Source organism: Anoplopoma fimbria, chromosome 1 (genome assembly GCF_027596085.1).
Source record: "Anoplopoma fimbria isolate UVic2021 breed Golden Eagle Sablefish chromosome 1, Afim_UVic_2022, whole genome shotgun sequence".
Classification (NCBI taxonomy): Eukaryota; Metazoa; Chordata; class Actinopteri; order Perciformes; family Anoplopomatidae; genus Anoplopoma; species Anoplopoma fimbria.
The window spans coordinates 27,025,724-27,086,272 of record NC_072449.1 but is presented as its reverse complement, the minus strand read 5'-3'; the positions used below and the strand labels follow the sequence as shown (position 1 = coordinate 27,086,272).

Genomic DNA, 60,549 nt, shown 5'->3' with positions numbered 1-60,549 from the left:
GCTAATGTGTATGTGTAGCCTATAACTCCACCCGTCTATTGGCTCAAATCTGAACCTCTACAACTGGAGATCAGCTTTCGTGCTGACATATTCATAAAATTCAGCTCATGCTGTTGCTGTGATGAAACACTAATAAAATCATTTTTTTGCAACAAGGGAACAAAAGAAATTGATCTTTAAACATTCAAGCTTCATAGTCACTTTGAGTGAGTGAAAGCAGGATTAACCTTCACGCCATGTTTTTAAGAAATCTTGCCAGCATCAAGGACAACAGCAGATTGTGTTTCATTGATTTCATTTAAAACTGATGAATAATGTAGAAACAAAACTATTTTCATATTCTCTTCACGCAGTAGTGGAGTTTTAGAATGGTGAATTTTTAAAGGATCATTTCACCCACAAAATGACCATTTGTTTATCAATGACGGTCTTCATAAAACCTGAGATATTTGTTTAAACTTTAATATTTAAAACACTTGCGCATCAACAAAACAATAATAAGGCTATATCATCAAATACGGAGGTGCCTATAATTCTGCCGCTCTCTGCCTTATTAATTTACTGCACCTTCTTAACATTATATACTTAAAAAGGAGCCGTCTGTTTTATTACAGTATTTTATCAGTGTTTGAAATGTCAATGGCTATATTTTTTTATATTTTTTCCAACTGCAGTAGGAAGCTAAATTTGTACATTATAACTACCTCCCTAATAAATATTGTCTCTCTGAATGTCACTGTTACTTAAACTCAAAACCAGTATTCGATTAAATATGGCTTAAAGTAAAAGTCTGAACAGAGTTATGTTCTCATTACAAAATGTTCTATAAAAAGAAAGGATGTTTAATGAACAACATGCTTGTCATTCATCTGTATTTATGACTCTGCTGGACAGTTTTGTTGTAATCTCAGACACCTCAATGTAACATGTGACAGATGTTTCCATGTAAGACAAAGGTTAAAACCCACCATCAATTCCTCTCGTCTCTCTGTTCCCTTCAGCTGCTTTACAAGCTCCTAAAATGGATACTTGCTCTTTCTGAAGTGGTTTCTTCCATTTATATGAAGGAGGTCACGAGAGCTTTTTGGGTGGGAAAGGTGACTGTAAAGTGGTCAATAATTTTGTTCCTCCTCTCATTATATGGACCCTTTGAATATTATGTGAAGAGAGAGACTTGTGTTGTCACAGTTGGAAGATAAACTATTGGTATTTAAAGCTTTCATTTTGGAAGACTGAACTTTGAATGGAGAATGGAGAATATCATTGTATCCAGTGTGGATTACACACTGGGAAGAGTTTTATTAAGAATGGTGGAGTTAAGGTTTATTTTTTTGCAGTACAGTAAGAATAGATGTGCATGCTGGAGGACAGGGTGTGTGCAGAGCAATTTTCAGACCAAGCAACATCTTACTTGTAATGTGCCTTAAAGATGAAATATAAAAGAATACATGTGGATATTGTGTAAATTATTTCATCGGTGTGCTAATTTTCACACACGATAACATAAAGCTGTACTCAGGGGCTGTTTCACAAGTTCACACCTTTTCAAAAACCACTGAAACTTTCACCGGCATGCTTCCATTCACACATACAGTAGCCACATAAACAAACACCAACAAAGATAAACAAACTTTCTACATGGCCAATGAGTTGCACGCATCCTGTGACTGGCTGTATTACACTCAAGTAGGTTTCTCCTCTTGCTGCATGTTTTTTGTAAGGTAAAGACATTAAAGCATTACACTTTTTTTTTCAAAAACAAACTTGAACCCCGGAGTGCGTTCCTCATCTGGAAGCTGTAGAAAGCTTGTCTAAAAGATAAAAACGATATGAATCGCTGCTGGCAACTCAAATGTCCAGTCTGGGATCAATTACCTAGACAGGATTCAGAGAGAGAGGAGGGGAGCATGGATTCTATATCAGGGCCTGGTCCAGCATACAGGCATGTAGCCCACATGCAGCCACACACACAAACACACTAAACAAACTGCTCTGTGACCTGCAGCCTGTGTGCACAGTTCCCTGTGTCTGGTTGTGGATTGGCTGAGACCGCATGCTGCCGGGTTCCCACTCCACTCGCACACTGCATTTAACAAGCGACTGATGGCAGATCCAGATGAGGCCACTCTCAGCCAGCTGCTCTGTCATGTGGGCTGGGAAAAGGGATTTCTGTGAGGATCAGTAGAATAAGATGGTTTTCTCTTTTTTTAAACGTTTTTTTAGTATAAAATACATTTATTGTAAAAAATGCAATTTTAAGGATTACTTCCCAGCTTTATATTCAACATCCAAGTTTGTTTAACATTTCTGTACCCAGATTTCATATGCCTCAGCACCACAAAAACATCTGCCCAGCAGTCTCAACGAAATGCATTGTGGGATGCCAAAGATGGAGTGGAGGAGGGTCGTAATGGAATGAATATGAATAACACAAAGTAAAAACAGACAGCGCAACCAGGAGGGAGAATGGGAGAGAGACAAAAGGGTTTAATAGGATCCAGATTGTTCTGAGCTCTCACTGTTTCAAAGGGAGACGCTGCCATATGTACGTCTACGCTCACTGTGTTTGTTGGAGACCTGAGCGGGCCGGGCCAGGCATTCAGAGCTCCACAAGAGGTCACAGCAACACCTCCAGTCCCCATAACCTCTTTAGGGTCAAGCTTTAATTCACAAATAGTGCAGGACCTCACCTCATGTTGCCCCATTAAACTTCATAGGCATGGCCTGCTCTGGGTCTCCCATTACCCTCACAAATGTAAATACACACAGTTGCATCTGGTCGGATGTTGCAAGTTATCGTGCAGCGATATTTTGATTTGTAGGCTTCTGAGTATATGATTAGCCAGATTAATATGAGTTGAGTTCAAATAAACATATTACATATTACATATTAGTGTAGTTATTATTATTATTATATAATTGTACTGTAGTATTTTTTTGCTTTACTTTCACTTCACTTAAATGTGTTCAATATTAGTTTGTGGACTAGCAATTAGTTTTATCCACAGAAGATACGTTTGTGCATTTACCCGGGACTAAACAAGTTGTGTACTAGTGGAGTGTGTTGCAGAGGATTAGGAATGCTGTGCCAACACAGCACCCAAATGTAAATTTATGCAAAAATTTGAAAAAATCTGCCAGCTTTTGAAAGCCATCTGGAGTCTGACTTGAATATTCTTCTAACTTGCTTTTTCCTCTTCTGCTTTTCAATGAGTCATGTCTGTGTTTGAGCAAAGCAAGGCCGCCACTAAAGGAGGGGAACAGTGAACGACTGTGACCATGATTCAAATTCATCAGAGTAGCTCTACTGCCATCTACTGTCCACAATTAAATGAGAGCCCATTTTCTGTTGTGTTGTGGAGCTTCGTGTTACAATTTGAGCAGGAGAAGATTACTCTGACCATCAGTACGATGAAAGAAGAGCAGCGTTTGTTTTAGCTGACAGCAATGATACAATGTGTGAACACTGTGGTTAACATGGCTTCCACTGATACCCGGATTCTGTCCCAATTCCTTTGCTAGACTGCTGTGAGTACTGCTTAGTAATCAACTAAGTCCCTTTGGAGTTGCTGCCAAGCATGCCTTTTCCAACTGGATGTTTTTCACCTGACTGCTTTATGGATCATGGGTGTTTTGCCATAATAGGGACAGTACACTCTCATCTTTACCTGAACTTAAGGTAATATGTATTTGCATTAGTTGTAGTATTTGTGTTTAACCATCCCATCCCCAATAAGGGAGATGCAATTTGAACCTTTTTGTTTTTGTGTTTTAATGAACACTCTGGTATCAGTGTGATAATCATTGCACCCCAAACTACCCAACTAAACATTACCTTAATTCACCTCCTCTCTGGACCTAATCCAACATGTTGGCCATCTACTGCAGAGAATTGGCCACGTGGGTATTTAGATGTGCCAACAACCTTGATCATAACACAAACAAGACTGTGGAGATTAGATTTCCTTCCACAACAACCCAGATGCTCATCTCCCCGTGCATCAACACTACCACCTTGTGTACACAGTGAAGTGTATGAGTCAATTCAATAATTCAAAACCTGCAGATCGAATGAGAACATTTCCAGTTTGACAGAAAGATTCTCCTCCTGTCTCAACATTGGCAGCTTAAACATGTCACTGCAAATGATCTGAATCCTTATCAATGAAATGGCCTGGCTCCTCCTGTTCGGAGCAGTTTGTCATTTCTGTGTCTGCTGGCTGCCCTCCATCAAAGACCTTCATGAGTTTAAAGTAAGGGCAAGATGGAAACATGATTGTTGCTGATTTTGCCCATCTGGGAAACCACCTGTTTGAGGTACCGCTCCTGTGCATCAGTGCCTGCACCAGCCGCCACGGCAACCGCTTCTCCCCAATTACAATAACTCTCTCACCAAACACACACACACACACACACACACACTAGGCGTCAGACTGACTGAACAAACAAATCTGCACATGCCGGCTGATTATTAAGTTATCCATGCTATTTATCAATGTCAGCTACTGATGTATCATTTGCACTTTATTTTGTGCTATATAGCATTCGCAAGTTGCTTCTTTTCTGTTTGAGATATTTGAGATTATATAAGCCTACCGCAGTGTTTCAATGTCGTATTTCCTTTCAGTGTAGATTAATTATCAGCACTATCTGCAGAGTCCTGCATTCTACATGCACTGACTGTGTCGCTTCTTTTCTTGTCTTGTATGGTAAGTGTTATGTATTTTGTGCATAAATGGGTTCGCAGCCTTTTCTGCAAATATTATGGGCGAAATTCAGAATAAATATACATTACAAAATTTTGATTTTGTAATTTGTGCACAAACATTTGTATTGCATAAAGAACAATTCAATTTATGTGAATGAATCTGAGATATATATGATGAATTTGTGCAAGCTCACACATTAGAGCACAGGCTATTGTCTGTCGAGTACATGCTGATGTACTCTGATTCCACTCTGAAAACGGTGGTAGAAATTGTAGGTGAGGGACTTGACTTCCTACATTGCTACACACAATGGTAGGGGTAGTGTTTGTCACCACGGAAACCATTAGTTTCTTGGCAACATTCCTATCACCGACTAAAATCAAATATAATGATGGGATTCTGGCAGTCGGCTGAAAGAGGAATATTTTGCGCGCAAAGTGCCAGCAAAGGCTTTTGGAGTGTGAAAAAGTGCACAGGTGAGAGGGGAAAATAATGAGGAGGTGCAGAAAACTTACCAAAATGGGTCTTAACGGACTCCTTGCAGCTGTTGGCATGTGGCTTTCTAAAGACAATAAACCGCACATTTAGGCTTAAATCTTGTCATCTTTAATATTTCTGAATGAAAAGCGTGAGAGGGCTAACATGCGTCTCCATCACCAAATGTCAACCTGAAAATGACATACCTGCAATGCAGCAGTAGCCGAGCCACAAGTTGTTTACCCAAATTAGTAATTCACTCCCAAACTGACCTCTGCACCTCCCAAACTGATACATTTTTTAATTAGTAATGTAAGAAACTGCTCCGCTGGAAGAGATCAGGGCTCATTCTCCCAACTACCAACTGTCTCTATGGACTATGTAGGTGAATCAATATAAGCCTCTACATTCAAAGATCTATAGTTTTGTCATCAGCATTAATAATATACATTTGTTTTTGTTTCAAATCCCTTTATTTGCATATAATGTTATCAAAGGTCCAATCTTAGATACACCTCCCTGATTATTTCTTCCCTGTAGCGCCATCACATTCCCTAAGGGTAAACCAATTTACATTCTTGTTTTGCTCTTCAGATCCATGCCAGTTTCCATGACAACATAGTTTCACTTTCTCATCCTCTCTGTCTCTCTCTCTCTCCCTCGTCCTCTCATTCCCCACTGCTCCTTTCTTATGTTCTCTTGACCTTCCTCCAATGTTTCATTTTCTTTCTCTCCAAATTCCTCCTCTCCTCTCATTTCCTCACCTAATTGAGCTCATTCCTCTGCCTGCCATATACCAGCAGAGAATAATGGACTCAGATAAAACATAGCTCAGTGGGGACGGTGGGATAGAATTCACAGCATCTTTTTGCATTTTCATCGTAAAATACCAAATGCAGGAGTCTGCCTGTGGGCTGTTTTATTCGCACTTAAATATCTCCGGGCTGGTCTATTTGGCAGGAGTAATGCCTAGAGCATAAAATTATTGAATCAAAACAATGTGCAGCAGAGTATTCTTAAATAAAAAATCTTGTTTGGCAATTGGTGTGCACATAATAACCTGCACAACTCAAAAGGGGTATTTTCTTATCCTTAAAGCAAACACAAGCTTATCTGAGCTTATTCTCGTTATGATCTGGCATATTATGACAGTATAATGAAGAGTGCACATCTCTACCAAATGGCATAATTAAAATCTCAAGCTATTTAATTACTTGATGATTAAAAATGTCTGATGCCAACAGGTGTGATGGCGCTTCCTCTGCTGATTAATGCCAGTCCTTTGTGCCTTGTCTGGAAGGAGAAGGTCATGAAGGCAGTGGTCGGTCTCCTGCACGACTTTGACCAGCCTGCCTGCTCTCGAGCCATGTCTGCAGGTCACGGAGCCTCAGCCAGTCACCTCTGTGGTTTGTGACTATTATCACAGCTCAATTCTGACCAGTATCAACTGCAGATTTGTGTTTTATTTCTCTCCCTCTAAGTATAAATCATTGCTGCTCCCTCCTTGATGTTTTACGACTTGTTCCGCATGTGTCCTTCCCTAATATTCAACTGGTTGTCTCATAAAATAATCAGTGTTTCTTATTCATCCTTTCAGCAAAAAAAAAAGAATAGAAAAAAAAACCTTCATTGTTGGTGGTCTAGAAAGCTACATCCTAGAGATTAGAGAAGCAACTGTTGCAGTTGCAAATCCTTGCAACATCTGGACAAGATATGCATATGTGATGTGACTTGACTGTGGCAGTAACTTTGGTGGGACTAGGTGGTAGCCAGCGCTGCAAGGTATAGTTGGCAGCTGCTGTGTAAGTGTTCTTAACTGTATAAACTACTGCAGGAAAACAAATGTGCTCTGTCAGCCTTTCCAAATTGTATCAATCATTTCTCCCATCTCAATTTAAAAACACAGACAGTGGATTTGCAATAAAAGGCATTTGATCCCCAGTTTACTTGAAGGTATATGCTGCCAAGCCTACTTCTGCCACCCATACCACCAGAGGGAGTAATCAACTGAAAAAAAAAAAGACAGAGCAGGTTTACCAGTGCAACAACTGGATCTTCACTCTTCAACTTTAGAATGAATTCCCCAAACCTGAAGCGTCTAGAGCTCAGTTTACAGTGTTTCTGGTTTAGACTGCTAAACACCAGGATGGTGTCCTTAAGAAATGTTAAAGATGGAGAGAGTGATTGATGTGGATCAGATACTCCTGATAAGAAGGAACCTATTTGATTTGTTTTTGATTGATTAAGACACAATGTAATACCATTGTGTTGACATCAAAATCTGAAAACACTAGGCTATAAATATGAATATTTTGAAGTGACATAGTGCCATTTCCATTCTTATACACCCAATAAACCTTGACTCTCAGCCAGCACAGATGTCAGGTTTGACTTATCAGTACAGTGACATACGGATGCCCGTGTGGCCACACTAATTATTGTCAGCGTGGACTCGCAGTGAAACGTCCTGCCTTTCTACATCTCCAATAGTGGGAGTCATGAACCGCTGCAAGGTGACGCGTCCCTTGATTTCAACAGAAACTTCCACCTAGACAGACACGTCTTATTATTGATCCACAATCAATGTGAACACACCTCAAACGACATCGGGACCATATTGCGCAGTGGTTCGAAGAGAAAGCGAAGCAAGTGGTGGTGGTGGAGGAGGAGGTGGCCACTCCGGGGAATGTCTGCCGGCCGTCAGTCCTGACATCGGCCTCTTGTGATCTCCCGCACCAGGTAAGTACAACATTTCAAAAACACTGCCCAGACATGCTAGCTTTGTCTGTTTGTCCTCCTTAACTTTAACTTTCTCCCCCGTTTATGACGTCTTCGGGTCGCTAGCAAGCCTGTATATATATATAAGAAAAAGTTCAAATCCCCGTTAGCTAGCATGGGTTCGCTTGCAGATGGTTGTGTAGCCTAGCGACGTGAATTAGCATGCTAAGTTAGCTAGCTGGCGCAGCAAGTCTCCACGTCATGACCTCACAGTCTCCTCACCTGTGAACATGTGGACTCAGTTATTCATCATCATCATCTTCATCATCATGCAAGACAAAGCAACGTTTGAGTGGTTGTGAGCTAAAAGCTAACCCGTGTTCAGAGAGGTGACATACCTGTCAACACACACCCAGCATGGGCTTTAGGACGACATATGCTGGTAATACCTCTGCTGGCTTGTCCATCTCTGCCTCTTCCCCTTGGACAATGTTGACTTTTAATGCAGCATTTGAAAAACAATATAAATGCCATTTTTTTTAAAATATATATATATATATATGTGTATTATACATTTTAATGCATTTCCTGCCCCACTGTGCTTCAGTTGCACTCAGACAAGGACATTACATTTACATTACATTACATTACATTACATTACAGTCATTTAGCAGACGCTTTTATCCAAAGCGACTTACAGGAAGTGTATTCAACATAGGTATTCAAGAGAACTACTAGTCACCAGAAGTCATAAGTGCATCTCCTTTCTTAGACAAGCATCTTAAAGCATAAACCAGAGCAAAAGTACAGAAACAAACTAATAGGAATACAATAAGTGCTAAGCGGAAGGCTCAGGGTGCAATACCATAACTATAATTATTCTCTCTGTATTTATAAGATTTTTCTCTTAGTTATTGTGGTTTTTTTTCTTACTTACTTGTTTAAAATACTTGTTTGTTTTTTCTACTATGTCTCTTGTTTGCACTATATCTATAAAGGATATATAAACTACAGTACATTACATTACAGTCATTTAGCGACTTACAATAAGTGTATTCAACATAGGTATTCAAGAGAACTACTAGTCACCAGAAGTCATAAGTGCATCTCCTTTCTTAAACAAGCATCTTAAAGCATAAACCAGAGCAAAAGTATAGTGCAGAGGCAGATTACTACGAAAACAATAATTGCAACAGACTAATACGAATATAATAAGTGCTACAAACTACTACGAATAGGATAAGTGCAGTAAACAAATACAAATTCAATAAGTGCAGCGAACTGATACAAATACAGTAAGTGCAACAACTAAGCAATAACAAGTACTTCTTGAAGAGGTGAGTTTTCAGCCTGCGCCTAAGGACACCGTGCAGCTGGATGTCAAGCTTAAGTTTATAGTGTTTAAACTTAAACGTTATATTGGGTTCAGTTAATTGTCCAAATGTAAATGTGATAATAACCCTTTCCCACTATAAGAATTGTAGCTAAATAAAGGAACACATATGAGAAGGAAGCAAGATGGCTCAAGATAAATAAAGGAATATAATAATAAGTAGCTATTGTAATTCTATACAGCACCTAAATGCTGTCAAACAGACTGTGAAGTGTCTCCCTTACACACCCTTTTTCTCTGTCTTTCTTATGACACCCATGACCCTGCTCAGCTCAGCCTGTTGAATGTGGTGCGATAGTGGTGCACTTGAACCTGTTCACAAAGAGATACTACAGCTTTTCTCTGTAGCAACACATCCTTTCCGTGTGTGTGTGTGTGTGTGTGTGTGTGTGTGTGTGTGTGTGTGTAGGAGCTTCATGCTGTTTGTGTATCTACAATATCCTGGTGAGCTATATATAGCCCCTAACAGAGTTTGCAACTTGATCCGAATTGTCTTTCAAGGCTACAGTACACTGTGCGTTGCTTTCCACTGGAAGCCAGATATCTCAGAGCATCTTCTTTTCTGTTTTCTTTTTTTTAAATTTTTATTTAAAGGACAGTCCACCGCCTACCTGTAGGCCTTAGTGCAAGGTTTATTTAGGTGTTTTTTTTGTTTTTGTACGAGATTTTATCCTTAGGGGTTCCTGTAAATGTGCTTGTACTGGATAATGATGGACACTTAATCTAGTATGTTAGGGCTCAATTGACCAAGTGTAGTTTTAAGTCCATCCAGTGCTCAGCATTTTACAAATTGATATTTTAGTTATCAGCTGTGTGAACTTTGGTAGATTTTTCTCGGATGAAACGCATGACAAACGGAAGCAGTCTTCCTCTAACAACAAGAAAGCCTAATGTCTATATAATTGTACTGCAGAGCGAAATGCAAGCCTGCGTGTATTGATTGACATATTCTGGGTGTGAATGAAAAGTATCTTTCCTGCCTCTTTTGTTTTGTCCAGAGTTGATTTTGAAATGAACAAGCATGTGCCAGCCACTGCATGTCCACGCAGTCTGCTCCCGTGCAAGCAGAGACCGATTTGCTTCGCTGCTGACAAAGTGTTTCTTATCTGGTTAGGTGATCTGAGAACTTTGGGGTGAGTTACAGGGAGCACCGCTAAGGTGAGCTATGAAAGAATAATGTGATATTGAGAATGTTTCCATACGACAGAGGACACTTAAGCTCTGGACTCTGTAGGCCTAGTGAAAAAAGCAGAAGCCCTGGTCTAATCCCTAAATAGAAAGCATTCAGACCGGGTGTTTTTATGACACTTGTACTATGGTTCAAATTAATGTCCTTTCTCTGTGCTTATCTTTTGCATATTTTTACATGCAGTCTTTGTAGACCAGAGTACACTGGCACCACTGCTGCTGGTCCTTAACATTTCAAACGACATTAATATATTTAGTCACACAAGTCGGTGTATTCAGGCTCTTTAACGTTTGTTCCGTCAGGTGAGACAATGCCACTTGAGCTCAGGTGTGTACTAAATAACCACACTGTGACCTTGTGAGGATGCAGGTCATGGTCCCTTTACAAGCAAACTGTGGTGCTTAACCCTCAGATACGGTACCCAGTTTCATGGGTGCAAGAGGACAGATGTTCACCTCTATTTGTCAGCACTTAATTGTGGTTAATTGAGCTTTATGTTAAAAATGTAGTCTCAGTGGATGCTGATATTAAGTTATTTCTTCATGTGTTCAAAGTTGATGTGTGCACAAGAAAGCGTACGATTTACTAATAAGCAGAGCCAAGCGTATCCTACCTGGTTACAAGGAGAGGAATCTAGATTTGTTTTGATTCTCTTCATACTGCCAAATTGCCCTCATATCCAATAAATGAGATACTTGTGGGCCTGTGTGACTTTTTGTTTACAAGTTAGAATATCGTCTGAGTTCAACTGGATGACTCAAACAGGAAAATGCATTAACATTACATTTTCCAAAAACAAAACCAACTGTAGGTGTGATCACGTGCTTGTTAACCAACAAGCCCATGTTTCTCCTTTCTCATGAAGCCTGAGCTCTGATCAGATCTAACCAATCCTCAAAGCTTTTTAACAATGTTAGGCCTAGTCTGCTCTGTCTGTGTAAGAAAAATGTGGGAACTGAGAGCATCACTTTTTTTCATGTTTGAGATAATAAACAAAAGTCTTGTTGAGGATGTAGAGAATCTCATGCTTGCTGTGACTGGACGTCACATTGCATTTTAAAGTGTCTCATACAGCAAGGTTGACGTTAGTTTTTAGTTTTTAAGTGGGTCAGAAGTCAACCTGCCCAAAGTCAATTTAGACTTTTGGGCAGGTGGAAAAGAACAGCAAAGACTTAATTTGATTGGCATGTTTTATCTACCTTGCTCTCAAATTGCTGCAAGCTGTGAAATACATAGTTAGGGTTTCGCCCACACCCTCTCTCTCTATGACACCCAACTACTGTGCATGTGCAACTCTTAACACATATGAGAAGGAAGCAAGATGGCTCAAGATGGCTCAAGACATTAAAAAACAATTTAAAAAAAACAACAAAATGTTGTACAACAATACAATATATAAAAGAATGCTAACTTCTTTAGTACTTTCATCGAAAAAGCTAAAAGTGTTTAATTCTTCATTACCACTTGCCCGATTGTGTCGCGAGATTTAGCCTCATCATTTAATCCTGTTGATGTCAAAATACTTTGCTTCCATAACTTCAGTATATGAATCATCATGACATCATTTCAGTTGGATTTTCATTATCTTAAAATCATTTGGAGGATTCTGCGACAGCATGACGCTTTTAATGCATTTATTGCATTTGCTCGGACTGATCAGCTCAAAATTGCTAAAGAGTGGTCAAGCAGTATTTGATACATGGGCGGCATGTATTCCTTTGCTAAAACTGTAGGCTACATATACAATACATCAAGAGATTGTTAGATATAATCCAATATCAACGCAAACCGATATTTTAAAGGCCCATCAGAGGTCCTATGGCGTGGTGGTGCTTCGTAAACCTAAACCAACCCCCCAGTGCTATGAACAGAACAACTGACTGCACTATTAGAACTCTTAGCTGGACTAAATAAGCTTGTGGAACTGAAACTTTCCATTGATAAAAGTGTGCAACACCTCTCTAGGGGAAGGTGGGGGGGATTTGATACCTGTTTGACTTTTAGAAACACAGGAAGGGGGCAGGTGCTGTTGGAGAATAATTACACAGCATTTTAATTCATGCACTGACTTAATAAAATCACACAAAAGTTACTTTAGTATGTGAATGCTAAACTCTTCACAAGTTGACTTGTTCTGCCTGCTGTATGAATGCACAATAGTGTTTTATCTTTGTGTGGGTTCCGTGCAGCTCTGTGTGGCTTTAACAGTGGATACCATTATTCCCTCTAAGCAGTGTGTATTGCAAATTGTATTACATACAAATGCACAAACAAACAGGCTCTAACTGGGATTCTACAGCACATCCGGAAGCTGCGTGTGTTTCTAAGACACTCTTACTATTTAACTCAACAAAATCCCTTTTTTTTAAAAATATAATTACGACTAGTTATTTTACAAAGTGTCTGTTAGAGCACATACTGTAAATCAGCCAGCAAAGGGCAAACATGTGCAAACAGTTTGTAGGTAATTTCCCCCCTTGTTTGTATCCATTGCGATAATTATCCAGGTACATTTTCCTCTTTCTGTGGTTTTCTTTCATCTCTTCTCCATCTTTTAAGTTTTTCACAACTGGCATCGTTGTTTTAGCTCAGGACTGACCTTTCTTTTACTATCTGCACAACTTTCTATACAGTAATGACTCGTTACTAGGGCCATGTCGAGGTTAGACGCAATTTTGATGTATTTCTAATTGTAGTCTTTCTGTTCCCCAATTTGTTTAAAGTCAGGGCTATTTTATTTAAGGCCCGGTTGTGTTAAGCCTAACGTTGTGGTCACTGTTGAGGGTTGTTCAGCGTTGTTGGGGAGAAGAATATGCTGTGTACAAACCCAAATGCTCCCCAGGGGAACAACGTGTAGTACTGGGTTTATTTGCCTAATCTAAATAAAGATTCAGATGTATATAAAAACATTCTCGACAAACTCACACATTGTATGATACACCATGTGCGGAGTACCTTCTCACACACGTTTTTAATGATGTGATCTTTGCCCTGAGGTAAAAAAAAAAAAAGAAAAAATCCTGTAAAAGATGCTGTATGAGATTGGGCAGACTGGGTGTCCTCTCTTGAACAGACTGGTAGGTGTGTGTTCAGCTCAACACTGAGTGGCTTCTGTCCATTTGCCTACTGCTTCTGTGCCGTAATGCCTGCCTTCTATCTGTTCTGAGGCTGCAGTTTGCTCTTTTTCCTTGCTCTAGTTGGCTTTTTTCCCAGAATGTGTTGGAAAGGATACAACCCTTGACCCTCTGTACAAAATGAGCCCAGTACTTCCCTGTCCCCCGAGCTGAGGCAAAATCATGGACTAGGTGCCTACAATCCTCTTAGCGCTTAATTTCCATCCTTTTGAGCAGGTCTTTATCAGCTTGTGTGTGGAATAGCCACTCAATTCTTTGTGAATTGCCAACCTTTCCATACCTATCCCATTTCAGTCAGTCCTGAAGACATATTTTACAAACGCATGCAACATCCACCCTGATTGTAGCACATAAATCTGTGTTGGCTTTCCCTGAATCAGTTAATATTTTAGCTGAAAATGTCTTGTCCTCTGCTTAACTCAGTACTTTTTGTACCATTCGTTATGTTTCCCCTTGGTGTAAAAAGGAAGGTACATCTTGGGTCATCTCCTTTGTCATCACTGGCCTGCTACATCAAAAGACTGCACTGCTTTGCGATCTTCACAAATGTCTCACTTTTTTTTTTTTTTTCTCTCTGTGGCCTTTCCCCTGTTGCAGGCCCTTCTCTCTGCACATCGCCTACTGGTTAGCCTATATTTACTCAGCCCCGTGACATGTTTTGTTGCCACAGCAACCTGCCACAACCCCCCTAGTGTGCTGATTTTTATTTTTTTTGGGCTGTCACCTGTGCACTGTCCCACAATGCAATGCATTTTAGCACCTAAAAGTCTTTTGACCAGACTTAGAATTGGGATTGCAGAGAAAGCAGCTACACAGATTTAACAGAGTTTGTGGATTAAAATCTCCCAAAAGTAAAAATATCTTTTTATAAAAGGTTTGACATGGCATATAATCGGACCAAACTGAATCCTTCTCATTCTTTGGTGTTTAGTGAAACGGATGCTGACCTGCAGTAACCTCTTGTTATGCGTGTACACTTATGCATTCCTACAACACCAGGCTGCAGAAAAACAAAGTGCATGTTAGGAGAAAGGAACAGGCGTGTGATTGAAGGAAAGCAGGGAGGGAAGAGAAAAAACTGGTTATGTCAAGGACTATGAAAAGCAAGAAATGGATATGGCTATGGGGCTGAATGTGGTCAATAATCCATGAACAGGGTTTCCCCCGCCTGTAACACTCTTAGCAGACTCACTTCAGTTCTCTGACCAAAAATGACAAACATGCAGTAAACAATCCTGCAAGACTTTTGAGCACTTTCCAGTTGTGTCCTCTCGCTGACAGCATACAAATATAATCTTCTCTCTATTTAATAGTTAAGAGTTTTACATTTACTGCCTCAGTGCAAGAAACATTCACACTGGATGTACCAACACCAGATTACTTCCCCAAAATGGGTAGTAGTGTGTCAGTTCATAATATGGAATCAATCTGTAATATAATCAGACATGGGTGATTGGTGCTTTCCAATTAAGTGACCTTCCAGTGGTCACATTGTAAGACACCCATGAGGGAATTTCTTTTCCACCTTTTGGTTTTATATGATTCCAACAGAAGCATGCAACATCTGACACTGCATTTGTCAAAGAGAGCCGGAAGGTTGTGATTTCTGGGGTACTGGCACCAATGATCACTCAGAATGTACTGATGGCTGTCACTTGGAAGCCGTTTCACATCATTGGTGTCAGTTGGTTTTCCATGAGTGCAAGTTGGCAGGGGCTTGATAGCTGATTCCACATCTTAAAACCTAGCTGAGCTCGCCTGTCATCACCCTTGTTGATTTTTCTAAGGTCTCATGGGGTGCAAATCAGTTTGGCTCTTTCAGCACAATGGCACAGACAGAAGCATTTCAACCTTTTTTTCCTCTCATAAATTCAGCAATTTTAATTTAGTCAGTTCACTATAGATTTTAAATCAGAGGAGTGCCAGAGGTGATATTTGAAATGTATTATCAGATCTTTTTAATATATTCAGACAATTCTCACTAAGTTTAGGATTCACAGGTCTGATCTAAATTAAACTCAACCAACACCAGGCTGGTCGTAGCTTTGTTTCCTATGTTGCTGCTGGGAAACTGAGGCCTATCCTCAGCTTTAGCCCCCCTTATTTTATTGCATTACATCACATTATCGCAGTGCGTTCCTATCAAACTATATCTCACAGTAGCTCCAACATGGTCTTGGCGTGAGATGTTTTTTCTACATTAAATACAAGGGATCAAAGCTGTCTGTGACCCATCACCGTTCATAACATTTGTAAAATTTGCTATTAAAGAAGGCCCACAGTTAGATTCATCAGCTGAAACTGAAATATAGACTGCAGAATGTCTAACTCAGTGGAGAAGTGGTAAGTGGTGATAAGGGTGACAACTATGGGCTTGTTTTGAAACCTTTGTGTGTAGACATGAAGGGAGTCATTACACCGGCCACATAGCCCACATTACATGTGTGTGTGTAACATAAAAGCAGGCGAGGAAAAACCAACATCAGAGGTGTGTTGTACGCTTCGTTTAAGAAGGTTGTGATAAACCAGAGCTGCGTGTTAACATTTTTAAGTAGCAGTACTTATAATAAGGAGGTTCAATTTCAATTTTCCTGGTCAGCAAAAATATTGTTCACTTATAAATGTGTACAGTGATAAATAAAAAAGACTTTGTTTTGGAGAAATCTTAAAACTCAAGATTGTGTATATAAATCGTAGCTTTCTTTAAGTCGTGAATAAATTATTTTTGAAAGTGGAACTCCCAACAGTGTAAACATAATTTTATGTTCAGGTTCCAACAAAAAGTTCCTCAAGTGTTTAATAGTACCATTTCCATCTGATAATTCTCACTATCAGACATTGTTGATGCTCCTAAGCTTTGGTATAGGACCTCCAACTCAACCCAGAAAATGTTCTCTGGTGAACCCGACATGAATGTTGAAATGTGTTTCCCAAACCTTTAAAAATGGCAAACCATTGGGAGCAATTCACAAAAGGCCTTATCTATAAATCATGAGAAGAGCAAATATGTGCATAAATGACTATTTCTGGACCATTTTGCTGCCATATCACAATCACGGTATGTTATCTTGAATAAATAAACCAAACATTACAAAGAGATATACGTTTCATTAATCATAAACTCGTTTTAAGCAGTTGTTATGGAAAACCATACATGTAAAGGAGACCAAATAAATATATTTAGTCATAGTTAACAGGCTATTGTTTTTTTTTTTCTTCTTGTCAGTTAAACAAACAGAATTCACGCTAGCCTTTCATATTAGATTCAATGTTATAAATCGACCAAAATCCTGCTGCCCACCTGTGGGTCCGGACCCAGTCTTTGGGAATAAATGTCTTAGATCACCATAATAACTGATAAAAACTGAATAAAGACTTGTTAGATCCTGCCAAGGACACATTTTAACTTAATAACAGTCCTTCGTAGATCATTTATTTTGTTAACAGTCATACATGTTGTGTTAGCCGTGGCCTTGTCCTGAGTTGGAAAGCAAAGTGGCAAAGCACATTTAACTTATTTTCCTTCTCCTCGGCCATCTGACTGGCACCATGCGCAAATGCAGTTTGTTAACTCGCTGATGTCAAATAAAGTCTCATCTGTGAATCTCTGTGTAGCTGTATGTGCTCCTGCATCAATACACATTATTCATTCATCAGTACTGTTAAACACTTTGGCCTCAGTGTTTACTGGTGTCAATCCACAGAGCAGCCCTGTGGCATCTGTGTTTTGGACTTGGCTTCGTATTTTGTTCTCATCGTTGGCCCCGACTTCTCAGGGCTCTCTGGCTCTATTAATACCAGCTTGCTCTAAAAATACAGGGCAATGTGTGACCCACTGGGACTAAATAGGAGCGCAGCCTCTTACCGTAGGCACACTAACATACACATACAGTCACAGCAGTCATACATTCTGACCTGTATTATAGTTGCTGTATAGTTATCCTGGGATTCACACTGAAACCTGGAAATCAAATCATCCATGAATGTTCTTAAAATACACCAACCCTGGATGGTCAGCTGAAAAAAAATGAATAGAACATCAGTATTTTCCTTATTAGTTTATTTATTCATCAAACACTCTGTCCTAACTGAAAACGATGATGTTTGTTTCCTTTGAAGTTAATGGGAATGCATAGGGCTTTGTGTTTGTGTGACGGCTTTGCCAGCTTTGTGTGTATTATGTGCTAATCATCATGGTCCAAAATGAGTTGGCTTTAGACGTAAAGACCATGCGCAATGGATTTTAAAACTCATTGAATTATTTCCCTAATTTGTTTGGAGCAGTGATTGGACGCATCTGGAGAAGGTCCCACTTTTAAATTGAATTTGTTTCCCAAACAAGTTGGGGGAAAAAGTCAAATGAGGAAAGGGGAATGGAGACATTTTATGCCCCAACACATTTGTTGATTGGATAATAGCTCACCTTTGCAGAAAAATATGCCCAGCTAAACTCTGCTTTTTTTCAGGAGCAACATGTTTAGTTGGAGGTTTATAAAGGATTATCTTATCTTAATAAGGATCTGACATGCTTTAAAGAACAGTCAGACATAAGGGCAAGAACATAATAATGCTGGCCCTCCTCTTTTTGTTTTCAGTTTCTCTGCTGGCTCCATGTGTCGTGGGCACACATAATCAACAGGTGTCAGTTAGACTGGATTCTCATAACTGGATACATTTTGGTAACCTTGTGCACATCATGAAGATTGGCTGTGTTTTGTGTGACATGCATGTCTCTTAACTGTAGACACCCTGCCTTGCTTTGTGTAAGACAATACCTTTTTTGTTGCAATCAAAGGTCCCAGCCTATTTGGTACAGTTTGATCCAAGCAAACACAGATTTTCTCTCCTGCCTCAGATGAGACATATTTTTTTTTTCTTGAAAATACATGATGCCCTCTTTTCACCCTATTCCATTTCTTATACATTTAAAGGCGCTCATTACTGGTGAATAAGATTATTTAACTATTAAATATAATACTAAAAAAGTACTACAGGGGGCTTTCATTTTGTGTTGATTTATAGCGGCTCGTTGATAAAAGCAGAAGTGTTTCCAGGAGCACCAGCACTTTGTGTTGGTGCTCATGGAAACACTGGGCCTGGGCCTCTAGCACCGTGGTCTCGGTATTGGCTCCCAGGAAGCTGGCTGTGAGCTCCAGGACCGGCAGCAGCAGACAAGTCGCTGCTGCCGGTTCTGGAGCTCTCCGCCTCCCTCCGGAGATCCTAATGCAGGTCGAGTCGGCAGCAAAGCCAGATCGTTGGCCGTTCGCGGCGGGCTGGTTGCTGCCGGAGTCCCTGCTGGATACTGAGCTGAAGGAGTTGGGATGAACCTGCACGCCTACAAGCGTCTGATGTCAAGGGGAATCTGACCCAATGACAGGCATGACGATGTCCCCTGTCATTGTATACAAATGGCCCATCTTTTTGCTGATGGTCTTGTTTGCCTACGTAGGTCATATGGAGGCATCAGTATTACATTGAGTATGTTTCATAACCAGTGAAAAGTTGTGTTTGTTGCATATTTGGTCATGGCCATTTGAAGGTTATAGAAAGGTTTTACTATTTATTTATACAATATACTTTTGAAACCAAGTATTCAGGGGGTAATCATCATGCTTGTCCTTTGTCAGCCATTTCAAAGAAAGGTGTTTATACTGAGAAGAGACTAAATATTAGAAAAACATCAGCATGATGCAACAAAATTTTACCACCTAAGTTCAACAAAGACCTGAATATTATAACCTCACGAAGGAAGGATTTAATGAGACTGCTTTAGTTTTAGGTGAAAGTGTCTTTTTCCGTGCAAGTTCATAGAGATATTTGAATTGAGACTTTTCCAGTCGGTCAGTATTGGTCCACTGAGTTTACATTTTATTTAAATATTCGCTCGGATAGACTTGTTTGTTGACATTCTCAGACGGCTGAGCAGACTCTTGAATGAAATGCAGCATTTTTTTACATTATCTGGATAATTTGGTTTTTCAGAGGTAGTTACCAAGGTTAATATTTTTCAATTCCATCACAAAATAACATTTTTACCCCTTAAATGACTGTACTCATTAATGCCCTTAAATATAGATACATATTTTTTTAATTTATATTAATTTCTAAAATTTCTAAAAAGTATACCATCAAGCTTTTCAGCAGAAGGAACTGAAGCTCCAGGTCTTTGTGTGTAATCTGGACAGGGAGGATCTTGTTACAGCCCCTGACCCTCACTGGGCTGGCTTAAGTTATCATTGTGTATCCTATACACAACACCAAGCCGGTGTTTTGAGATTTACACATTCTTGAGGCTGTATTGGAAAAGGTCCCTTTTTTCGGGAACAAAAAATGCTGTTTACTAATTTAGCAATCCTTATTTGGACATGGTGTCACATGTACTGTTTTGCTATTGCTCCGACTATAACTGAAGTTGTTACGTTAATCCATGGGACTTTTTAACAGGATCAGCATTCATGAACTTCATCATGAATCTGTGATTGCACATACAGTTTATACTGGAATATTCTACCAGCACAAACAGAGCAGCGGACTTTAGTAAAAGAACATACAGTAACAGTCTGTGAGAACAGATGGAGTTCTGCAACCTTATCAACATGAACACAAAAGCTAGACTGAGGATGAATGTTCAAACGTGCTTTGGCAGAAACTGTGTGACTGGATGAAGCGGAGAGAAAGAGAAAAATCCTCCCTCAAGGGACATAAGCATTGACTTTATAACCTTGATTTCTTTTTTTATTGCAGATTAATTGTACAGCAGCCAGGTTGATTTGATAAATGTATTACTCAAATGTCCCCATAATTAAGGTGTTGGGTGTTAAAAGTGTTGTTCAGTTTGTGCTTTGAGGTCAGGATGTAATGAACGCAGATGACACCTATCAAGTTTGGTGTTGGTTCTCTAGGTGTGTCTGTTTTAGACAACGCCTTTTTTACAAGCAAAATGAGAGCTGAACATGACGAACGCAGAGAAATCTGAACACCTGACAGAGTATTCAAAATCCCCCTGTGGCACACACACACACACACACACACACACACACACACACACACACACACACACACACACACACACACACACACACACACACACACGCACACAAGGATGAAAACAATAGCTGCGTCGCTGTCACGGCTGGTACCAAGGTATTCACACTCTGCCACGACACGCCTGTGTCATCACTGGTGCAACCAGTTGTTTTGAGAAGTTGCCTAATAACTTGAATGGAGATGAACGTTTTGGGTAATCATGATGTGACAATGATTGTTTTTTGGGATTAAAAGGCCTCAAATGATAACATGTACCCTCAGATTACTTAATTTGTTTACTCAAGTTATTAATTTGTACTCGGGTCTATTCTAAAAAGAACTCATATAAAACCTTGTGGTTTGATTGTATTATCTTGTCTGCAATGCTATTAAGAACTTTTCTCCAGATGTTGCAACACAAAGTGTCTTGAGACTCTTCCAAATAAAATATTTTCCTGGCTTGAGTAGGGAAACCTGCTTTGTTTGAGACCTGTGACTACATAATAGTTCAGTTAAATATTAATGTGCTAACCAAGAATTGCTAGTCACGCCAACACCTTGTTTAGCTACTCTTCCAGAAGGTCAAGGAACAACATTGATTACATAGTATATTATACATTAAGGGCAAGATGGTTTCAATTGTTTCTATCATTTCCATTCACTGGTGTAGTACCACTTCACAGAACCTAAAAAAAACACTCTTAACACTCTCATGCGAAAACTAGTCCTGTCTGAAAAAAGCTTTCGCTGTTCTAAAGTCACTGTGATGTTCCTGGCTGATTACTTAAATATAGACTCCATTCCCGTGGCAAGGAGTGGGAATAATGGTAGTGCAAGGCCTTACTCAAGGTTTACAAAATGTTGGAAGAGACACAAGATTTTCTAGAGCCTTCTATGACTTTTACTGCCTGCATGTATCTTCCGTCTTTTTCCCCGGTTGATGATATCGACTAGAACAGAAATGACTGGGTAACTCTCTTGATATCTACTAAGACTGGTATTCACTTCAGATAGGCCTATCTTTTCTCAACTGTCCACTCGAAGGTCAGCGACTCACCATATGATTAGTCTGTCTCCGCTTTGTGTTGCACAAAAGCAAGTGAGTCACACTTTGTCAACAGGAGCGACGTCTGACTGTCCCCGTTTGAGTTAATGAGTGATGAAGTCCTCCGCCAACGAACAAGGCACCTTTTCTGTGCTGACATGAGCCGGTGTTGGTTAATGACTAATTACAGCACTGTGTTTACCATCACCTGTCAAGGTGAGTGAGTGGTACACATGGTCCTGTAAGAGCGGGACAGCTGACCTGACCGACTACACCGTGTCGTGTGAAGCGGTACTGTGTCATCGGCCAAAAATGGAAGCCAGTGGAAATGTTTACACGAGATCTGCATTATGTCAGCCGAATATCTCAGCTGGATGTTTTTGAAGAGGTCTGTGATGACTGTTTTGACCAACTATTGTTCACCAACAACAGGTGTGGAAGGGTCTTGTTGAGACCTGCAGGTACTGAAGAAGTGTTTTAATGCTCTGTGCACAAGCAGCTTTTGTTGGATACACGGCAATAAAAAAAATGTGTACAACTAGTTTGTAGACTGAACACACTCACTGAGAAGCACTATCCAGTGGCAAAGGTTAAAGAAGCTTGAGGTTATGGACACAGGCAGGTGGTGGTGTCAAGAGGGCGACAGCTTGCAACTAAGGACTTGAACCCAGAATGAAGCCTCATGAGCTTGGAAGTGTCCTCCATTCTTAATGTTGTGCTTAAAATCCGATGCAATTTAGGCCTGTTTTTATTCCCTGACATTACCAGTAAAGCTAGAATTAGATTTCTAAGAGCTGAGGCGATGTCATCTGGGCTCTCAGGTCACTCTAAAATAGATTAAAAACAAATGCGGGTAACGCTGATAAACCCATGAGGTTTGGTGGTGTGTCTAAATAGGCCTAAACTAAAATCTGTAAGAAGCAGGTGATAAGTTTTTTCGACTGTTTGTGCTTGCACTCAGTGTGAAACCGTCTCTCTGAGCGAGGAAGGGAGAGACAGGTATTGCTACAGACAGTGTTGTGGAATGTGTGGTGGAGTTTTTGTGGTTTGCAAAGTGTTTGGTAGGGGGAGGGACCTAAAACACTGCTGAGCTGCTTCTGAGCTGCAGGTCACTCCCCTAGCTCAAACTCAATCTTTGCTCTCTCTCCCTTAAAGGAACAGTAACCTCACAGTGTCTCTTTGGCCTTGCTCTCTTATCAATCTTTTGGTTTCTTCTCTCTCTTTCTCTTCCGTCTCCGTCATGAAGTTGATGTTGAGCCACAGGCTGAGGACACACACACTGACAGATAGTGCCGACTGTAAAGGTTGCTATCTGGCTCCACTGATGATATTACCCTCTTGTTGTCCCCTAGGTCCATGTGTGGTCAGTGAAGCGTCCTGGAGAGCAGCATGGCAATGTATCAGTTGAGCGTCGTCGGGTTGAGATGAGGTGAGTGAACAGGCTGACGAGTTTGCTCTAAAGGCCTAACCCGGAACCAGATTGCGTTGCCAGTCATCCAGTCAATATAGGCACTATTTAAGGTTTGTGTAGAGTGCTGCAGGGATGACCTATTTTTTTAGGCCAACCCCAGAAGTTAGCATCGCTTTGGTTCCCTGGACAACAAGACATGGGGATTTTTCCATTGGATTTTGGATTATTGCAGAAAATAAAGGATACTTACACGTTTTGTTCGAAAGGATAATCTTCATAAATGAAGACCTCTTTTTTGATTTTTGTAGCGTGAAAAAAATGGCCTTGGTCACATGAGTGCTAGTATATGCAACAAGGCTGTAAAGGCAAAGTAGTTGGCGAGAAGACGTTTTGTAGTCTCATTTAGCCACTTGTGAACAACCGCCTTTTAAGACACATAAAAGCTTCGAAATTCACAAGTGGGGTATTACCTGACCTATTGTATATCGTAGAACAAAGGTTAAGACTTGTGATAACCACATACCTTATTCAGGCATTTAAACAAAAACCCTGACTTCCATAGAAGGGAACTGGAATTGCCAAAATGCAAACTCATGCTTTAAGACTTATTCCTGCAGCACTTTATTACTCCAAGATTAGGCTTAGTAGAGAAATAATCAGAATTCGTCTTTAGACTGTAAGGCTCAATGCAGAATTGTATTCTGAAATACTGATGCTGATGATTTTTCTTTTCTCCATCAGTGACGCCTGTAAGCAATGTGAGCTCCACTGACAACCAGCTTTTCTCCATACCAGACCTCCACCTCAATCACCAGCCAATCAAATGCACCCAGACAATAAACTGGCCAATCATGGCAAGCAGGTCACCAGTGACAGCCGATCCCAAATACCCGGTGTAAACCAGCAGGCTCAGCAGCAGCAGGGAGCTGCTGGCCACCTGGCTCCAAAGGGCGTCGGTGCTGGGAGCCATGGAGTCAAAACTAACCAGATTTCCCCCGGCAACCCTGGGCTGAAGGCTGTCAGCCAATCGGTGAGCAGCGTCGGAGGAATGCAGAAAACCAAATCCAAGCGGGAGCGGAGCGTCTCCATCGACTCTGGTGAATCAAGAAATGCCGTTCCTCCAGCCCTGGAGATGGATGCCAAAGGAGGTAAGGGACGCACAAACAGACAAAACAGTGTCAGCATCTGGGACGTATAGGCAGTGCGTCTCTGTTCGAAGTATGCAGAAGTTCACTTCCTTTACCTTCCTATCAGCCAAATCTTTACCCGAAAAACCAGGTTACGTGCATTCACCTCCTCCACAGCAGGAAGCGAATGTAAGGACTGAGAGGACAGAATAACTTGTTTTCTCTCTCGCTGAAATGCCCTGACCTTTCAGTGAAGCATCAGAATTTCCCCCTGGCTTTTGATAGTTTGTGCCATGCCGGCCCTGCACTGACGTGTCTCAGATGAAAAAGCATCTGGGCTTTCTGTAGTGCTCAGAAGGAGAGACACGTTGTTGGGTGGCAAAAACTTAGTAAGCATAGAGAGGTTGTTATTGAAGCAGAGACAGCGAGTGGGTGGGAAGAGTTAAAGTTCTTTTTGTTTTCAGTGTCTTGGTATACATTCGTGTTCATGGGGTTTGGTGCAACCTGTTTGATTTGCATTTGTTGGTTGTGTTATTAATGTGTTTGTGTGTTCACGTGACTGCGGATGACAATGTCATTTTGTGAAACTCATCTGGGCTTCCTGTACATGACTAAAACCTCTTTAAAACACATACACACGCACACTCTGAGGGAGAGGCGGGGTTCCAAAATATAAAGTAACAGAGGCCAAAAGAGGGAGAGAATGAAAGATAGGGAAATATCTTCTGGCTCCATTCGACCTCCAAACACACACTTCTTTCTGTCTCCCTATCTCTCTTTCAGTCTCATTCCATGTAATCTAATTTCTGCTTGTAGAAGTACATTCAACTGAAAGGCAAGCCTCCCTCCTCTTTACTTCAAATCACTCCGCCCGCCAAACCTGGAAACCCGTAGAGAGTCAGTAACAAAAGGTCTGAACACGGTTAGGTTCCTGTTCTTTTCATGTTTCTGGTTAAGATAAACCACTAAATGCTGGCAACAAAAACATTCACCGGAGACGAGGCCAGCTCTTTCATACTGCCTCTCTGTGTCAAGGTGGTAGCCCTCCCTCTGCTGTCCTCTTCTCTGTACTGTCACTGCACACATCCTTCCTTTTTCACTGTACGTTCATGCGCCTTTCTAGTCTGTGGTTACCCAAGCTCATCAGATGTGTTTACTGGAAAGTCATTTTCTGCCACAAAGTCAGTAAGATATTGAGCTGTGAACGTGGAAAATCTTCACAGATTTGTTTATAGAGCTTCTCTAAATATGGTGTGGTAATCAAAGATACTGCCAGTGTACTTTTCTTTCCTGTCACCATTTAGAGTTTAACCCACCATTGTATTTGATGTCAGATGTTGTTCTGCCTCCTCTATTACAAGTTGTCTTCTGGAAATGTTAAAGCTGCTACATGCATGCTTCTTGCAGCTGTTTGCACTCACTGGTGCTTTTTGATGAATCTGGTGTTGATAGGTGGTAATTTAAGTTAATTAAAAATATATATTTATGAGTCAGCTCAGGCTAGTTCGGAATTTACTAATAAATAGCTTTTTGCACAGGAAAAAAAGAGCTTCGATTTTTGTTTGACATCCTGTTCAGATTTAGACTGATTTGTTCCATTTGTCAAGGCAGCTGTAGACTGATCATATAACTTCCAGCAAGTAAGGCAAAATGTATAAGAGCAGATTATAAATGCAGACATTAACTTCTGGCGCTGGAAAATACCGTGGTGTGTTCAGACCATTAGTGGCGATTGATAAAAACAAAATAGACTTAATAATACCCCTTTTAAAGTATATATACTATTCTAGTTGTTGTCCAACAGTTGGTGTATGTGTGTATTATCCTCTAGATGGTGTTATGCGCAGTAAGCGGCGCTGTGTTCTGGAAAAGAAACAGCCATACAGTGGAGATGAATGGTGCTCTGGACCTGACACAGAGGAGGATGAAGACAAGCCACACACTGCGACCCACCGTGAGTCCGTCAATCTCCACAGAGGGGGAAACACATTGCCGGTTGCTGTTGTCTGAATGTAGCACAGTCCTCACTAACAATAGTGTCATTGTCACCGCAACTTTGATGGCTGTATGTCACCCATGTAGAAATCCCCTACCCTCTCTCAATTTAATTTCCTCAGAAAACAACAGGTTATAGCCGTTAATTATCCATAGTTGTTTTCAGATCCTGCGCACACACTGAAAGTAGGAGGATTGGAGTTTGGAGTGCCGTACTGCTCCTTGCCACTGATTTGACTTTACATGTGTTTTAGCTCCATCTAGTGTTTTGATGTTGTAGCCAAAATGATGAACTGGTATTGCAATTATAAACCAGGATACTAATGTAGCCAAATTAAAACCGTGTGCTGCTGCTTTTTCACAGGAGAGCGTGGGCTGGCAGGTCCTATTCAAGGGCTCTCTGATCGCCTGTCTGCAGGGCCCGTGTCTGAACCTGTGGGTCCTGTAATGGGATGTGGAGTGGGACCAGTGCTAAAGACAGAGCAGCCACCTCAGCCTTCACAGCAAGTGGTGTATGTTTTCACAACCGGTCTAGCTAACAGGTGAGAGCTATTTATAGGCCTGTCATCAGAAGTGGAGATGTTTGGATTGTCTTTGTCTTATCAACCAACCTATCTGTTTCTTTTTTTTTCATTATGATTCCATCTCCAGTTCAACACTGAATTATGTAACTGCTGTGAATATTTAATTTGTATCATTGCTCTATTTGTTTGACAGTGCCGCGGAGTCAGTAATGAAAGGACAGACCGATTCCATCCTTCTGTTTCACCAGCAAAATGTTTCACGCAACAAGTTGGAGCAGGTCAGACATCACAGCGTCTAATTAAACAGGATATCAAGTCTGTGTTAAATCACGTGGGAGTACAAGTGTGTTTCCACAGTAAAGACCACAGATGCAAAGTATGCGGGGGGGATTATTTGTTTAGCTATTTTGGTCTCCGATACCTCTTTGTTCCTGTTTCCATCAGCAGTTATTGTGACTTATGTAAGTGCTTGTACTGAGAAAGTGTACTGTATGCTGTTTTGTCAGATTAACAAATAGGAAATGTACCGTATGATATAATAACTGCAATTACTACTCCTAGAAATAATCAACATTTTCATAGTCTAATTGTTTATTTTTTTCCCTTTGTCTGCCCCAGGGCCACTCATCAGGGAAGCTTCCTAACCTATCTGATAAGATAAACTCCAGCAGCTCTCCACCCACAGGCACCCCTAAATCCCAATGTGGAACTCCACGGCCAGCCTCTGCAGGTGTTGGAGGGGCATTGCATCCTGCAGGGACACCGTCATCAGCAGGACACTCTGATAATGAATCCTCTCAGACCCGACCTGGCGGAGCCTCCAGCAATAACAGCATCGTCACCCATAGGCCAGAGGGAGGGAGCAATGCCCCACCTGCAGGCCCAGTCCCGCCTCCAGGAGCTGGAGGCGGGGAGGGTGCAGGGGGTATGTCTCTCCCTGTTGCTACTGTTTCTCCCTCGGGGAGTTCCTCCATCCTTTCTGCACACCTACAAGGTGATCCAGGCCAGAGGAGTGGCCCGGGGAACTTGGATGGTCTTTCCAAAGAGCAGCTGGAGCACAGGGAGCGCTCTTTGCAGACACTGAGAGACATAGAGAGGCTGCTATTGCGCAGTGGGGCAGGTGGAGGCCCTGGAGACACAGGCGCCACAAACAACAATGCTAGTAATAACTCCTCCAACCTAAATAATAACAACAATACTGATAGGAGCGGTATTCTCGAGGACCGTGACAATGGTACAAATAGCTCTGGAAATTGCAGTAGTGGCAATATGCTGTCGGCAGCCTTGGCTTCCATGGGAGGGATGAAGAAATATGAAGAACCCCTCCAGTCCATCATTTCTCAAACACAGTCCCTTGCTGGACCTGCCCTTGAAAGCCCTCAAATGGACTCTCACCATAACCTACCACAACATCCCCATCACCAGCTATCTTCACCTGGGCTCGACATGGGTCACTTACTTGGACCAGAGGGGCTGACGCCAGAACAAATGGCGTGGAGGAAGCTTCAAGAAGAGTACTACCAAGAGAAGAGACGACAACAGGAAATACAACCCCCCTCACATCCACAGCACTTAAGAATGATGACAGAGATAGGCATGCAAGGAGGTCCTATGATGATGAGAGGACCCCCTCCTCCCTACCACAGCAAGCCTGGAGACCAGCAGTGGGGTCCTGGCAATATGATGGGAGGAGGAATGGGTGGAAATTCACGAATGATGGACATGCACCAGGAGGGACCCCGCGGTCCAAGGTTCCTGGGACAAATGCAGAGAGGGCCACCTGGCGGAGGCGGTTTTCCTGGTGGTAGAGGGGGAGTTTTATCAGTGGAGGGTCTAGGACCCCAAAGGCCCACCAGGCCAGGGATGATTTGGCACGATGAAATGCCCAACAACATGGGCGGTGGCGGTCCATTTCATGGCTGCTACCCTGGTGGACCTCCTCAGCACTTTCAAGGTGACCCAGAACATCTGTTAACACATGAGGAAATGTTTCGCCTCATGGAGAAACGGCAGATGCAGGGGCTTCCCAGGTTTGAACTTGACAGATTAGCTAAACAGCAACAACAGGGCAACCTGGGCTCAAGAATAATGGATAATCCCGGCGGCCCAGACTTCCACAATTTGGGAATGGGCCGGGGTCCACCCTCTTCTCGAGGTGATCCCATGGACTTTCCTGGTTCACGGGAGATGATGGGCTCTCCTGGTGGGGGTCCTCAGATGAGAGACCTTGTGGATTCTCCTCTGGGGAGCGGCCTCACAATGAACATGAACCCACAGATGAATGTTCAGCAACAACAGCAGATGATGTTATCTCAGAAGCTCAGAGGAGGTCCTGCGGGAGGGGGAACTTTAGGTGAGATGTTTAGCCCTGGAGAGATTTCACGAATCAGGGCCTCACACAATGGAAGAGGAGTAAATAAGGGAATGATTCAAGGACCTGATGGCCACTTTCAGTTTCCAAATCATGGTCCCTTCGCTGGAGGACAGGTGGAAGGGCCTTTTCTTCAGCAACCTGGCCCTGAGATGTTTGGGCCTGACCAGCAAGGTCATAATCAAATGGGAGGTACATCGCGGCTTAGTCATATGCCAATGACTGGAGGCCTCAGGGGAGTAGACCTCAGTGCTAGACACCCCTCTGACCTATCAATCAATGTTAACCCCCTGAGCTCTCCTTCAGTGCCTCGTCCTCATCAGCTTAAATCTCCATCCCTCAACCGAGAGCCATCTCCACTTCTACCTTCCCCCTCTGCCCCAGGACTGAAGTCGCCCTCGCAGATATCCTCTGCAGGGCATCACCCCACTCTTCCCCCTGCCTCTGGTGCTGGGACTCCTTCTTCTTCTTCCATGAAATCTCCCCAGATAATGGGGTCTTCCAACCTTGGGTTGCACTCCCCGTCTGCCTCTCCTGGACGACTCAAGTCCCCCGCCATGGCTGTGGCTCTCCAGGTTGGGCGTCTCCCAAAACAGCTCTTCCAAGTCCAGGTGGTCCAACCAGTGGAAAGGTAGTGGGCAATGGAGGAAGTAGTTCCACTGAGACAGGTACACTCAACATTTAAGTTGACACTGGATCATCATTAATGCTGTAGCTTGTGTTGCTGTGACTTTAATCAATTATTTGTAATGTTCTTTGCAGGCCAATCACTTCCCCCCAGGAGTTCCAACTCTACACCCATTAGCCAGCCAGGCTCTATGAATCCTAGTATGCCATTCACTTCCTCTCCCGATAACCATCCAACTCCGAATCCTTTATCCCTCATCATGTCTCAGATGTCCAAGTATGCCATGCCCAGTTCTACTCCCCTCTACCACGATGCAATCAAAACAATTGCAACTTCAGATGATGAGATGCTGCCAGATCGACCTCTTCTATCCGGTGTCAGCATTGGAGGTATGAAAAAAGGACACATTGTGACATATACAGAGAACACCTTATACAGTTTGACAGTGTGTAGAAAGTAAGCCGTAGATTAATAAAGTGTGTTCATTTCTATGTTCTTTATACTATAAAAACCTTCTCTCAGCCTAAACCCTCATTTTGCAATAGTGCTGCTTGATAATATGAATAGACCTCCAATTAATATTTCATAAGTATAATGGGCAATCTTTTTTCAAATGCTAATAGTCTGATTTTTCACATGCTGGCTTTGCTTTATCACCAGGAAACATGGGGAACCCCCAGAACTCCCAGATACTTGTCTCCCAGGGCTCCATTGGTCCCCACAGTGATCCACAAAGCCCAATGGGCATTGTAAGCCAAGGTCAGCAACACCTGCCACATGACTCATCAGGACCCGTGCTTTCTTCCCCAAACCAAATGGGCATGCCTGCCATGAATTCTTCCATGATGGGAGGAGGTGCACCTGACGGAATTGGGCCCTGCAATGTTTCACCTATATCTCAGAACCAGATGGCAGGCTTTTCTCGCATCCAGCCTCCACCTCATGGGCCCATGCACTCACCTATTGGAGGAATGTCACATAATTTCTCCCAGTCTAACGAGGAGATTCTACCCCCTCAGCAATTGCACCTTAGTCTGCTTAGAAAAGGTCATCCTCACCATCGCCCCTCTCATCTTTTAGACTCATTTGCCTCTTTGCCCATGGGGGATGGCCCGGATCTAAGTGAAGTTATACGACCCACTCACTCAGGGATTCCTGAGTTTGATCTCTCCCGCATCATTCCTTCTGATAAGCCCAGTAGCACTCTTCAGTATTTCCCCAAGAGTGAGCCACATCAGAATCAACATCAGGGGCCACTATCCCAGCAACCTACTCCACAGCAGCTCCTCAAACAGCTGTCTTCTTCTGGTCCTCCACTCAGCAGCGGCCCCTCATCCAACCCCCACTTAGCAAACCTACAGAATATGATGGCTGAACAGCAGCTGGCGCCTCACCCCTCACACGGCGGAATACGCCAAAACATGGGCATTCCTCAGGGGGGCTCTAGGGGCATGGTTTCTGGTGGGGGCATGGGCCCCATGTGCCCCCCTGGACATATGATGGGAAGGACAGGCATGGCGCCCCAGCAGCAACTACAGCAACAGCAAGCCATGATGGCAAACAGCCTTCTCCACCATCCTTCCAATCTGTACCCTGGCATGATGTCCTCCCAGCAGCACTCACACAATCTGATGGCACAGCAAAACATTATGATGATGCAGGCTAAGCAGCGCAGCATGTCAATTCCAGGGGATCCCTTTGGTCCCCAGGGTCCTCTAATGTCCCCTCAGGGTCCCATGATGGCCCCTTCCCACCCACAGGCTGGTATGATGGGCCCCCAGTCTCTCAGACAACGGGGAATGTCTCTGGACACTCCCATTGGCTATGGCCCTGGAGGTATGGCCAATATGCCATTCTGATCAAGCTTGTAAACAAAAAAAAAAAAAAAAAAAAAAAAAAAAGTGTCCTCTAGGTTACCTTTCCATTGTGTCCAAAATTTTCCATTAATGTTATTCTCGCAGTTATTTGAAAAGAGGAACTGTAAAAACAAGAAATCAGTGATGCTTCAAGTTTTGAATTACAACTGATTAAAAATTGAATATTTAAAAGCACTGTACCACAGTTCAATAACAAATTTGAAGCCATTTTCTAAAATACTGTAAATTATGTATATTACAAAGATGTGTGTAATTGTTGTGGGAACAGAGTGGCAGTCAGGAGAGGAGTGCCTCAAATTTCTATTTGTTTTAATATCATAGATTTTTTTTCTCCAACTACCAAACTGTTGTGCAAAGGAATTATATATATTGACATATATATAATATATATTGCTGTATATAAGATGCAATTTGTGATTGTTTGCAGTTGTTCTGTATAACAGTGTTTTAATAGAAGTCTAAAAATAGAATAATACTGATCTCTACTGTGGTTTTAGCTTTTGTTATTGTGTCAATTATTGTTGTTTGCGAACACTGACAAAGGGACACGGTTGCTGTATAATATATGAAATCTTTATTGAATTCAATAAGCAGTAGCTAAAGTACAAGCAAAAACAGTTTTTGGCCAACAATAACATTTTTTTTTTTTTCTTGACCAGGTAAATAAAACATCTTTTAAATGCAATCAAAGTAGCAGTGGGTACTATATTGTCAAAACATTTGATAAAATTATAACATTTTCCATCATCACTGTACGAATGAATTACTATAGAACAGAAGCATTTTACAGCTGACATTGTATGAGAGTGTATTAGATGTGTGTGGTGCTGGTGGTTGTTACTCCATCAGAAGTGGATGGTTGACCGTGACCCTGAGCTCGGATAAAAGGTAGGCAAACATGGCTGCAGCCTAATTTACAAAGTAACTGTACTAGCTCATTGCGAAAGCGCACCCCAACAAAGGCATACAAGAAAGGGTTCAGGCCACAGTGTGAGAGACCAAGGCTTTTTGTCACTTCAAGGGCTGGTTGTAGTAGGATGTAAAGGTCACAGGTTTCATATGTGATAACGCCCAGGTCTCTGCCATAGTTTTCATCAGTAAGGTGATATTATATGGCAGCCAACAGAAAAAAAAGACAAGAGTGACAAGTAAAGCCAGTCTAATTGCAACTTTCTTCGCTTGGCCCTTCTTCGCTTGGCCTTTCTGACTGTTGTACAATGTAACTACCACTGCTGTGTAACAATAACTCATGACAGCCAGAGGTAGGAAAAAGCACACATGATCTAAGACTCTATTAGACAAAACCCAGTTGTTTGCATGGATACCATGATCATGATAGAAACAAGAGAGCCTAGATATGTTTCTGACTTCTCCCACAGAAAGAAACACAGCATTGGGTATTGATAACCCGAAACAGAGCAGCCATAATGAAATGCATGTAAAGTGCACGGTCTTTGGGCGTCTACTTTGCATACTAGGAATAGCATGAACAATGGCCAAATACCGATCAAACCCAATGCAAGCTAGAAGGAAACTTCCACAGTGGAGGTTAAGATTTTGCACCAGGCCTGTCAGCTTGCAGAGAAACTCCCCAAACAGCCAACCAACGGCACTGTCAGCAATATCAAAAGGAAATGTGAAAAGGAGCATGAGGTCCGCCAAGGCAAGGTGCAGCAGGTAGATCTCAGTGATGCGCAGGCGGCGCCAACGTCTCAGGAGGACTGTTACCATCAGGCCATTCCCTGCCACGCCCAGCAGAAAGATCAAGCTGTACAGCACAGGTTGGAAAACAGCATGGAAGGTCCCCTCATCGTCACAGATTGAAGTGCCTGTGTCGTTTCCGTAATCGTATCCATTTGTCCCATTATCCACATCTAAAATCTAAAATATAAAGAGGAAAATGCTCATTTTGATTAGCTCATCACAGTTTGAGAATCCCTTTGTGTGCTGTGGAATGATGCACATTTGTACCCTTTGAATAATTTGGACTAAATTTTAGTAGCTGTTTTTACATTACATTACAGTCATTTAGCAGACGCTTTTATCCAAGCGACTTACAGGAAGTGTATTCAACATAGGTATTCAAGAGAACTACTAGTCACCAGAAGTCATAAGTGCATCTCCTTTCTTAAACAAGCATCTAAGAGCAGAAACCAGAGCAAAAGTACAGTGCAGAAACAAACTAATATGAATACAATAAGTGCTAAGTGGAAGGCTCAGGGCAGTGCTTCTTGAAGAGGTGAGTTTTCAGCCTGCGTCTAAAGATGGGCAGCGACTCTGCTGTCCTGACGTCAGTGGGGAGTTCATTCCACCACTGTGGGGCCAGGACAGAAAAAAAATTCAATATTGAAATGAAAAATGAATGATTACATAAGCTTTGCTTTAAAAGCACTGCTTTGATTGTATTTGTTCCGGTTTTCTCAGTCAAATGATTAGGCAGGAAATGCAGAATAGGCCACATTTTTTTCACTTCCCCATAACAGTAACTAGGAGATGTTTTGGGCAAAATGCCAAACATACTACTTTAGCTGTATACTTATAAATGAACACGAATACTTTTTAACCCCTCAACAACCAAGTTAATATATCTGCTGGAGAAATCACAGTTATTAAAACCTGCATTCTCTTTAAAGAGCTGTTGGACCCCCCAAAAAATGACCATTTCTCCCTTAAATAGTAAGTAAGTGACCAAGAAAAACACCAAAAACATATCTGTATATCGACATAAAATATAGATAAAATGTGATATTGTACAAACACATTCATCATTTTATGCACAACACAGAATTCATCCTCTTAAATTTCCAATGTGTTCAAATGTAATATTAGTAGCAGAATGTAGTCTGTGCCATAGGAAATCTTTTTTTTAAATTATATTTTTATACTTCCGTCATACTTTTCTTATAACAGTTCCCCTTCTTATAAAATGTTTTTTTTGATGAAACAAAACTTTATAGTTTTAAACTATATATTCTAATAAGAATGTACATGTAAGCATTGCTGCCATTACTGTAAATGTTATAATGGAGCCTAAAGTTCAGAATGTTAGAATTGACCTCTTCTTATATCATAATGTTTATATAATGTAATTTCCACTACAGAATTCAAGTTTTTACATTTGATTCAGATATAGATCATCCGAAAGATTAAATAATTTGATGTGATTTGAACACAGAGCTGAATCAGTGTAAAATAATATTTTTTCCTTTTACACCAGTTTGGTGATTAATCAATTGCAAGCTATTTGAAGCCTGAGAGTATTCTCCTTTCATGATAAACATAGGATGTATTACAGTCAATTTCATCATTGATATTTCCCTGGTGGGAATAAACAGGAAAGAAGCATTATACACCCAATGTAGAAACCTCCATCTGTTTATAGGCATTTACACGGTTCAGTAACTCAAGCTACTGTAGTCTATGCATTATGTTTGCTCAACTTTGTGACAATTTAAAAAATCTTGTAGTTTATTCTTAATTATAGAAAGTAGCTACATGTTGCTTGTTACATTAAAATATCGTGCATTCAAAAATGCCAGATGCAGCAGCACAGCCTTAGGAAATGTTTAAGTTTTCTGCTATACTATCTGAAACAGTAGATTGTATCTACTGGAAGGTGTCCACGAGCAGTTAAAAGGCATTTGACATCACACTAAATCCCAGTAAGACTAAGCCTGTTGCTTACAATAACAGCTATTATTTTAAGATAAAAAATACAAACTGAACATACAAAAATGCTTCATCTGCACATCTATACTTAGATTTATATCAGATTGTTGCAGACTACATAGTAAAAAAATAGGCCTTTAAGAGCATCTACAGCAATTTACCATTTACTACAATTCTTAATTATGTCTTACCTCAAAAGTAAAGATGTTTGTTACAGACATGTTGGTAATTACTGCTCACTTGAATGTATATCTTACACTGCCGTAGAGCGAAATGTGCTTTTACTTCCTGTTGGTGCTGGTTCTTGTGCGTTGCCAATTTCTACATTGGGGGTGCGTTTGGTGGAAACAGCCAGTCAAATCAGACAAAAGCTTTAAATACAGCTTTCTATAGTAAGCATGACAGAGCAGTAATGCAAGTCTGAGTAAAAAGGCAGTCAAACTGAACTGGTCTGGTTTATTTGGGTATTTTATGCAAAAACACCCACCCTCAAAATTCTTATATGAATAAAATATCCAGGCATCCTGAATAACAACAAGAACATGTTGTCAGTTCAGTATTTATTGATTGCAACATTTATAACAAAAGCATAATGGAGGGAAACACAGCCCAAATTCATTATTTACCATGATCTTACAGATGTCTGGGGGGACCAGGAAGTCTAGTTTGCTACTGTAGCCATTGGTAGGATACATTCAGGTGGTGGAAGCCACTGAAGAACCCTTGAGCAAGGCTATCAACCCCTCAACTGCTCCAGTGGAGCTGCTCAAGGGCCAGCAGATCAGACTGTGGTTGCATTGGGCACATAGGTGTGAATGTGTGAGCATGGACAAGGTATTCCTGTTATATAGAGCGATTGCTGTCAGAGGCCTTGTCCTAGCTAAATTAAGGTTAAAAAAGAGCTGTACATGGATAATTCGGCAAATGTCACAGTTTTTCTTTTGGTCTCTATAAAAATGTAAAGCTGCCAATCAACTATTTTTGCGAGCAGCACCAGTATAAAACTAGAAAAACCATGCCGCCCTAATAATCCATCATTTCTTAATGCAGGTAGCTACTCCTCAGCTGTTAAATATATCTTAATGCTTTACTATTGTTATTATTATGTAGGTTTTATAGACCTAATTGCAGCATGATATGGAGCCGTAGAGTGCAGTTTACTTAGCTGTGATGAAAATGAAACACTTTCAAGTTATTTGTCTAAAAACAATAGTACTGATATAAAGAAGAAGGACATATAGTGGGTGACAGGGACAGAATAGATATCTTGTAACATAGTCTTGCTACCTCAGCCATCCATGCACCTGTATGGGGCGGCTGTGGCGTAGTGGAGAGCAAGGTAGTTCTCCAATCAGAGGGTCGGTGGTTCGATACCCGGCTTTGGCAGTCGATGTGTCCTTGGGCAAGACACTTAACCCCAAGTTGCTCCTGAAGGCCATCGGTGTGGACTGGATGATGAATGTTAGTTAGAGTCTGATGGTGGCACCTTGATGGTAGCCTGTCATCAGTGTGTGAATGGGTGAATGATATGTAATATACTACTGACTGTAAGTCGCTTTGGATAAAAGCGATCTCTAAATGCTGTAAATAACTGTAATGTAATGTAATGTAATGTAATGAAAATGAAACACTTTCAAGTTATTTGTCTAAAAACAATAGTACTGATATGAAGAAGAAGGACATATAGTGGGTGACAGGGACAGAATAGATATCTTGTAACATAGTCTTGCTACCTCAGCCATCCATGCACCTGTATTTAATCTGGGTTTGCCAGATATGTCTATCACCCTTTTAGTTTCACATTTTTATTCTCCAGTTTGGGTAGAAACATAAATATGATGATAGGATGATGAATGTTACCTTGATGGTAGCCTGTCATCAGTGTGTGAATGGGTGAATGATATGTAATATATACTACTGAATGATATGTAATATATACTACTGAATGATATGTAATATACTACTGAATGATATGTAATATACTACTGACTGTAAGTCGCTTTGGATAAAAGCGTCTGCTAAATGACTGTAATGTAATGTAATGTAAATAGAGGGCCAGCACAGTACATGCCACATACATTTGAACAAAAGAGAAACCTGACATCAGTGCCAACAACAAAAACTTGACGATGCAGATCAGAGATGTAAATCTAGATGCTCTGAAAGTACCGTTTTGACAGCACATCATGAAGGTGAATCGCTGATTTGAACTGAAATCAGCTGATGAGTCGGAGGGGGGCGGGTTCAAAAACGAGTGGACGCCATCTTGAACGTTTGGTTGACAAGACTCTTTCGTAGTCAGCTAAATAAATTGAGTACACCTTACAAACACCGCATAGAGAACCGATTATTGCAGTGATACAAGGTAAATGCATGCTTTTCTATTTCTGGGTAGATGTTTACCAGATGCCACATTGTTTCGTGGTGACCTTTGCAATTGGCGTTCACTGCAAATGTTAGTTTTCCAGTCTGTTAGCTCGCTAGCTAGCTAGCTAGCTAGCAGACCTAGCACGGCAGTCGTTAGCTACGCTAGCTGATGACGGATATCCAGTTGTGTTTGTGAGATAACATTGGGGGAAAGGCGTCGAGTATACTTTGCACTAGTATTATAACATACCGACAGGATTATAATATTCTTAAAACTGTTATTGTGACGTTGTCCCTCGACGCTAAAGCTACGTTAGCTAGCGCTAGTTAGCCAGATGTCGGTGGTTAGCATTGCGTTAGCGTTAGCGCTGGTTTTAACAGACATTAAATGCTCAGATTTCAGCCATGTGTTCAGATATTCATCCACTTCACAGTTGTTAGACTTGAGGTAACCGTACAGACACTGTGTGTGTGTGTGACTGTCCTGTTTAAAACGCTGTTTAGCTGTTTAGCAAAGGTTGACGACGTAGACGCAACAACACGATGACGTCACTGAGCCGTGTCTAACTTCAGCCTTTAGGCCGGCTGTCAGTGTTTGGTCTGCTTAGTTTGGCACCCTTTGTCACCCTTAGGGACTTCTTTGTCATCTTTTTGTGTCTTTTTTCTAACACTTCGTCTCTTGTATGTTTCAGGGTTGGAGAAACCTGAGAGGACGCAGCGGCTCAGTGAAGCTAAACAAGATGGCTAGCTAAACAGTCTGCCAACACTTGGACGCTAGCTAAGCCCTCTGCTGAAGTATAGTTCACATGGAAATGGCAGATTACTTGTATGCAAAGACCTGATTTGCTTCAGAAATCCGTGTGTACAAGATATCTAAAAATTAAATGGGGAATTTGTTTAATTTGACACTTGATGTCTCACAAACAACAACATTGTGGAGGAACCTGCTTTGACAAACACGATTTAAACATTTGACATTTGGATAATTCCTAAAGTCTCAAGAGAGGAGGACAATCTTAAATTTTGAGTGGTTCCAGCAGACTGGCATAACGTCATTTATAGATTTCAAAATATTTCTTTGCTATTGCAACAGAAACGCTAAGTAGACATGAGTACTGCCAGGACAGAGAACCCAGTGATTTTGGGCTTGTCCAACCAGAATGGACAGCTCAGAGGCTCAGTTAAGCCTGCTGGAGCACCAGGTGGAGGAGGTGGAGGAGGAGGAGGAGGTGGAGGAGGCCATCAACAACAGCAACTTAATCAGATGAAAGGCACAATCAACAATGGTAATTCCCAGCTGGCCCCGACAACTAATGCTGTCATCAAGTAAGTTATTCAATACTAGAAAGCAGAGTATTTGGATTTAACTTTTTTTGCATGTTGGCACAAGTCTTACTAGCCATTCTTTGTCATGCTTATTTCTTACAATAAATTACCCTCCACAGGCCTGGAGATGACTGGAAGAAAAGTTTGAAGTTGCCTCCAAAAGACACGAGGATGAGAACTTCGGTTGGTACAAGAAAGTTCTCATTTTATTGAGCTGAAAATCTCACAATTTGGAAGTAGAAATAGCTGATACCAATTTTACTTGTCCTTCTGATGGGCCCTTTTGTCAATGATATGAAGTCATTTTTAAACTGTTCATAAACAAGCAGCAAGTTTCCTGATTCTGCTGGCCTTTCAACCATGCTAGCAAGTCCTGCTAAGCTTAGCTATTTTAAATGAAGTGTAGGGATGTATTGTACATACTATTATCATAAACAAGATGCAAATTATGCAATGTTTTATTTTAATTCCTTATTTTAAAGAATACCATGTGTCAATGTTCTTAACATTGCTTCTGTTCAATCTCTAAGAGATGTAATGCATGAATGTGCAATTTACTGATTTCGTTAATTTCAATAGGCTCCCCTTTCATTGTCAGTAGGACATAATCTATTAGTTTACAACCTCATGATTTGTTTACATATTGTTGACCAAATGCTGATTACTCCATTGTTATGATGATTACAGGATGTGACTGCAACCAAAGGCAATGAGTTTGAAGATTATTGCCTAAAGAGGGAGCTGCTCATGGGAATCTTTGAGATGGGCTGGGAAAAGCCATCTCCAATCCAGGTACATTCAGACACCACTCAGATTTGATCCCTTTTGACAGCTGGACAAGAAGGTGTCTTTTTGCTTAAGGAAGTCTACTTTTCATAATTATAGAGTTGGCTGTATTTGAAAAAAAAAAACCGACAGTCATTCCAGTACCATGACTTTGATAAGTTACTAAAACCGACTTTCATATTTTTGCTGAGTTTAAATAAAAGCTCCTGCATCTAGTTACATTTGTTTAAAATCTGGTTAGTTTGGAGTTTAGGGTTAAAAATTGGACAGGGTTATAATAAGGTTTACACTTCAAATTAAATGACTTTTAGCCTTGCTAGTGCAAAAGAGTTAAAATGCTCTTAAATTCTTATAACCAATTTGTATTTGAATTGTATTTATCATTTATTGATTCTGTTGAGTATGTGTGAATTTGATCTTTTTTAGTTATTTTTGGTAAGTTACTTTTATTAATGCTTTATTTATATATATATATATATTTATTATTATTTTTTATTTTTTGATGATGCTGCTGCACATCACCTCTTCTGTAACTCCAAAGTTTTTATATCTTCCATCTGGCCCTCACAGTGCTCTTTTGCATTGCAGAGGTGCAGAAAGAGAGACCAGAAGGCAAATAACGGGGTTATATATTCATTTTCTTCAGGGGAAAATTAATCTTCAAACAGTCTCTCGAGTTGTCTCCTATGTTCTACTAACATCTGTTATATTAGTGCCCTGGTAATGTTGGTCATTCCACCACTGCGGTCAATATCAAATCTCAGAAACTATTTGATAGCTGAGAAGTTTTGTTAATTCTTGGTTCCTAGACTGTGTTCTAATGACCTTGATGATCCCCTGAGTTCTCCTTATCTGACCCATTCCAATATTCACCTGCTTTGCTGATTAGCCTAAATGGGGTATTATTGGGCCAATGAACCTGGACTGTTACTTTTACTTTTCATCCAGTCACTCTACATGTTATTTTAAGTGACCAATCATTGAATGTTTGAATATATTTTGTTAGAGCAAATATAATTTTGTATGTGCCAAAAATGCACTGACTGTACTTATCTAAAAAAAAATTGTATTGTGTGTGTGAATCTGTCATTACTTATTTTTGTGCAGGAGGAAAGCATTCCCATTGCACTGTCAGGAAGGGATATCTTGGCCAGAGCCAAAAATGGCACGGGAAAGAGTGGAGCCTACCTCATTCCCTTACTTGAACGCATTGACCTGAAGAGGGACTGCATACAAGGTGAGGAAGCTCATTTTCTGCTACAGTTAATGCCAGAAGGTTGACTCTTGCCTAATCTTAGTCAGTCAATCATTTTTCAAGCCAAAAATTCCGAGGTTCCAGCATTTCTGGTGTTCTAGCTTTTCAGAAGGGGATATTTGCTGGTTTTCTTAGCCTGATGGTAAATGAAATATATCTCAAGCCTAAACTAAAATAAATGTGTGTTGCAGACCTACATGTCTTTGTAACAATGGGCCTCATGCCACAACGTATTTGTATACTTATCTTAACTTTCTCCTTTTTTTCGTGTGACACGTCAGATACAGCAAACCTTTCTATCCTCTGATAACTGTGTGAATGACCAGCGTAAACATTACAAATGTCCCATGTGGGTAATTAAGCATGCGCCCAATCAGAATAGAAAATTAGCATAAGTAATACCCCAATAATACCATACAAGGCCAAGTGTCCAGCCCCATATGTCCATAAGTGTTCACTCAAGTAAAAGGCAGCAAAAATATAAAGAAGAAATTTCCAAGTTCAAAGATTTTAGTCCTACTTTTGGAAATCCATAAATACAAAATGGTTCTATATGAAAATTGCTTTAAAAAAAAAAAAAACCCCATCTTGCCACAGCAAGGCAATAGATGACTGCATCAAAGTTATGAAATATACAATACATTAGGGAAAGCTTGGATATCAGCAAAATAATTGCACATGACTCATACGACAGGTCTGGAACACTTGAAAATTGCGTATAAAAGTTGCTGACTGCAGCAAGTTCTCCTAAATCACTAGTATTATTAGCTTAAGAACAAATCTGTTCATACAGGTGGTTCTTGCTTGGGGCCCATTGTGTGTTGTGCTTCATTGCAGTTTCTCCCTGTTATTATTTTATCTTGATGGTTTTAATGGTTAGGAAAAAGTGTCCAAATTAAGACTACGCAAGCTCGGGTTTAATACAAGTGCGAGTAGTCTTATCACAAGTATGTGTCTCTTTGTTTCCAGCTATGGTCATAGTGCCCACCCGAGAACTGGCTCTGCAAGTAAGCCAAATATCTATCCAGGTCAGCAAACACATGGGTGGGGTAAAGGTAATGGCAACCACAGGTGGAACCAACCTACGTGATGACATCATGAGACTCGATGAAACGGGTAAACTCACAATTTTAACACATTGTTGTCACCATGATTTTGTGAAACTGTTTGTCTTAATTCTAAATGCTGTGTTCATATTTATCTGAAATGACTAAAATGTTCATGTTGGTACTTCTCATTCTAAACTGTCCTGTTCAGCGAAAGAAAATGAATGTGTCTTGGTTGTTTGTTTACATAAAGATTTTTATACAAGTTAATCTCTGGTTTGACATGAAGGGACTCTGTCCTCTTTAGTTGGCTGTGAAGGGGTTCTTTCATTTGTTTGGATGTTAAGAGAACGTGTCCTCTTTGGTTTGAAGTGAAGGGAGCTGTCATCTTTAGTTGGAAATTGGCAAACTGAGTTTTATTTATTATTTATGACTTACTGGCACCATCACAAAACCCAACGTTAGGTGTTTTTTCTGAATATTATCAGTGTGATCAGCATGTTCCTTTTATATTCATAATGTTACACTGAAAGCTATACATTTAAAAAAACGTCAGTCAAGTCTTAACACTGCCATTCTTTTGTGCAGATCCCTTGTATCTTATATTTATTGCCTGTTTTTTCTCCTTTTATGGTGTTGTTTATTGAACAGTACATGTGATCATTGCCACTCCTGGGAGAATTTTAGACCTCATCAAGAAAGGAGTGGCCAAAGTCAATCAAGTGCAGATGGTTGTTCTGGATGAAGTAAGTAACATAGTTTGTTTCATTCTGTTTGCCCAATATTGCTTTTTTTTTTTTTTTTTTTTTTTTTTAGATAAACAAGTGTGACCTTTTTTAAAATGTAAGCATTTTCTTTAGATGGCTCTCAGTGTGCATTTCTCCCATGTCTCTGCTCAATAGGCGGACAAACTCCTGTCTCAGGACTTTGTGGTTATGATGGAGGAAATGCTGGGCTTTCTGCCCAAACAGAGGCAAATCCTGCTTTATTCTGCAACCTTCCCTCTCAGCGTTCAGAAGTTTATGGTACACATTTCTCAATTACATTTTTTTTTTTTTTTTTTGAAGTACTTCGTTTTGTATTGCTGATTAAGAAATCTGCTTCCATAATCTGTATCACAACCCCAATATAACACCTCCTGTCTTCACCTGCTTTGTAGAATGCACACTTGCAGAAACCCTATGAGATCAACCTGATGGAGGAGCTCACACTGAAGGGTGTGACTCAGTATTACGCTTATGTAACTGAAAGGCAAAAAGTCCATTGCCTTAACACCTTGTTCTCCAGGGTAAGTGTTGCCTTTCTTAAATTTGTGATCCTGTGTTAATTTCAGAGATGTCATTCAAAATGTGGTACAATGCCAACTTGAATTTTCCCTTTTTTTCTGCGTAGGACATTAGAAATGTAAATTATTGGATGCTTAAAACAAATGGCTGGACATCTCACAATTCAAACATTGATTTCACCAGGATTTAATGCTTTTTGTTTTTGTTTGTTTCCAGCTCCAGATCAACCAGTCAATAATCTTCTGCAACTCCTCTCAGAGAGTGGAACTCCTTGCCAAGAAGATCTCCCAGCTTGGTTATTCATGTTTCTACATTCATGCCAAGATGAGACAGGTCAGCTCACAGTACTGCCTCTGAAATGCCAGCTCTACCAGCTTTAAGACCAAAATACACACGGGTAGCGAATGGATGCGTCCCAGAACAGCTGCTACTATTACTTCGGGTGGTTATTAAAGTGGTGCATGGCATAGATGTGCATGCACTTTTTACTTGATGTGCGACTACAGTTCACACCAATGCTCTATTTCTGGAGTGTTTCTCCCACTACTATGTTTTTCCGGAGAGGTGGGCAACTAATGTAATAAGTACATGCCCCGAACTAGATTGGCACAGCAAGTCTACCTTGAATTAATTTAATTTATTTAAATTGTAACCCAGTTTTGCAGCTTGGCTTTTACTTTACATAGTAAAACGTTTTACAGACCATAACAACAGAGCTATAGACTTGTAACCTGGTTCCACAGCAATTAAAAAAGTGTTCCTACAGAATCCATCACACGTGGTTCACATGATATTTCTATTCTGCTCTCCAGGAGCATCGCAACCGTGTGTTCCACGACTTCAGAAACGGCCTCTGCCGGAATCTTGTCTGCACTGGTAAGTGGTAGATCCATGTACACATCAGATTGTGAAATACTGTACAAGTTGTTAGGTTGCAAGCGGAAGCTATGTGAGACGGTGTACAAATAATACCAAACTTGGTGTGCCCCAGTTTGCGCAAGCATTTTCCATGTAGCGTGTTGATGCACATTGCTTGGATTTTGAATCTTCACCTCTAAGCTCATAGTTGAAATGAATTTAATATCAACCCTGTTTGACTTTTTAAAGTGAGTCCAGTCAAGTTACAGCTGACCTTGTTCCTAAACACTGAGCTGCCAAAGAATAAATGTCTAGTTTAAAGGTGTTGGAAGTGCATATATATGTTCTTGAGTAATCAACTGACTTTTGAACATCAGGGTTGAGCTGAGCTATTGGTACCGTTTCCAAAGTAGCAGCAAGTACAGCTGATATTGCGTAAGCCTAAGTGTGCCAGTGATTGTTCTTTACAGAGCCTGCTTGTCGTACCACTCGTCCTGGTGGGTTCATCTTTTAAACTAATAGACAATAGGCTGCTCAGGATTGCTAACATTTTATTTTTTTAAGTACTTGTTAAAGCTTTAGCACAAGCACAGCACAACTCGTGAATTCATCACCTGATCACAGAATAGGGGTGAGAATGAGAGTAACTCATGCTACGCTGCGATTTGGAAACGCTAGTATCACTATGCAGTGATTTTGCAATACTTTGCAAATTCAGTGAAAGTAAACTGGATGCAAATTGTTTGTGTGCCATCATTCTAATGTTAATTGGGCATAAACTGGCAAAAGGCTGGAGTGCCAGAAAGTGGAACACTTCTGGGTTTAAAATGTTTAAAGGAATGATAGTTATGCCTCACTAAAATCTTCCTAATCTAAGTCAACAACTCCTTAATAACATTTCAAAAATAAAAACAACAATGTGCATGGGTGCCTCTTAAATCTGATTTGTTAAAAAATGGTGCGAGGCCTGAAAAGAAATCAAATTTTAATTCTCATTATCAAAATGAATTTGTGTGTATAAAAATATACATGTATAATTAAAGTTGAGGTCTGTAAGTGTCAAAAGTTCAATGGAGAAAGTGGCGAGTGGTTGCTATAGTTACCATGCAAAATTAGAAATCTTCATGAATAGTGATAGATCTGGAAAGAGCAATATCTGCAAGTGCCCCTCATCACCCGCTTGAAGCCGGTACATTGGAATTATTAAATATATGACAGAATGGGTGGCAGAGCTCTGTCTACAGAAGGATTTATGTCGAAAGGGAATTATTTGTTGTGTCAGTCTTCATTTTTTCTTTTTTTTACCACGACCCCACAAAAAGATTTTGCTTTCAAGCAGCCTTTAGAAGCAAAAGCAGAACTGGCTGAAACAATAACAGATGTAATTGGCATTTACATTATAGCAGTACCAAGAGTATTTCTATTGCATATAGTGATTTCACAGCATAAAAGATTGAGTCATACTATGTAATACATAAATGTTTGAAATGTTATTTAGTTTTTTTTTTTAATTCTAAAATATAGTTCTTGTTTTTTTTTGTTCACTTACTTTGTTCACAACAGGCATACTTTTTGAAGGTTAAATGTTTTTGCTTTATACTTTTCATGCAAAGAAGCCTTTGCTAGAGAAAAATCATGGCCAAATTGACCCCCCTAGGTGGTATAGTACATATGGCGCTTGTCCCCGCACAAACCTAGACACAAATACAAAATAGATTATTAAATATGCTGGAAGTAATGTTTGAAAGGTTGAATGCCAGAGGACTGCCACGGTAGTAATGTGGTGTTAATGGAGTCAGACTCTCCTCAGCTCACAGGATTTAGGGCTTGGTGCATCCACTCGACCAAGTGTATGTGCTTCGATTGGCGTGTCTAAAGAGGAAAGAACACAATGTATTTTATTCTCCTGTTAGCTGTGGGAGCACACCAACAACTTTTTGTTTAGCGTGTGCTGTTGGCCTGGGTTTTTATATTGGGAGGGTTTTGCTACCATGATTGGATTGTGAGTTAGAATAGAAAGCAAAACAAAAGTGAAACTGGGTAATTGTGATGACAAATGAACACACAAACGGATGGACACAGGTGTGTCAACATTTGGTCTATATGATATGTTGGTGTTGATGTAGGTTTGATTTCTTGCCTTATTTTCTATAGACCTCTTCACAAGAGGAATTGACATTCAAGCTGTGAATGTTGTGATCAACTTCGACTTTCCCAAGCTGGGAGAAACGTACCTTCATCGCATTGGTAGATCTGGTAAGAGCCCTTATTAGGTATTTGAAATTTGTGGTTACAGTTGTTTTTCCTATTGTGCAGCCTCTTCTTCTGTACAAAGACTTATTTTGGGTAGCAACCAATGATGATAAAAATATAATTTGAACCTTCACATCCTTATCCAGGCCGCTTTGGACACCTGGGTCTAGCCATCAACCTCATCACTTACGATGATCGCTTCAACCTGAAAGGGATTGAGGAGCAGCTTGGAACAGAGATCATGCCCATCCCTGGAATCATTGACAAGAGCCTATATGTGGCCGAGTACCACAGTGAGGGTGGTGAAGAAGTCAAGCCATGAGCCAGTGAGTTCACACACTCATGCCCAACATACCAAAATATTTACTCTCTCTGCATAATTTAACTCCTTTTTCTGTTTTCAAATGTCCTGTCTTTTTAATGTCAGTGCAGCCATTTTAACACACAAGCCAGATTAGAGATTATTATGGCAGACATCACATGGACCCCTACTATTAAGCATGCTGGGTCATTGGTATAACTCACTGGCACAACTAAAGGTAATAAAGCCATTATTGCTGTCATAACCTTGATGGTGCATTTCCTGCGTGTGGAGTCATAACGTGCCCCCTGAGAAAGGTTTGTTACAGTCTTTAAATTTGATGAAAGACGTAGAAAAATGACTTTTCCTTTTTTAATGCAAGGTCACTGTGCTTTGACAAGACTGCAGTTTCTCAACTTTAAATACTGTCTTAAAACCCATGTGTCCTTGAGCCAGACGTTCAAGTTAAGTCATGGAGGGATGGTGTCATTTTTCAAGAGTTCTGTTGTAAAAATATAAAGTAAATCAAGGGATGTTATGATAAAGTTTTTTGGCCCTGATCTGGGACCTTTTAAATATTGGGCATCTGCTGATTCTTACTAGGGAAGGCCCTGTTTCAAAACTTATTCAGTTTATAAAGTTTAATTATTATATGAATGAATGTTACCTGGAGAATAAGAGTCCTGAAATTGACCATCTAGATGATTTTACAGGAAAAGTCCTCAATCCATTGGGAGTTGTGGGACCTACATGGTGTATAAATAGACTACAACTATTCAACCGTTATCTTAATCATGCTGCAATCCTACTGAAAGTGTTGACAAATCATTCAACACTTTAATATAGCCTGGACTATTATGTCATAACTTTTGGGGTTCTAAGGTAAATGGAGCTGGAGTTAAAACCAACTAACTTAGTTTTCCCTCTTTTGTCTCTACAGATCAGTCCAACCTCCATTCCCCTTTTTTTCTTTTTTCATCCCCCTTGTCTTGGAGTTCTCATTTTTCTTTTTTTTTTTTTTCTGTTTTTTTTTCTGTACAGTTTCTGTCTGTCTTCCTTTTTTGGATGCCACAATAAGGATTGTGTATTTTGATGGGACGCGTTTCGGAAGAACTCATTTGCCCTTTTATAGGGCTCTGTGCTGCACCAACACACCCTGAAGACATGAGCACCGGGAGGAAAGCATGGGACCAAGTCAAAAATGTATCAATGCACATTGTGAAGAGTCATATCCACCAATGACGGAAAGCCAGCACCAACAGACCGCCATATGACACCCTCCATTCTCCATGTTTTATTTTGGGAAGTTTAACCAATTTGTATCAAGTGCCTTAACAAGCAGATCAACTCGTTCTAAAGTAATAACCATTCATTATCCGTCATCTTGCTCACTTCATACCACACACTCACATTATTGAAAATTTGTTCCACTAATTTAATGTCCGACCACATAGGTGAATCCATAACTGTTTTTGGTTGAGTCATCCGTTTGCAAGGAATGGAGATAATTATGAGGGAGGCTGGTCTGAATGATCTTTTTTGCTGGCTTTGCTGCACTTGAGTCTGGCTGATAAACGAGGACAAACTTGGATGTTCCATGGACAGAGATGCTGGATTTTGTTCCAAGAGACAGACAGACGGACTGTCCAGTTGCTTGTGTAGGAGCTTGTGCTTCTAAAAGACCCAGATCCTTTCCTCTGTCTTCAGTATCAGAACACTAAAAATGAATAAGCAGCCTCTCAACACCATGAGTCATGAGGATTCCTGTTTCGTGGAGTTAAATTGTAGGGAGCGCATTTTCTTTCTTTCTTTCTTTTTTGTCCTGTGTTTCACCTTCCTATGGATGGCCATACTTTATTCTGCGAGATGTGCAGCCAACATGTGGGGTGCACCTTACACCTTGTGTATATACCTTAATTTTAAGATTGTTTTAAACAAGTTCAAAAGGCTGGCCAACAAACTGAAAGACACCCCCCCCTTCTTCTTTTTTGTTAGCACTGGAGACTTTTTTCCTTAACTTGGTTTGTTTGATCTGCAATATTGGCCTGTGAATTTATTTATAATTTTAGAAATTGCAGAGTTTATTAGAATCTAAAACATTTAAAAGAGCTTGTGCATGAAATTTCTTTTGGAGGCAGAGTTCACCAATAATCTTTAGCCCCTTCAATTGCTGGAGTGTGCAATTCTCTAAAGCTGCACTTAAACTGAGATTGTTTAAATTGTTGCCCCCATTCTCCTGCTACCAGTGTTAACAAGTGTTCAGTCTAGACAGATGGCTTTGTCAAGCTTGTGCATTTGAGTAATGAATTCTTTGTTGTCACCAGCCTTAACTTGTGAAACTGACTCTTGAGATGCACTCTTAAGATCTCCACTTATACTGAGTGTTGTTATTGGAAGAAAAAATAATATTCTATCATGTAGTAGTACTACTCGCTCTCGCAGTGCAGCCGAATTGGCAGAGAATTTGTTTTCCGAGGGAAGTATTAGCTGTTACGTTCTATGTGCTCTTTAAGCACAGCTACATCACTTCACAAATGTTGAGGAGGAAGCTGTGGATTTATGTTCCCCCTTTAGAAGAATGTTTGCCAAATGCATCAAAATGAAACATCGGACTTAAAATGTAGCAGGAATTCACTCTCTGTGCATTGCACGTTATCTGGCTTCATTAAACCCAGCTAACAAAAGATGCCTCGTTTAAAAACAACCTGAGCAGGTTGGGCTGCACTTAACGCACAGAGAGACGGGTTCAGGCAATAACACTGACTGCACTGCTTTTTGTACGCCCATAATGCCCAAATGGGAGAAAAGTGTGATGCAGAACATAAAAAAAAAATATGGCACAGAGGGGGAATGGGCATGAAGGATTACATATTACTATTAGTCGGACTGCTTGTTTAGAAAAAAACTTGGGCACCTCACTGCTGAGTTCATGCCGTATTTCTCTGCCCTCTTATTGTGTTGATATTTTGGGTTTGGAATACAGTTGCTTTTTGAATTTTATGAAATATGACAACCTAGTTCTGCAATAAGGTCCTCTGACCACTTGTTTGATCAGCTGAAACCTTTTTGCAAATGAGGTTCCCTTTGTTATGGTGAGATGCTCTCTAACCTGTTCTAACCAATGAGAAGTAGTATTGCACATTTAATTTAATATCTTAAAAAAAAAAAAATCCAAACAGTGTGACTATGTTGATCAGTTTAAAAATGACCCTTGTATTTCTCATTGGTTAGGACTGATCCCTGTTCTCTCAGCTCTATTGTTGTCCCCTAAATACTTGTATGTCTAATTTGGCTGTTTTGACTTCTGGTTTGGGTTTGGGTGGGGGTGGAGGGGGGGGTTGTATTTTTCAAACATTCAAATTAAATGAAGCATTAGTTGAGTGAACAGGGATCTAATTGTGCAGGCACTTGGCAGCTGCCTGTTTCTTGTCAGCCACTGGCAGTAATTGTCACGGCAAATGCCTTTAGAGCTAAATTGACAATCCCTCAAGATTTAGTGTATTGCTACCTTTTGATGGAATGCTGCTCTACTGCCAGTGGCTTTTTGAGAACCTTAAAGACTGAGACAAGAGCATCTTGCCCCAGATTGGGTGACTTAATTGGATAGTTTATGTAACGAAATTGTCTCAGTCTTTAAGGCTTTTTTTTTTTTTATGAATTTGTGGGGGGGGCTAAATTAGTGCTCTTGCTGCCCTGATGCACATGTTCATCCTCTGTTGATAGTTCTGAAACATTTACAAAAACGCAGCTTTTGTGTACAATCTGGCCACTTATCTGTTGCGGAGGATGTGAGGAGTCCGTTAGGGATTTCTTTCAAAACTGATGCATCAGTAAAATAAATGGGGAGGAGCCTTTGGGCATAAAAACAACAGGATGATAAGATCTAAAGTTCCAAAGTTATGTTAATGGGTATAAAAAGGTTTGAAAAAGTTGCCCTTGGATTTTTTTTATTTTCAAATGAAACGTTCAAGTGGAGTTAACCTTATTTAAAAAATCTCCAAATTTAAGGAAGAATTCAAAGCCTGAGTTAATTTTTTTTTTTTTTTAATTTAATGGAAATTTGGTCGTTATTTAATTGGCAATTTTTTACAGTGACGCTAATTTTACAATGGAATTAAGTTTAAAAGATGTCATGAATATTATTGGATTCGATTGAAAGTTTTGTTGAGAATAAAGCTCACTGAAATTTATTATGTTTTTGTTGTCCTTGGAAACCACTGCAGTCCCTTGTTAAACTGCTCTTCCACAGCTAGTTGTCACTGCTGTCTTCAGACGTTATGTCTTCATATCAACTCTGACCTGGAGGAAGTGCTCAGACTGCAGGCTTACTCTTGTGTCACCACAGTCTACAGCTCAAGATGCACACGGGAGTGGTGTTTAGCTTTTTATCAGTGGCTCTTTTTGCATGTCTAAACAACGCTTTTCCACCGCCATGTGACAGGTAAGATAAATGACTGAAAGTGGTTCTTTAAAAGGTCTTTGTGTATAAGAGAGGCTATTTAAACAACTTCCTGTTCTTGAACTCCTGTTGATTCTAATTGAAAGTTCTGGTTAATGTGCGTCTGATAAATGGATTTGTTGATCTAAGACTTGTCTCTTGACATGGACCATCCCAGACCCTTTAAACTTTCACTCTTAATTTGCTTCCAACAATGACTGATCTGTCCAGTTTTTTCACCTGTAATGCTTGCAATCTAAAGTATTTGGCTATTGCTTTGTTCTTTTGTTTTTGAATCCACCATCTTCTGCAGCCAGCGAACAGATGTTTCTCCAAATATTTGTGTTGTATTGTCTCCTATAAGCAAGTTATCAGCAGACCTTTGCCCTTACCTGTTTATTTTTAATGAAATGGTTTTATTGCTTCCCAACGGACTCTGTACTCCTACACATGTCCATGTCTTTTTAATAATTCCCTACTCCATAAATTAATTTCAGTGAAATATACTGCACCGGGCCCATCTTGCATCAGGTACAGAAAGCGAAACTCTTTGATGATGACAAGTACTTTGTTGACATGAAGCTGAGGGAAACTCCTGGTAAGTCAAAAGGCAGTAAATTATTATTATTATTTTGTTTCTTGAGGTTTGTTCATTATGTGGTGCTCCCTGTGTCCATTCCAGATGTTGTTTTGTCTGCTTTCCGCAACCTTTCAAATGAATCTCCAAATACCAGTGTGCCGCCTGCCAAACTGCAGGAGTTCCTCAGTGCATTCTTTGAGAAACCAGGAACAGAGTTTGAGTCATGGACACCACCAGACTGGCAAGACAAGTGAGAACCACTTTTAAGCGTTCTAATGCTCAGATAGTACAGTGACTTTTTTTAATTTTCATTTTGCTTGATTGACATGACTTGATTGTTTTACATGCAGGCCAAAGTTCCTGGGAAGAATAGCAGACCAAGAACTACATAACTGGGCTGAAAAGATACATATTCTGTGGAAGTCGCTCGGCAGAAAGGTGATGAGAACGCAAACTAAATTGAATAGATTTAGTATTTTTCTGTATGTTGTACAAAACAAGCTATTTGAATATGTCCAATTGGGCTTTAGGAAATCAATATTCATTATCTTTTAAGGATTTGTAGACCAAATCATTAACTGAGAAATAATTCATCCCCCATTTTAAATCCACAATGTTTTTTCCTCCAGATCAGTGTTGATGTTAAAGATCACCCAGAGCTCTACTCGCAGATATACACCCCATATCCCATTGTTGTGCCAGGGGGGCGCTTCAGGGAACTCTACTATTGGTAAGTGAACAATGAAGCCCGTCTTTCAGCTTGTCTGCCTGAGAGTAAAGTCTCACCAGGTCAGAGCGAGGTGAGATCACAGCCACACCCAGCCGGGTGTCTCTGCTGAGAGCCCACCCGGGTGCCATGAGCAGACAGTGACGTGAGCCTCTCTGTGCCCAACAGGGACTCCTACTGGGTCATCAACGGGCTCCTGCTGTCGGAGATGACCGACACGGCTCACGGGATGATTCAAAACTTCCTCTACCTCGTCAAGAGGTAAGCCTCAAAGCACATTTCATCTTTCATAGCACTTGAAAAAAAAAAAAAGGTAGTTTCAGCAGGCTCATATTGAATAATGAGTCATTTAGAAACCTAAGTTGTACACTTTGGATACAGAGCTCTCAGGGGTGGGGGGGATTTTAAGATTTGTTGAATAAAATATTTTTTTCAATCACTCTGCTACAGATATGGCTTTGTTCCAAATGGTGGGCGGATTTATTATGAAAGGCGCAGTCAGCCTCCATTCCTCACTCTAATGGTGGAGAGCTACTATCAAGCAACCAAGGATAAAGAGTTCCTCAGGTGATATTTAGGTCTGAACTGATGTCCTGCCAGGCACATTATCATTCTCCAGCTGCCTCGTGTCTCTCCCAGAATAGAAAAAAGGCATATTAAACTTTAAATCCTCAGTGATCGTGTCGGTCTGTGCCTCCGGTGTTTTGTTTTTCCTAATGTGCTTAATTAGAATGTGTGAACCCTACTTTTTTTTTTTTTTTTTTTTTTGTATGAGGATATTAAGGACTGTGAGAAGTAGTCTGAATTAAAACGCTGCTGTCTGTACAAACTTGGTTTAGAGCAGCTTTACCAGCTCTGGAGCAGGAGTACCGATTTTGGATGCAGAACCGCTCTGTGACTGTGAAAGTAAATGGAGCAGAGCATCAACTGAACCGGTATAATGTTCAGGTGGGCTTGCCCAGGTACGCACGGAAATACATCTAGTAGACAATAAATATTAATTTAAGATATATGGTGTGCCTTAACATACGGTAACCATGTCTTTTGTTCTTTCTAGGCCTGAATCCTACACAGATGATCTGGAATTAGCTGAAGGACTCACCGATGGTAATGGCTTATTAGTGTTTATATTGGTGGTGGCTGAATTAATCTGCCTTTATGAGCTTGATAATATCACCCTGCTATGGGCATTTCATTTCATGAGATTAGTAGGAAGATAATGCTGTGGGGTGCTCTGTAATGTAATGAATACTCTGGAATGAATGTAATGTAGGTTATAATTGCTCCTCAGTAGAAAAGTGGAATATATTCCCCTCGATTGGAGGATCATCTGTGCAAAACAAAGGTATTCTGAAAATTCCTTAGTACCTTGTTTTAATTAATAAATTACATCTTCAACAATTGAACTGTTCTTATCAAATAGTCAACAGAAATGTCCTATCTTTTAAAAAAGTGAAACAAGCATGGTATTCTGAGCTTGCATATTTTACATTTCTACTTGCGGTAAACAAACAAGACACACATGAATATGTGCCAAATTTTAGATGCTGATTTGTTGTGGCTCTACTTAGTATTCATGTTTTTTCGTGCCCTCAGTCCGTAAGGAGCAGCTGTGGATGGATCTGAAAGCGGGTGCAGAGTCTGGCTGGGACTTCACATCCCGCTGGTTCATGGACGGTGACGGCCACAACAACGGCAGCCTCGGGGAGACCAGCACTAGTCAGATTCTGCCCACTGACCTCAATGCTCTTCTTTGCCTCAATGAGAGGACTCTTGCTTTATTTCACAGGATACTGGGTGAGTACACGAGCAGCTTTTGACCTTGGAACTAACTGTGGCCTGCACACTGCTTTTAGCTCCCAACTGGTGTTGCATAACGGTGATATGCTGTTTCCTGACAGGTGATGGTGACTCAGCTGCACTGTATGACCAGAACGCAGCCCGCAGACTGGAGGCGATAGAGTCTGTGCTGTGGGATGCTGAGAGGGGAGCCTGGTTTGACTTCAACCTGGTGACGCACTCAAAACACTTTGAGTTTTACCCCTCCAATCTGGCACCTGTTTGGGCACAGTGCTATTCTCAGCCTGAGATGGGAGAGAAGGCAGTACAGTATCTGAAGGTTGGTGTACATTCTAGGTTTCATTGCTGTCTCAATTTATAAATGAATGTTGGATAATAGATTAATTTTATTTTTTTAATCATCGCTTCTTCAGAATTACAAAATGCATATTTTCCCCCACATACCTCTAATGGTATCTAGCTATGCAGAAACGGGAATGTTTGGTTTTATTTTAGCAGGTTTTGGGAGATTTGTTTCACAAATGACAGCCTAAACCTCAATGCAGTAGAGCCGTTAAGAATTTAGACTGAAATGATCCATGCAGTTAAAAAAATTTCAACTTACATTTTTATTTTTTTTATTTTACCGCAGCTTGTCTTTACAAGACACAACCCCCTGTAATATATAGCTCACACTGGTATAGGTAGGTAAAGTAGCTCCAATGCAAAAACCAAAACAGCCAAATAACAGATCACCCTTCATCTCCATTGTGTTAAAGGACGGATACCATTCAGTGACCACTTTATTAGGTCAGAATTAATGTAAATTTAGTTTTGTCAAATAATGAAGGTCATAAAGGTAGTGTTGAACTGGGCTACATTATATTGAAAGGTGTTCAATGTTTTTGTCCTCCCTATGGACATACTGTACACCAGGCAGAGTATTAAAAACACCTCTGACTGTAACCTCAGTGTCAAGTGTATGTATTTAACCTGTATTCATCCAGATAAGGTTGAGTGAGTGTGGATGATTTTTTATTTTTTTTCGCCCCTGCACACAGATGCTCTGTATGACCAGTCTCCTCTTCTGATAGCCACTGCAGCTACACTCAGTGAAGTCTATCTGAAATAAAAAGTGCACTGCTAACGTTGCAGGCTAGATGGCTAATAAGCTGCTCAGGGAGGGAGTATTAAATGGCAAGTAAACATAACTGCAAATGTCACTTTGGTCCTGTTAATGCTGGTGTGGTCCAAATACCACTAACAACACACTGTCTAACCATTATTTGAAGGCAAGTTGGTTTACTTAGTCCCTTGTTCCCTATGGTGTAACACCGGCCCTGTGGCAGCTGCTGTCCCTCAAACGCCCCTCTGGTCAGCTGAGACCAGAAGGAGCATTTTTAAAAAAATATTTTCCCAAAGACCTTTTTTGTCTTTTTTAATAATAAAAAGCCTATTTTAACAAATATATTTTTAACAAAACATTTAAAACATGTGTTGAGTTTTCTTTCTGAAATTCTTACTTGCAGGATAAATTGTAGTCTACTTTATTTACCCACCACCATTTCCAGCCATGAATCCTCCTCCTGCTGAGAAGCCTACCTTGTAGGATGCTATGGATGCCTTATGAACTGTGCTCATTTGCGCCAGCAGATGGCAGACACGCACTGCACTGTACTAAACCATACATGCTCTTATTATAGTTGCTGGTTTTCATGTCTGTACAGAAGAGTGGTGCTCTCCAGTTCCCCAATGGAGTTCCAACGTCGCTGAGAGAGTCTGGGCAGCAGTGGGATTATCCCAACGCATGGCCTCCTCTGCAACACATGCTCATCGATGGTAGGTATCCGTAAATTGATCTGCCACCATTCTTGAAACCTGCACTGATGATTTAACAATTGATCAACATGTTGCTCTGTTGTCTTTGCTTATTTATATTTATATATTTAAGTTTAGTGTTACTCACAAAAATGCATTATGTGCATTGCTGAGGTCTAACAGACATGTTGAATGTATCCCCTCATTAAAGGCAAATTAATAAAGCCAATCTTCTGAAAGTTTAAAACGGGCATTGTTATCATCCAGCAGCTGAGGCTCAGGAGGTAGAATGAGCCGTCTATTAATCTGAAGATCAGTGGTTCGATCCCCAGCTCCTCCAGTCCACATGTCAAAGTGTCCTTGGGCATGACCCTGAACACCGAATTCCTCCCGGAGGCTGTACCATGATTAGATTAGGATCTGATGAGAAGTTTGGCAGCTTCCATCGTGCGTGTGCGTGTGGTAAATGTTGGCATGTAAAGCGCTTTGAGTGGTCTAAAGAGTAGAAAGGCCCTGTATGAATGCAAGGCGATTTACCATCCACGTTTACTGGCAAGCAGACTTCTCCTTCCCTGCCTTTACTTACACATTGCTGTGTTTCTTATCTGTTACTTCCACCTCATCAGTGGAGGAGTGCGAAACCATTTGCAGGAAAATGTACCACGTCATCTGCGTGCACATGTTCTTCCTTATGCATGTGCACAGTACAAACAAAAGAAGGGAAGCCACTTGTAAGAACATTGCTCCATAGTGCGACCAGTGGTCAAAACCCCCACAGGATATCTTTTTAAGGGGGACAGAAATTAATTGGGACAAGTTACATAAAGCCTTTATATTTGATATTGGACTTCAAACTCAGCCACCAACAGAGATACCAGCCAGCAGAGACTCTTTGTATCTACCCTAGCGATGCTCTGCCAGGCCCGTACTGCAGCCAGCGTTACGTGTTGCTTATTTAGTGTGATTTTTGCCTTAGTCTTGTCTGTGCGTCACATGATTATGACTTTTTTTTCTTCTTAATCTTTATGATCAAGGTCTTGCTGAATTTTCCTAAAACTATGTACAACCAGTAAGCCTCATGTTGAAAAAAAGACTAATTTTTAATGAATATTTCTCCATTACCAGGTTTATCCAAAATGCCTTCAGAGGATGCTAAACAGCTAGCATCTGATTTGGCCCAGCGTTGGATCAAGACAAACTGGTTGGCATACATGAAGTATGAAGCCATGTTTGAAAAGGTGAGTCGTCTGAGGTCTCAGTCAGTCAGAGCTTGTGCTGCACAGTGATAACACAGCTGGCTCAGAATGTGTAATTTTCTCCCTCCTGACAGTATGATGTGAACGGCGATGGTAAGCCTGGTGGCGGAGGAGAATATGAAGTTCAGGTATTTCCTTTCATGTGTTGATGGTGTCAAACTAATGTGCTTATAGTCACACAAGTCTTTTTAATTTCACGCCGAGCCCTGTCGATTCTCTTTACCTCACTTCTGCCTCTTTACGTAAACACATTTGCATGCTCATCGTCTACACGTATACTCTTCCTCCTCTTCACTTCTTTGTCCTTATCCATCTTGTTTTTTGTGTGTAATTATCTTACCCTGTTGGGTCTTGTCATCTACTTTTCATTTTGGTTTTCTTACTATTTCCATCAGCAGAAATGAGTCCCTTGTTTTATTTCTTAGTGTTTTAAAGCTATCACTGTATTCTACAGCTTTGCTAAAGTGCTAAATAAAAATGAAAACATTCCTTTATGAGCTGCTGTGTTGCCCTGTCTGTAGCTGGGTTTTGGCTGGACCAATGGTGTGGCCCTGCAGCTCCTGGACCAGTATGGGGCGACTCTCACCTCAGGAAGCAGACGAATGTCTTCAGGCCTCCTGCTGCCTCTGGTCATCTCAGCTGCTCTCATGCTCCAGTAAATCAGAGGTGCCAAAAAAATACTGGAGGTTGTATTTTATTATTTCGGGTTTCACTGCACTGCATCACTCCTTTCCACTGGCAGACTTCAAACACACACGTGGGCATGACAAATCCGACTAAATTGTGCATATTTTTTGAACAAGATCTGATATTTTTCTAAATCACAAATGATCAGGATTGCTTATATTTTAAGAGGGAACAGGATATGATTTATCATCAACTAAGAATTCCTTTGATGAATATTTTAGTATTTATCCTCTGAGGTAAATGATCTCTGGCAATATCAGAAGATGCAGATCATGTCGGCACTTTTGGACTCTCTCCAGTAATGCGGGCTGTTGGGGCTCGCTGCTGCCTGGATCACAACATTAACTCATCCCAGATATTAAACTGACCTTACAAACTGACAATCAATTAATTAAATTACAAAGTGTACTGCTGAACTGCAGCTTAACTCAGACCTTCTATTTGCATGCAATCTGAAGTTTGAGTGTATTGATGATGTTAAAAACACAGCAGTGGTTATTAAATTGGACTCCTCAAGACACTGTTATTCAATTTTTACAAATCAACCAAGAAATGTAGAGACTCACATGTTAACTAAACATCCTCACACTGACATCACTGAGTCAAATGCAACATTTTGGTTGTATCTCTTTATCGGGCATGAGCGGTCTATGATCTATTTTCTTAATGCCTATGCAATGGTGACAGCTGGGCCTAAGGCCATCTAGTCAATTCTCATGAAGGCGATATCTCATAAACGCCTTGAGGGAATTAGGACATTGGTAATTATCACAAGGGTGAACTGATTAGAATTTGGTTAGTCAAAGGTCACTGTGACCTCACAAAACATTTTTTGGGTCCTATCTCAAGAACTAATTTGCTAAGTATGACAATGTCACACATGTCTCAAAGGATAAAATTAGGAGCTGATGGCATTTAAGACATACATGGATGTAAACTGCAATATGACTGGTTGGCTGAGGCTTACAACCGGGATGCAGTAATTCTAGTTAAAAGATGCATAGCGCAGGCCTATAAGGGAGTTTGGTTCATAACGCAACACTGATAACAACATTGACAAATTCATTGCCATCCTTGTGGATGCTTCCCAAAAAAAGTCACAAGATGAAAGCTTTTAAAGGTAAACAGTAGCAGAAGAATTTTTGTTTTGTGTATTGTTGACATATTACAGCTGTGACATGATGGAAAGAGAGTAAACAATATACAGTGAAGCATTTAACATTGAGATAAATTCACGTTGGATTACTTCCATGCATTGTTTTCCTGTAATAAGTAAGTGATTTGAATCCAGCATGGGAATGGCAGAATCTGTCACTAACAATAAGTACACTGTAGGTACTGTTACTGTATCTACAGTATGCCATAAGGAGTACTGTGATGATGTCGACAGTTTTTAATTCTCAATCCCGAATGCTCCAACCCGTTAGGAGACTGTACTGAATTTAAAGATTCCTGATTGCTTGTGTGTGTTTTTTTTACAGCACCTGTGTATTCAGAAAAAAACGCTAAAGATGTATATACAGTATACAACACATATATCTATAGATGGAGAGATGGATGTAATTACTGACTATAAATGCATTGAATGGCTATTGTAGAAGAAATTATGCCCATTAATGTTAATTTAAAAAAAAGTCAAACAAATTCTCAAGGATTATTACTTGAAGATGATACCTACGTTTTTCTCCATTTTGGGAAATGTATTCTGAAATGTTGTACCTATGTGCTTCCCTAGTTACATAGTTGAACTGCTTTGAAACTAATAGTCTACTCTGATATTAAGGGTAATTGTGTTCTTGCTCCAGTTTGAAAATCAGGCTCACAACACAGAGTGATAAGTCAACGAACTTTATGGAGCCACCGTGAACATTTGATTGTAAGTCAAATAAATAAAAGAGACCAAGATACAGATAATGCGGTTTCTGATTGTTCCAAGCCAGCCACTCTGTTTTTGGCATTTCTGCTTACATCTATGGTGAAATGCAGGTCAAGCATGAAATTAAGTCCATATAGATATTCAAATGTTTGGCAAAAAAAAGTAATGAGAAATTTGCCTCTTAAAGAAGAAAATGCATCCCTCTTGGCTGTGCAGATATGAGGCCCAAGCAGGGGTTTTTACAGTATCTCTCTCCTTAGCATGAGTGCACACAACAGATTGACTATGCAACTTAAATGGGCAAAAGACCAATGGGTTCAGTGGTCCATGCAAAATAAAAGATCATACTCTAGTAATGTGCTATTCTGAGTCTCCATCTACAAGCCGTATCATATCTTGTTTTTATCCCCATGCATAACTGTGACGCCCCCTCAGTAGCAGCCGTGTGTACTCTGCTGTGTTTAGAGAGGCTTAAGCAGCAGGCAGCAGTCATATTTTCAGCCTTCGCTGACGGCAGTAACTCAAGTAGAACCTGCTCCTTTTGATAACTTGCACATTACCATGCCGTTTTAGCAGAAATGTGTTGTGTTCAGTTAATGAGATGGAGCTGTAAAGTG

The 60,549-nt window shown here is 40.5% G+C and overlaps 4 protein-coding genes across 5 annotated transcripts; 3 read left to right on the top strand and 1 right to left on the bottom strand.

Annotated features, from left to right (window-relative positions):
- The first annotated feature begins 7,595 nt into the window (after nucleotides 1–7,595).
- Nucleotides 7,596–32,428, top strand: bcl9l (bcl9 like). Its single transcript, XM_054603344.1, is given in 10 exon segments — nucleotides 7,596–7,925; nucleotides 23,044–23,120; nucleotides 23,844–24,250; nucleotides 26,061–26,183; nucleotides 26,589–26,766; nucleotides 26,942–27,026; nucleotides 27,367–29,683; nucleotides 29,686–29,787; nucleotides 29,882–30,136; nucleotides 30,408–32,428. Coding segments are annotated over 8 exon segments (4,584 nt in total). The 5' UTR covers nucleotides 7,596–7,925; nucleotides 23,044–23,120; nucleotides 23,844–23,925; the 3' UTR covers nucleotides 31,607–32,428.
- A 127-nt stretch (nucleotides 32,429–32,555) lies between these two features.
- Nucleotides 32,556–35,582, bottom strand: LOC129095011 (C-X-C chemokine receptor type 5). Its single transcript, XM_054603357.1, has 2 exons — nucleotides 35,485–35,582; nucleotides 32,556–33,505 (listed from the first exon to the last, which is right to left on the bottom strand). Exons 1-2 carry the CDS (start codon nucleotides 35,512–35,514, stop codon nucleotides 32,636–32,638), a joined length of 900 nt encoding a protein of 299 aa, XP_054459332.1. The 5' UTR covers nucleotides 35,515–35,582; the 3' UTR covers nucleotides 32,556–32,635.
- A 1,993-nt stretch (nucleotides 35,583–37,575) lies between these two features.
- Nucleotides 37,576–50,955, top strand: ddx6 (DEAD (Asp-Glu-Ala-Asp) box helicase 6). The gene is made up of 14 exons (XM_054603333.1): nucleotides 37,576–37,658; nucleotides 38,353–38,986; nucleotides 39,106–39,169; nucleotides 39,674–39,778; nucleotides 40,880–41,009; nucleotides 41,997–42,143; nucleotides 42,725–42,819; nucleotides 42,976–43,098; nucleotides 43,233–43,361; nucleotides 43,576–43,692; nucleotides 44,172–44,235; nucleotides 46,372–46,473; nucleotides 46,617–46,796; nucleotides 47,712–50,955. Exons 2-13 carry the CDS (start codon nucleotides 38,769–38,771, stop codon nucleotides 46,790–46,792), a joined length of 1,470 nt encoding a protein of 489 aa, XP_054459308.1. The 5' UTR covers nucleotides 37,576–37,658; nucleotides 38,353–38,768; the 3' UTR covers nucleotides 46,793–46,796; nucleotides 47,712–50,955.
- A 173-nt stretch (nucleotides 50,956–51,128) lies between these two features.
- Nucleotides 51,129–60,238, top strand: treh (trehalase (brush-border membrane glycoprotein)). Of its 2 annotated transcripts, none has more exons than XM_054603321.1 (15): nucleotides 51,129–51,212; nucleotides 51,707–51,807; nucleotides 51,892–52,039; nucleotides 52,140–52,227; nucleotides 52,419–52,519; nucleotides 52,685–52,777; nucleotides 52,967–53,083; nucleotides 53,356–53,478; nucleotides 53,574–53,623; nucleotides 54,113–54,313; nucleotides 54,418–54,635; nucleotides 56,026–56,134; nucleotides 57,239–57,351; nucleotides 57,444–57,497; nucleotides 57,891–60,238. In XM_054603321.1, exons 1-15 carry the CDS (start codon nucleotides 51,130–51,132, stop codon nucleotides 58,026–58,028), a joined length of 1,737 nt encoding a protein of 578 aa, XP_054459296.1. In that variant the 5' UTR covers nucleotide 51,129; the 3' UTR covers nucleotides 58,029–60,238. The 2 variants fall into 2 exon arrangements, with proteins under 2 accessions (XP_054459296.1, XP_054459287.1); XM_054603312.1 differs by having other exon boundaries at nucleotides 56,023–56,134.
- The last annotated feature ends 311 nt before the right edge of the window (nucleotides 60,239–60,549 follow it).

Bases quoted from the DNA above. Each gene is read 5' to 3' on its own strand.
- LOC129095011 (XM_054603357.1), bottom strand. From the start codon at position 35,514: ATGTCTGTAACAAACATCTTTACTTTTGAG. The intron at 33,506-35,484 runs GTAAGACATAAT...TTTATATTTTAG, and splicing joins CAAACATCTTTACTTTTGAG to ATTTTAGATGTGGATAATGG.
- ddx6 (XM_054603333.1), top strand. From the start codon at position 38,769: ATGAGTACTGCCAGGACAGAGAACCCAGTGATTTTGGGCTTGTCCAAC. The intron at 39,170-39,673 runs GTTGGTACAAGA...TGATGATTACAG, and splicing joins ACACGAGGATGAGAACTTCG to GATGTGACTGCAACCAAAGG. The intron at 42,820-42,975 runs GTAAGTAACATA...TCTGCTCAATAG, and splicing joins AGATGGTTGTTCTGGATGAA to GCGGACAAACTCCTGTCTCA.
- treh (XM_054603312.1), top strand. From the start codon at position 51,130: ATGCACACGGGAGTGGTGTTTAGCTTTTTATCAGTGGCTCTTTTTGCA. The intron at 56,135-57,238 runs GTAGGTATCCGT...CTCCATTACCAG, and splicing joins GCAACACATGCTCATCGATG to GTTTATCCAAAATGCCTTCA. The intron at 57,498-57,890 runs GTATTTCCTTTC...CCCTGTCTGTAG, and splicing joins GAGGAGAATATGAAGTTCAG to CTGGGTTTTGGCTGGACCAA.